At 40.5% G+C, this 60,948-nt stretch overlaps 2 non-coding genes across 2 annotated transcripts; both read right to left on the reverse strand.

Annotated features, from left to right (window-relative positions):
* Positions 1-40,146: 40,146 nt before the first annotated feature.
* On the reverse strand, positions 40,147-40,219 carry TRNAF-GAA. Its single transcript has one exon. It is a non-coding gene; the product is annotated as a tRNA-Phe (tRNA).
* A 13,587-nt stretch (positions 40,220-53,806) lies between these two features.
* On the reverse strand, positions 53,807-53,959 carry LOC123951190. The gene has a single exon (XR_006820362.1). It is a non-coding gene; the product is annotated as a U12 minor spliceosomal RNA (small nuclear RNA).
* Positions 53,960-60,948: the final 6,989 nt, after the last annotated feature.

Here is a 60,948-nt window from a genome sequence, read left to right on the forward strand (position 1 = left end):
TTTTAAATCCAAATTATTGAAAGGAAAAAATCCCTCATCCCTGACCCACTCAATTCAAATCATATAATGCTATTCTACAACTAGCTGAATTTTAATTTAAAAGTGGACAAGGGACTTAAGACTTTCACAAAAAGGAAAAACAAATGACCAGCAAGCATATGAAAAAGTTCAGCTCTTCTTATTATCAAAGGAATGCAAATGTAATTGAGATATTTTTTCCTTCTATCAAGCTGGTGAAGATTTTTATCTCCGATGATCACACTCCGTGTGGGCATGGATGTAATGAGGCAGGCTTTCTCGTGCACCACTTGTGGAAGCACTGAGTGGTGGAACCGATCTGGAAGCAATCTGTCCTCATGTAACAAGGGTTTCAAAAGACAAAAAATAGAGCTTGGCTCGGGAATGCCACTGCTGAGAAGCTATCACAGACTTGGTAATTGCCCTCTAATATCCATTCTCCCTGTCATTCTTAAGTAATTAAATTCCTGAATTTTATCTGGGCACATGACTGCCTGGAATGAACACTCCATGCCCCAGCCACCCTTACAGCCAGACGAGGGGCTTCCTGGTTATGTTCAGGCCAATAAGGAGGTACTGGAAATATTCTGGGCAAGCTTCCAAAAAATGTTCTATAAAGACAACTGATGTAAACCCTTACATTACCTCTCTGTCCTGTTGTGTGGCTTGGAATGTAGATCCTGAACCAGGAGATGAGCTCCCTGTTCTATTAGTGTCAGGTCAGAAAACTGGACATAGTCTGGGTCCCAGACAACTGTGGAGTCACCATGGCACTCTAGAAACTTACAGTACTTTTTCTTTGTCTTGTCAACTTCTCTGCAATTTTCCTGGTTTTTATTAAGATGATGTCTAAGCCCAAGTTCTAACCATCCTTTTGAGTTACTCATCTCTGCGGGCTACTGTGTGTGTGTATGTGTGTGTGTGTGTGTGTGTGTGTGTGTGTGTGTGTGTGTGTACATGCACATACTAAGAAACTTCTCCATCTCTTTTTTCTTCCCCCCACTGGTCTGTCTATTGCCAGTCTAATTTTACAGGGTCCCACCTGGAGAATCGAGGAGAGCAGAAAGAAAAAGGATTTTTTCCCTCTTGTACACTGGAATTGTTACGTTACCATAAAAAACTAAGCAACTTAGAATCCAAAATCACTTTTGTTGAGTCATAGCTAGAAAGAGGCTGGTGGAACCTTAAGTAATTATTGGTCTGTCATAATAAGTAGTCCCAAGAATTATGCCTCATATAATAAATGTATCACTTCACTGACACTAATCACATTCTCAAGGTTGTAAGGAGCAATCCTTACTTCTTATTTAAATGAGAATAAAAGACTTTGACATTACATGGTTTTTTGTTTTTTTTTTCACAACCTTCAGAGACACTTTTTAAACTCTATTCTATTTGCTTGACTTCATGCAATGAACAGTTTGTAATTATAAGCAAGTAAGCTAAAGATATATCTTTCAACTGACAAAAACAAAATGTAGGAAGCAAGAATAAGCTATTGAGGCAAAAATAGACCTCATATTCCTGCTTCTCATTCTGTCACTGCAGGCTGAAACTTAGTAAGACATCAGTTACCACTGATAAATTGTTTTAATAAAAGGGTCACCCCTGCTTCCATGGGGAGACTAATTTTTATGTAAATTCCATCAGAGTACAAAAAAAAATTACAGGCATATCATTTTGCTCAACTATGTCCAGGGAAATCTAAAATTTCAACATGAAATTATAGCACAAGAGGAGTATATTTTATTCAAAAAGAAACTTCACGTGAGTCTTTGTGTCAAGAAAGCCACCCCATCCCCATCATTTACCTAGAGTTTTTCCTTTTTATCATTTGAATTTTCATAAACTTACTTCTGAAAAAGGAGTACATTTAGAGTTAAGTTACAAGAAATGAGGAAAAATAACAGCAGCAACTGGAACAGCCACAAAAAAGGAACCCTGAGACTTACCCCACTGTTTGGCTATGTCCGTAAAATCTGTGTTCCAGAAGTAAGCAGGAGGCTCCCAGTGTCTTGGTAACCAGGGAACAGTCAGTAACAAGAGCCTCCACTGGCAACTATCTCCCCTCCAATCACTAGAACCCCTGGGCCTCCAGGTTTATAGAAGTCATGATAAATGAAATAACTCTGTCAGAAGAAAGCATTCTTATAGGTCACTAACTCCCCAAGCCCTGCAGCTTGGTAAGTGAGTGGCAACACAATCTGGTTTATCAGAACAAAGATCTGGGTTATGGGTCCCAAGATCCCATCTAAATCAATGACCTTGCATAAGCCACTGGGCCTACATGTTGGACAAATTTATTTTTTTCCTTTTTAATTAGAAAATTTTCCAAACTCTGCTACAGTACAGAGAATAAGAAAATGAATCTCCCAAGTGCCCATCACCCAGTTTGATAGGCTGGATAGTAACCCCAAAGATACCTGGGTCCTTAATCTATAAAATCTGGAAATGAAACCTTGAAATAAGGGGCCCTGGCTGCCTCAGTCAGAGGAGCGTGCAATTCTTGATCTCAGGGTTGTGAGTTCAAGCCCTACATTGAGTGTAGAGATTACTTAAAAATCGCCTTAAAAAAAAAAAAGCCTTTAAAAAAATATGTGTGTGTGTGTGTACCTGTGTGTGTATATACACAGGTACACACACACACGTGTATATATATACAAACATATTTATATATGTTTATAGAATCCTGGAATATTTTTTTTATATGGAAAAAAGGGTCTTTTCAGATGTGTTTAAGGATCTTAAGATAAAGTGATTATTCTGGATAATCCAGGCAGGTCCTATGAGTAATCACAGGCATCCTTATAAGAGGGAGGCAGAGAGAAATTTCTCTTCAGACAAAAGAGAAGAAGGCCATGTGATAGAAGCAGAAGGAAGCAGGTGCTGTGTGGCTGGCTTTGAAGACAGAAGGAGGGAACCTGAGCCAAGGCGTGTACTCATGATGCAGGGAAAGGCCAAGAAATGGATTCTTGCTTCAAGCCTCCATAGGGAGTGTTGCCCTGCAGACACCTTGATTTTTAGCCCACTATTAAAAAAAAAAAATCAGAAAACAGATAAAAATGTTCCAGAAAATGAAAAAAAAAAATGACATAAAGAGGTGAAAACTACAAAGATCATGCTCAGAAGATAAGTGGAACAAAAAAAAAACCAAGCTTGTCATAGAAATAACAGTTAGTCACAAAAGTAAAGACTCCAGAAGACAAACTGGAGGAGAATCAGCAAAATCAATGAAAACGTGCTTAAAAGAAATATAGTAAATGAAAGCTATGGGAAAGAGACAAAGACATCCAACCCATGCATATTTGATGACTTTGAAGAGGGAAACTCCACATACAGAACAGAAAAAAATATATAAATCTGCAAAGTTTTGTAAAATGGAAGATTTAATCTCCTGATTGAAAAGACAGACTGTATCTCAGGAGAAACTGATTTGGGGACAGCTGGGTGGCTCAGATGGTTGAACATCTTCCTTCTGCTCCGGTCATGATCTCCAGGTCCCGGGATCCAGCTCTACATCTGGTTCCTGGCTCAGCGGGGAGGCTGCTTCTCTCTCTCCCTCTGCCTCACCCCCTGCTTGTGTTCTCTCTCTCTTTCTCTTACGAATGAATAAATTAAATCTTAAACAAACAAACAAAAAAAACTTATTTCAGCCCCTGCCCAGTAAGATGTGTTTCAGGAAATGCGTCAGGCATTAAGACAGAAAGTCCCTCTGTGGCTGAACTCCACTTCCTGCATGCAGTACTAGAAAAAATTCCAACAGTGCATTTGAGCTTGAAGAAGAGAATCCAACACATTTGAATTGCATCCTAAACAGACAATAGGCAAGCATTAAAATTCATGAAATATACAAATCCTTTTTTAAGAAGTTAAGTGACAGGTGTCTGGGTGGCTAAGTTGGTTAAGTGTCTGCCTTCGGCTCAGGTCACAATCCCAGGATCCTGGGATCCAGCCCCCCATTAGGCTTCCTGCTCATCGGGGTCTGCTTCTCCATCCCTCTCTGCCTCTGCCCCCAATCTCCTGCTCCAGCCCGTGCTCTCTCACTCTCTCTGTCAAATAAATACATAAAATCTTTAAAATAAAGAAAAGGGGGCACCTGGGTGGCTCACTGGGTTAAAGCCTCTGCCTTCGGTTCAGGTCATGATCTCAGGGTCCTGGGATCAAGCCAGGGCTCTCTGCTCAGCGGGGAGCCTGCTTCTCCCTCTCTCTGCCTGCCTCTCTGCCTACTTGTGATCTCTGTCAAATAAATAAAAAAAAAAATAAAATGAAATAAAGAAAAGAAGGTAAGTGAGACAGATCTATTTATATATAAGACTAAGCCTAAAACCATCTTGAGATTCTGGTTATCAAACAGAATGTCAATGCCATAAAATCTGAAGATGAGAAACAGAATGATCACTAACAAAAGTAGGGAAGTAAAGATGAGTGGGGTGGGGAGTGGAAAGTTAACGTGCAAATAAACAAAGGGTTTCATCTTTTATAAAGTCTTAAAAAATAGGCACAAAGAATAATAATAGATCCAGTCAAAACTGGGTTTATTAAATTATCTTGCTTTATAGATTTGACCTCATGACAGTGAAAATAGTCTAGATAATTATAAAACAAAATTAAATTTGATGAAACTAATACTTTGAGAACTGAAGCCGGGATCTGAGAGCTGATAGATTAAAGGAGACTTAAAACATAGTAATCCATCAAAATCTTATGTGAATCATTATTTAAACAAAGTTTTTATATCATTTATGATATAATTCCAAAATAGAGTAGAGGGAAGGAAGGAACAAATGGAAGGAAGGAAAAAAATAGAAGGGAGGGAGGGAGGGAGGAAGGAAGGAAGGGAGAAGGAGGAAAAAGAAGGAAGAAAGAGAGAAGACAGAAGAATGTGAAAAAAACTAATTTCATCATAATGAGAAGTTAGTCAAAATTAAAAATTTAAAGGATTAAGTATATTACAGAAAATTATAAGGTAATCCCTAGAAAAACTGAAAACCGAGTATGAACATTCCAAATTACTAGGAGCTGTGTGCACGTGAGCACACACACACACAGTTGCACACACAGGAAAAAATATTTCACTTTGAGAAATACACTAAAATAAAGGAAAATAAAGAGCATGTTAAAAAAAACAAATAACATGAATAAGATAAATGTCATTGTCATATCAAAATTATAACAGGATAAATTCATCTATGAAAAGAAAAGCTCTCAGATAGGGTTCTAAGTGGAACCCAACAGAACGATGCCTATTTCAGACAGGTTGAAAATCAAAGGCATGTACATGGAAATGCAGACCAGGGAAAGCAAGGATTGTGGTCATAGTATCAGACCAGGTGGGATTCAGGTACCAACGAATTAAATCCATCAAGAAAAGTGTGTTGTAAGGCAGATCTTAAAGTGATGAGCGTCTGTGTGCTACATAACATTGGATCAAAATGCACAGACAAAAATCTATAGGAAACACATGAAGAAATAAAGGAGCAAAAGGGGACTTGAATACGTCTTTCAGATCATGACAGGTTGAGTGAGAAAAAAAAATCTAAGTCACATAATAACAGGGTAGATCTGATTAATATGTATCTGATTAATATGTATCAAATTCTAGACACTAATATCTAATAATTCACCTTCTTTTCAAAGCCTTTGAATACTAGGCATTCTATTTATGGGAACTCACCCTGAATATCACCAGATAAAACCACATACACAAGAATATTCATTGTGGTGTTATTTGTAATAGCAAAATGTTGGAAAGAACCTAACCATATATTGGGGATTGGATGAATAGTTGCCATGATTCACTCGATAAGAAAAGATGCTGGTATTAAAAAAAGGAAAAAATTTGTATAAACTGATATGGACTAATTTCAATGATGTATTGTTAAGGTTGAAAAAGAAAAACCCACAATAGAGAAGCTGCACCATTTGCATAGGGAAAGGGGGAAATAAGAATTTACTATGTGCTTGTTTTTGCATACAGATAAATCAGAAACTAATACAACGTGCTACCTTCTGAGACTGGGTGGGAAGAGGTGGAAAAAATACAGGTGGGCAGAAGGCTCCTCAGAATATACCTTTTAAAATAGTTTTGACTTTTGACCTATGTTAATATTTTGCATCTTCAGAAAACAAAAGTAAACTAATACAAGTGGGAAAAAAATCCTAAAACTTAAAAAAAAATAAAATAAACCTGACTGTGGGGTCACCAGATAATTTCACAGTTAATTCTATGAAAATATTAAGCAACACTAATGCCAATGCTATTTCAACTACTCCAGGGCATGGCAGGAATAAGAAGTAAGAATCTTCCACATCCTTTTCATGTGTGAATTTTTTGTGTGTGTTTCTAAATTTCTAAATTTCTGAAAAGAAATTTAGAGAAATTTTCAATTATGATTCTCAAAGCAAAATTAGTAAATTCTTCATATTTGAAAATAGGTCTCAGTGTCACATTAAAATAACATTACCTGATGAGCAGGTGGGATTCAGAGCAGGAATGCCAGGAAGTTTCATTACAGGAAATAATGTATTTTGGCATTTTAATAAGTCAAGGTAGAAATAGAAAGATTATCATCCCCATAGTTGCTAAAATGCATTGGATAAAATGCACTGGATAAAATTATTTAACAGGAAAGGAGAGATGGATAATATCTTAATATTGGAATAGAATATATACATGTTTTTGTTTTTGTTTTCGAGAGGGAGAGAGAGAAGTTGGGGGAGGAGGGGCAGAGAAAGAGGGAGAGAGAATCCTAAGCAGACTCCACACTCACTGTGGAGCTCCACACAGGGCTGGATCTCATGATCCTGAGATCATGACCTGAGCCAAAATCAGGAGTCCCATGCTTAACAGACTGAGCTACCCAGGCACGCCTAAAATATATACATCTTAATGACATAAATGTGCTTATTTATTTATGTGTCTCTGCAGAGTTATAGCCCCTGTAAAAAAGAACTATCTGATGACATGGCAAAGGGAAGCCTCTTTCAAGACCTGGTCAACCAGAATGTTCCATATTCCTGAGCAGGGCAGTCAGAAAAGGTTTAGGACATAACATAAGCCTATGAGACCTTGGCCCTAGATCTTTGCTGATGCTCCTGAAAAAAAAAAATTCCATCCTGTAAAGTGTCAGACCTTTGAATTGTGTTTACAGAGACAGATCAAGCTTTGAAAGTTTTGCAGAATCCAACCGACTTGTCAAAATAATTGTTGTTTAGGGGTTTATATCTAACCCATATGTTGACATATCTCAGCATAGACTAATCATGGTCTAATTAGCCCATTTCTAATAGGACTAGAAAGGAAGTAACCAGATTCAGCACTTCTAGAATACGTTTTTTTAAAAAATATATATTCCTGTGAGTCAGCAAGAAAGATAGGAAATACAATTTTTAAAAAAGATAAAGGATATTAATAGTTTAATTCACATAAAAACTAGCCAGAGTGATCTTCCACCTTTCTAATTATCAGGGAAAAGCAAATTAAAACACTATTGCACTGTCTTGAGATTGTTAATAATTCAGTAATTAGAAACCTACCACCCACGAAACTCTGGTGAGGATGTTGCCAAGTAAGAGTCCTCAGCCTCGGCTAGTGGGATATCAGAATGCTCAGTCGTTAGAGAGCGACTTGGCAGTGTTCTCCTAACTGAGTACTCAGGATGCCCCAGGGCATGGCAGTTCCAAGTCAGCATGCAAGTCCTCTCCAAATACTACCTCACAAATGCAAAGGGAGATGTAAACTCATGAGCAGGCAAAGTATTGCTTCCAGTAGCAAGGGGCTAGACAACTAGGTGTCTGTCCAAATGTAAACTGTCCATAAAATAGAACACTATGCAATGGTCAGAAGGAATTAACTAGCTTCATGGATAGGTATCAAAAATACTACATTGAATGAGAAAGGAACAAAGCGAGATTTAAAGCACAATGCTATTGAAGTACGCTTTTCAAAACACAAAACACTATGCATTCGAAGCATATACATATACGTAAATACAATATTGGAAGGTCAGGTGCCTGGGTGGCTCAGTTGGCTAAGCAACTGCCTTCAGCTCAGCTCATGATCCTGTAGTCCCAGGATTGAGTCCCGCATTGGGCTCCCAGCTCAGTGGGGAGTCTGCTTCTCTCTCTGACCCTCTCCCCTCTCATATTCTCTCTATCAAATAAATAAATAAAATCTTAAAAAAAAAAGAAAATGACGGAAGGTGAGTTGGAAGTGGGCACATGGCGAAAGAGGAGGAGGAAGAAAAGGGAGAAGGAGGAGGAGAAGAAGAAGAAGAAGAAGGGGAAGAAGCAGAAATGCGACTGAGTATCATAAATGAAGGGAGAAGTAAAATTTTAAAACCCCACATACAAACTGATGTTATGTCATAAATTGAGGAGCATAGCCAACTAGATTCATATGAGATAAAAAATAAATAAATTTTAGGTTTTTAAACTCATTGGGTTTTTAAAAAAATTAATTAAAGCACATATAATGTGGTGCTAGTCATGATTTCAAGTCACAAAAAAAAAAGCCTCACACACAAAAAACAAACAAACAAGTAATACTAAAAATAATCCTCCAAAAATAAATGACTCGACCAAAGGTAGCATACTAGCTGAAGGAAATAGTCTCAGGCCATTAAACACAACTGTTAAGATTATAAAGCACAAATAAAAGTTGCAAATTAATATACGGAGAACCAGTTTTGGAAAGAGTGTGAAGTATCGTATTTCAACTGAGTAAAATGTCAAACAAAAGATAAAAATGCACACAGTAAAAAACTCACAGAAATATCCAAAACTTGTGGGCTTTATAGATGGCTGTGGGATTATGGATGAAATTACCTTTAGTGACAGAAAGTTTTTAAAATAAATACCATAAATATGAGAATGAATATTGACAAAAACACAAACTAAAAATAAATGGAGAGACCCATCATAATTGGTTTTTATAATAAACCTCTCTGGGTTTCAGCTTGTTTGCTCATCTGATTGTTTTTTAAATTGTGACAAAATACACATACCATAATATTCACTCTCTGAACCATTTTTAAGCATACAATTTGGTAGCACTAAGTACATTCACATTGCTGCACATTAGTCACCTCCCTCCGTCTCTAGAACTCTTCATCTCTGTACCCACTCAACAGTAATTCCCATTTTCCCCTAGCCCCAGCCCACGGTAACCACCATCTACTTTCTGTTTCTATGAATCTTTTTATTTTATTTTATTTTATTTATTTGACACAGAGAGAGAGCACAAGCAGGGAAAAAAGGAGAGAGAGAAGCAGGCTCCCCGCTGAGCACAAAGCTAGATGCGGGGCTCCATCCCAGGATGCTGAGATCATGACCTGAACCAAAAGCAAATGCTTAGCTAACAGAGCCACGCTGGTGCCCCTGTTTCTATGAATCTTTGTCCTTTGGTGTCTGGCTTATTGCACTCAGCATAATGGCCTCGGGTTTCATCCATGTTGTAGCATGTGCCAGAATTTGCTTCCTTTCTAAGGCTGAATGATACCCAATTGTATATATGTACCACATTTTATTTCTTTATCCAGTGGCTTGTTTCCACCTTGGTTATTGTGAATAATGCTGCTCAGAACATGGGTGTGATCATCTTATTCTTAAATGAACCATTTTGGCTTTGATCAGATGCCCCCAAGCACCCCCCTCGAGAGACTTAAGATGCAGATCCAGGAAGGACCACGGAAGAGATGTGAATCGGGATGACAGAAAGGTCCCAGCTGTTAAATCCAAGAGGCACGCACATCGTTGTTTCTGTATGTCCATATATTTTAGATATTTTATAATCAAACAAAAGATGTAAAAATATTTAAAAAGTTCAATATGACATAAAACGCCTAGCAAAAGCCGGGGCATTAGGAAACCATCTTCTGCCCCTTCCATTACCTCTCAGATCTCCATATTTCACAGCGACCTCAGGCTTATGCCATCCTCCCACCTGTCACCACCTGTCTTGGTCATTGATTTTTTTTTTTTTTTTACCTGTGACCAAATAGACATACACTGGCTGCTAAAATAGCCGAGCATTGGCTGAAGCCAGTCATCGGTAGGGGGTTTCTTTGAGGACTACAGGCTGGACCAAATCTGTCTGCAAAGGAAACTCAGCATCTAAACAGAACAGCAGCAGCAGAAACAGCAGCAGCCCCCAGGAGCACAGCCATGGCTGACTGACTGGAAGTGAGACCCCCACCAGGCACAGGTCATTGGCTCAAAGGCCCTGGGATTGTGTGATGGACTCTCTTAGCAAGAAACACTGGCCGCCGCCACCAACCTCACCTGCTCGAATGGGTGTTTTCCAGCAGAAAGGTTAAACAGAGGAGTGCTTCCACCTTGCCCCTCAGCCTTTACTGTGGCTCCATAGAGCTGCAAAGAGCCCTTTAGCATTCTGAAAAACAATGAAAGTGGGAGATTCTGCAAATCTTCCCTCTCTCCTCTGCTGAACAATTCCCTTTTCCTTGTTGCTTTGCCTCTGTGGTCTTCTCCTAGGACTCCAGGACCACGAGCTCAGGATAACAAGGTACCAATGAATGTGTTGTTAGTCCAGGTTCCCATTGGCGCTGCTGGACAGAAGTCTAAGCATTTGAACCCCAGTCTCTCTTTCATTCTCTTGGTCCCCTCTGATTCTTTCTTTCTTTTTTTTTTTTAAATATTTTATTTATTTGACAGAGAGAAATCACAACTAGGCAGAGAGGCAGGCAGAGAGAGAGGAGGAAGCAGGCTCTCTGTGGAGCAGAGAGCCCGATGTGGGGCTCGATCCCAGGACCCCGGGATCATGACCTGAGCCGAAGGCAGAGGCTTTAACCCACTGAGCCACCCAGGTGCCCCCCCCTCTGATTCTTTCATTGCAAAACCGTTGTGGCTACTGCTCTCTCCTCCTGATCCTTGTCATCCCCCTCATTGTCACCTTCTGAACAGTGTCACTACCCACTGCGAACGTGTGCTGAAAAGCTAGTGGCCTCCTGCAGAGCTAAGGAGCCATCAGAGCAGCTCTGCCTCAGGGATGCCTTGTAATGCTCAGGAAGGAAGAGTGCTCGAGGGAGACTGGGCAAAAAGGAAGGAAGGGAAGTGGGGGAGGAAGAAGGGACTCCACTTTCACCCCTCTATCCTCTCTAGGGAAGGTGGGTGGGGAGCTAAAAATTCCAAGCTTCTAATCACGGCTTGCTTTTTCTGGTGACCAGCCAGTCCCCATCCAGGAGACCACCCAGAGTCACCTCATTAGAACCAAAGATGCTCCCAGTGTTCTTATCACTTAGGAACTCACAAGGGTTCGGGGAGTCCTGTGTCAAGCATATAGTAAGTAAACCTTATATAAGCATTAGCTAGTATTCTAAGTGTATGAATGAATAGTGCTTATACTAAAAATTTTATAATTGTTCTCCTGGCATTGATTTTGATTTCCTGAAATATATATCCAGACATCAAGCCCCCCCCCCGAGAAAGAAAGAAATTAAGAGCAGTAATATATGCTTTCTTCTCAAGAAAGTGCATCTTTTATTATTTAATTTATATCATGGATCATTAAATGATTTACATCTTCTTAGACCCATTTTCACACAGGCTTGGATGCTGAAAGTAGGGATAGTAAGGATTTGGGAACCGATCTCATGAAAATTTCTTGTCTTGGTCTTTTAATTTTTCTCTCCATGAAGTTTGAGCTTACATAGCTGTTTGAAGACAGAATTCTGCCTAAAATTTCTGACTGTGTCAATCATCCGATCAAGCAATCCTTTCTGCTATAAACCAGATAGCTCTTTTTTTTTTAATAATAAGATTAGAAAATTGTGATAAGTACTCTCTTCACTCCATACAGTACTTACTGCTAAGAATATCTGAATAAGCCTTTTATCTTATTTTTAACTATTAAAAATAGAATGACCCTACATTCCCCCCACCCACACTTCACAGGCTTGGCAAGAATATTTCCTGCCCAATATTAGAAAATACCACTAAAAGTTCTGGGTGTTATGGGGGAAATTTTAGGGGTAAGAAATGTTCTAGATCTTGATTATGGTGATGATTATATAACTGTGACCATTTTCAAGGCATGTTGAATTGTTTATTTAAAATTGGTTAGTTTTATTATATGAAAATTATTCCACAATAATGCTAATTTAAGAAATTCATAGAACAGAATTCTTAGGATGTGGAAATTTGATCAACTATAGACATTAACTCAGTAAGAATATAAATCTTAAAGATAATAAATCGCCACCAGCCAAAAAACCATGGTAAGTTCTAGAGTCTAGAGCATTAAAGGGAGGGCATAAAACAGACGAAGCTTGGGGGAAAAAAGAGCACGAAAAAATAGTATAAGGCTAGCAACGACCAAAATTAGTGAAGACCATCTGGTGAAGGTCTCAAAGAGGCAGGCACCATCACACAATACAGGTGCATGTCCACAGAAGATGAGAAGAATTTTTTTTTAAGATTTTATGTATTTATTTGAGAGAGAGAGCACGAGCACAAGAGGGGCATGGGTCAGAGGGAGAAGCAGACTCCTGGGCTGAGCTGAGAGCCCAATGCGGGACTCGATCCTGGGACTCGAGGATCATGACCTGAGCCATAGGCAGTCACTTAACCAACTGAGCCACCCAGGAGCCCTCAAGATGAGAAGAATTTAGCACACTTTGTCTATAGCACCAATAATATAAGTAATATCTTTCCAGTATGGATGAGTCTCTGGCCCTGACACTTTCCTCAATAAATTAAAAGTTTATATTCCTTTTTTTTCAATTATTTATTTATTTGAGAGTGGGAGAGAGAGCTCATGAGGGGGAAGGTAGGAGCGGGGGAGGAGAGAATCCTCAAGCTACCTCCATCTTGAGTGACACAGAGCTCAATCTCAAGACCCCAAGATTATGACCTGAGCTGAAATCAGGAGTTGGACCCTTAACCAACTGAACCACCCAGGTGCCCCAAAAGTTTCTATTCCTTTTACATGAATTGGTATTATTGCTGTGAATGGCATATTTGCACGTTTGTTTCACTTCCATTCGGCGAGAAATGTTGACTTCCAAGGAGCATTTCCTAGGAACAGCTGGGTTTGGCCTGAACCTGTCTCACTCAAGAACTGCAAGGTTGGGATTTTGATTTCCTTGCTCACAAGAGAGATACAAGCTGCAAATGGAATTCTGGTGATTTCCCACAAGGAAATTTGAAAGATCTGCCTGTAAATGAATTTAAAAATCAGATTTATTTTAATAACTCGAGGGTTTGGCTGTCTGCCCTAAAGCTATCAAAGGAGAGACGGTGTGTAGAGGTATGGAGATGTGGAATGAAGAGATGCATGCTGGTCTGTGAGGCTTTGGGGTGGGCAGATGGACCACGAACTCACTTTTCTCTAAATATCTGGTCCACACCCAAGGTTTGTCATCTTATTATTTGATACTTTCAGGGAGTAAAGTCCTTGAGTTCTTAACCGAAAGGCTTGCAAATTCTTCTAAGACTAAAGCAGGAAAATGAAGAAAAGAAACCTAAGGAGACAGGATAATGTGCATTTTTGGCAGGTATTACATGATGACCTTTCCCCAGCGCATAATGACACAGCGCTCTCTCTGGATGCAGATGAACTCAATTCAAAGGGAATTTGCAAAGGTTAAATACTACAAAAATGAACTGACAGTGCTTATTAGAATAGGCAGAGTTATTATAAATATACGACATCTTTTTCTCGCTGAAGCTTAAGTTTTTCAATGTAATTGAATTAGTGGAAGGAATTTTGACTGGAAGGCAAGGGAGACTCAGGGGTGTGGTCCTTTCACACTCGCCCTCAGCTCTATGGACCCAAGATCATGACTTCTAGAGCGAGGTCAGATCTGCAGAAGGCACCTGGGGTTGTTAACAGTGGAAGTGGCTTAGAGCCCCGTAATAGGCACAACCTGGGGATTTTTCTGATGAACACCGTCTCGAAGTGACCGTTTCTTTTTTTCCTGACACGCTACCTCTATTGCAACCACAGTGTGGCAGGAAAGTCTCCTCTGTGGCATTCTCCAGAGAGAAGTCTGGCCTCCTACCCCAACAGGCTGGATAACCCAGTTCCTAAGTCCTCAGGCAGCACAGTAGCTCTTGAGCACATGAGATGTGCCTGGGGCAAACTGAAATGTGTGATAAATATGCTGGGTTTGGAGGACTTTGTAGGGAAAGAGTGAATATAAAAGATCCCATTATATCGTTAATATGTTGAGACGATCCTCTTTGGGATAGGGTAGGTTAAATTAAATAGATTTCTAAATTTAATTTTACCCGTGTCTCCTTTGTAACTTTTACTCTGGATATTAGAGAATTTTAAGTTGCATGGGTGTCTTATGGTATGCTACGTTGGACAACGCTGTCCCAAGGGGCTGTCAGCTGCTTTGTCTCTCTCACCGTGGCCAAGGTTCTGTGGCCAAGGTTCCGTGGCCTCACTGCTTCTGCGCAGTTGTTATCTTCACAGACCGCCCCCCCCTCACCGCACGCTCAGACTTAGGGAGTTGTACCTGTGAGGTATTAGCAGCAAACCAAATTCCTCCTGCTCAGGAATTTGGTTTGGGTTTTGCCTGCCCCTTTCCATCCAGTTCATGCTTCCAGTCACAGCTCTGCATGTAAGTGGGAATGGCCTCCAGGTTCTTCCTGAGCTTACTTACTATTCCTTTTTTTTTCCAGCATGTTCTGGAACTTGGACAACCAGCATAGCAAAACTCTGCTGAGCCTTTGCACCATTTCCCTTTTAAAAAGTGGATCTAGGGGCGCCTGAGTGACTCATTCTGGTAAGCATCTGTTTTCAGCTCAGGTCATGATCTCGGAGTCCTGGGATGGAGCCCCACGTCGGGCTCGTGCTCAGTAGAGAGCCTGCATCTCCCTCTGCCTGCTGCTCCCCTGGCTTATGCTCTCTCTCTCTCTCACTCACTCTCACTCTTTCATTCTCACTTTATCAAATAAATAAATAAAGTTTTTTAAAAAATGGATATAAAGTAATTAATTGGAGTCCAGTTGCATAAACAAAATACAGTGAGATAGAATAAACAACATAGAAAAAAAATTTTGTCCAGATGAAAATTTTGTGTTATATTTTTTCCCCCTGGATAAATATACCGTTTCATTTCCCTCTCCACAAATAAGAGTATGCAGGACCCTTTTGTATATGTACCTTCTTAACACATCCTTTTTCACCTGGAACAAAATCCAGTCCCATCTCATGACCTGCTAGCTCCTTCATGCTCTGGGGCCTGCTCACCTCCCGTCCCTTTCTCTGCTTGTTCCAGGAGGTTGCCCATCAAACGCCAGGCCTTTCCCCTTCTCTACATGCACCAAACCAAGCCTCCAAACTGAGCTCTACACTCCCCCGTAGAGTGTAGTCTACATTCTCCTGGAATCCCCAGCTTTCCCAAGGTCCCCTCACCCACCCTCCCCTCCCCCAACCACCCTCCCCTCCCCCAACCACCCTCCCCTCCCCCACCTACTTGTATTTGCTGAAGACAATGTAGCTAGTAAAGCCAGAGAAATCAAATTTTTTCACAATAAAATAAACAGATAAAAGTTTCATAGGTGTCATAAAGATTTAATGAGCGATACTCATGGCTGGAATCCTTATTTAGAAAAATACATATCCTGCACAAAAGATCCTCTTGTGGGAAGAACAGAAGGATGGCAACCTGTCCTGGGAAGTTAGTTTTACCTGCCAACAAAGCAGAGATCTGAGAAAGGAAGCTAAGTGTGGAAATATTTTTTAAAAGGGTGGGGGGAGACGCATGCAGAATGTTTTATGATGGTGTTCTACTAACAGACTGGCTGTGGGTGATACGCTACAAGCTTTATTTACATATTTTACTTGTGAAAGATTTATGTCATCCTCTGTGAGTATCTTGTTTATTTATTTGTTAAAGAATTTGTGTGCACAAGTCAATCCCTTTGCCGTTACCCTTCCTCCTGACTTCAGCATGACTCAGGGTTGTTTGATAGTTAGACGACAGCCCAAAAGGTCACCTCCTCTGGGAAGTCTTCTCTGATGTCCAGTCTACAGTAGTCACTCTCTACCACAGCACCCTCCTGGGGTTTTCTGTGTAGCCCCATGAGGTAAAGAGATTTGCCATATTATCATTCCTCACATTAATATATCCTTAAAATCACAAATACGGTGTATTATTTAATAATCAAAGAAGGCCATGTTCAGTTTATTTTAATACACTTTTTGTTAGTCTTATTGATAATGGCCACTTGGTTGAGATAATATTACTCATTAAGGCACTAGTACTGTTTAAACTGCGGTGACAACGTCTGTAAAGTCATAAGTGGAGTCCCATTTGTGGAAAATGAAGGTCGCATTAGTGTCAGCATTATGGTTGGCCATCTGGACTATGTGAATGCCACCTGTTTTGTGTGTCCTGTGATCCTGTGTTCGAATCCTGACTTTGCCCTCCTGCAGCTGCGTGACCTCGTGCAAGCTATGCAACCTCTCAGGGCCTCAGTTCCACATCTGTGAAAGGGACTCCTAATGCCCACCTCTTAGAGCTGTTGTGTGCAAAGACCAAATGAGTGAAAACCTGTAAGGCCCAGAGCATAGCCTGGCACATGGTAAGTCCAGGAGACACGCTACCTATCACTGTCACACCACTGAAGTCTGCACACCCCGAAGGGATCACGCGAGCCATCTAGACATCAGGCAACTTCCACAGAGTCCCAGAGAACATCGGCTGGCTGCTCTCTCCATGTATGGAAAAGATGGCTGCTCGGCCATAGGTCACTTCCTGGCAGGGCCAGGCTAGGAGCGTCCTCCTCTCTCCACAGCTGCTCTTCTCAGAGAAAGGATCAGAGAGTCACTCGTTCCTCCTCCACCTAAGAAACTTGCCAGGCCAGAGACCCAGTGCTTCTCCTCTTTACATCTTTCCCATGGGAAAGAATTGACCCAAACGGCACCACGGCCAGCTTCTCATTCACCCTGGGACTCTCTGGAGACTGATACAAGCAGAAAGTAGGAAGCAGTCACTTTGCTTGATTTTATTATTATTTTTAAAGATTTTATTTATTTATTTGACAGAGAGAGCACAAGTTGGGGGCAGGGGCTGTGGGAGAAGGAGAAGCAGACTCTCCACTGAGTAAGGAGCCCAACAATGCGAGGCTCAATCCTAGGACCCTGGGATCATGACCTGAGCCAAAGGCAGACACTTAACCAACTGAGCCACCAAGGTTCCCCAGAAGCAGTCACTTTAACAAGATAAAAACTGAGAGGCTGCAACACATTTCTTACAGCTTGGCTCTCCCTGATTGCTGGACCCTTCCCTAAGCTTCAGTGGGCTTCCTGTCACAGAGAAAAACACCCGTTTATTAAATTTGTCATGGCCATATTCTCTAAAAAGGAATCATGCACACACACAAACACACAGAGGAGAAGACACACAGGTACTCCCCGGCCTAAAGCCTAAGATATTTATGATCTTAATTTTGGTGCACAGTGGGACAGAGCAGCACAGATTCGAGGATAACGGACTTATGTCCCCTCTTCTTAGACCAAGAGGTGGTAGACAGAGCGTTGCGGAAAGGAACAGAGACAATCCAAGAGACATCTACACTTTTGTTTCTTTCCTAAATTATGGAATCACAATTAAGGGCAAGTTCGTCTTAAGCAGACTTCATCGCCCACGTTGAAAGACCTCCTTTCCATTTGCAAAGTGCAAATATTCCTGTGGCTAAATGATGTGCTCAATTACCTTTGCTCCAAATGGACTGAGACCCTCTCGGGTGTAAGTGAAAAGCAAATTTGGCCCATCATAGCTGGCAAGAGTCACGTAAATGACCGTCTCACTAATTGTACACCTTTCCACAGAGTTCTGATCCCATTGCTATTTTTTATTCTGTAAGAGTGCTACATTTGGACTCCTAGAGGGAGGTGTACAGCCATTTTCCAGCACCGTCCGTTTGGCATGATGGCGGCATGATGGCGTGAAAAACAACCGAAACAGAGCTCTCCAGTGTTTATGTATCACTTTTGAATTTGTGATAGATACTCTTTTGAAGGAAGCTGTAGCAATTAATTTAACACCCCTTGATCTGGAGCCAGAGGAATATTAAAGGGTCTAGCATGGTGCTGTGTGCATGGCCAGAGCGCCAGAAGTCCTTGCTGATGGGCTCGTTTGGAAACACAGCACACCCACAAGTCTCCGAGCCGCCGGGGGGCACTGCCGTGGTGCTGTCATTGTCTTTGCTGCAGTAAAAGTCTAAATGAAAACTACCCCATGAATATTAATTCCCAGCCAGCATTCTAAATGAATGAGGCAGCTGCACCGTGTGCAGATTCCTAGCTGTGTGTTAATTATTAATATTTTTAACCTCTTAGATTTAAGGTAAGTTGGGGAAAAATGTTTAGCTTCCCATTTTTCTTCCTGTTTTTCTGTTTAATTAAAATCAATTTCATGTTTATCTGGAATTTTGTTTTTATGCCTCACCTGCTGAGAGCCAAATTAAGAAAATAAAAATAAATTTAGGATGATGCGTGGCTTGAAGGGAGAGAGCTAAATTAAGACGAGAGTTTCTCGGCTAATGATCTAATATCCAACTTCACTGAAAAAATTTAAGGAATCAAAAGAAAACTTCTACTGTCTCCAACAGCCTATCTATGCACCTACCCACATCCCTCTTGTTAACGATGAATATTCGACATCAGGTAATAAAGTGGTTTATGTTTAATGCGATTACTGACGTAGCGGAAAGCTACTATCTTATCTGGTTTCCATTTGTTCCATCTGTTCTTTGTTCTCTTTTTCCTCTTCTCCTGTCTGCCTTTGGAGCTCTCCTGGGGCATTAGTTGTATCTCTCTGTATATTGTTACTGAGTGACTTCTTTTGGCTCCGCAGTACCCTCTTTAACTTATTTATCAGTCTGTCTTCTAGTAGATTTCCTGGATGGGATAAGAATTTTGAAACAATGTGCTTTCATTTCTCTCCTCACTCCCAGGCTCTATCCTATTGTCATAAATTTTACTTCTATTATTGTTTTAAACACCATACTGCATTGTTAGTATTTTTACTTTCAATAAGAAATTAAGATAATAAAAAAAGTATTTTTATTCACATAGTTACCATTCCCAGGGCTCGTGTTTCCTGTGTAAAACTTCAAGCCATATGTTATACACATAACTAAATCCAAAATGAATTGCAGACCTAAATGTGGAATCCAATTCTGTAAAACTTCTAGAAGAAACATTAAGTGAAAATCTTTAGGGTTCCTGGATTGCTCAGTCATTAAGTATCTGCCTTCAGCTCAGGTCATGATCCCAGTATCCTGGGATCAAGTCCTACATCAGGCTCCCTGCTTGGCAGGAAGCCTGCTTCTCCCTCACCCACTGTCCCTACTTATGTTCCCTCTCTCACTATGTCTCTCTCTGTGAAATAAATTAAAAAAAAAAAAACTTGGAAAAAAAAAAAAAGAAAGAAAATCTTTATAAACTTGGTTAGGGAAAGATTTCTCAGAGATGACCAAAGCCATGAGCCATGAAAGAAAAAATTGAACTTCATCAAAATGAAGAACTTCTATTCTTTCTATTCTGGAAGACACTATTAATAAAATGAAAAAACAAGCCACAGTCCAGGAGAAAGTATTTGCAAATCTCCTACCCAAACATGGAACATATAATATAGAATATAATATATAAAAATATAATATAAATTATATTTATAATTATATATGTATTATAAAGTTAACATACATGTTATAACTAGAAATTATATGTCTATAATTATAATTGTAAATATTTAATGCATATAAATATATTATAAATAGAAATTATATGTAAACTATATAAATATCAATATAAAAACATGTATAAAATGTATAAATATAATAAAAATAAACACAAAATTTGAATGTAGAACATAAAAAACTATAATAACTTTAATATGAAAGCAAGTCTAATAAAACAAATGGGGATAAAATTTGAATAGATACTTACTAAAGAAGATACATGGTTGGCAAATGAGTACATTAACAATGAGTACATTAACAAAGGCTTAGTATCCGTAGTCATTAGGGACATACAAATTAAAACCACAATGAGATACTACTACAAACAAACTGGAAATGTCACTGATGTGGGAATCAAAGACAGAAGAAAAATTATTAAATTTCTTTACTACTTACAGTCTGTTGACAAGTCCTTGAAACAGGCAGAGTGGCATTCCCGGAGGAACTCGGTTGCCTGACTGCTGACACTTTGCCAAAGGCAAAAGACAATCTTAGCCTGACCCCCAGGATCCTGTAAGTCTAATTTTACATATAAAAATTCCTTGGAAACTTCTTTTATCACTATCCCCTCCCAGGATACATGTTGGCAATCATGTATCTTGCCTCCAAGTGTATGACACACGGATATACACCTGAAGGGTCTCATTGAGTAAGGGACAGGCAGGGCTAGGTAGGGAGACATAGGTAGGGGGCTACCTGATCAGGCTCACAGAAATCCCAGAAATGCTATGGCATAATGAAACAGACCACCCTGCACGGGGGTCAGAAATAGAGTCTGTTAATGGCAGTCACATTGAGATCACCAAAGAATAACCAGACCCCAAAGAAGAAGTAAGGCGTTAAAGATGTTATCACCAGTCCTTATTCAAACCAAGACATCACAAGAATGATAAGGTTGCAAGATCCCGGTCTGTTCTTCTTTTTTTTTTTTTTATTAAAGACTTTATTTATTTATTCAAGAGAGAGAATGAGGGAGAGGCAGCCTCCCCGCCAAGGAGGGAGCCTGATGCTGGACTTGATTCCAAGACCCTGAGATCATGACCTGAGCCGAAGGCAGACAGACGCTTAACTGACTGAGCCACCTAGGTGACCCTCCATGGTCAGTTCTAAATAAAAGACGGTCAATAAGGCCCATATTGGTAACCCCTTTGGGACCTCTCTCACTCCTGAGAGCTTTTTCTGTATCCTTGTTTCATAAAACTCTGTCACTTTACTCATGCCCCTTTGTCCTCAAGATTCATTCTTCCTCTCCGTGAGACAGGAATCTCATCTCCTGCTTCAACACTACTTACGAAATAGACTGGCCCTATCAAGTGTTGGCAAAGACGTAGAGAGACTGAAACACACACTCACTGCTGGTGAGAATGAAAAATGTCTCAACCATGATGGAAAATCAGTTTGGCAATTTCTTAAAAAGGTAACATCTGCCTACCATATGCTCCAGCTATCCAACTTCTAGGTATTTTCCCTAAGACAAATGAAAGCCATGTATCTACACGAAGACTTTTCCATGAATGTTCCTAGCAGCTTTATCTGCAATAGGCAAAAACTAGAAGCAATGCAAATCCCCATCAACAAAGGGGTGAGAAGGCAAACTGATACATCCATACAATGGCCCGCTGGTCAACAGTGAAAATCCGTGAGCTGCTGGTACATTAAAACAACATGAACGATTCTCAAAATAATTCTGCTGAGTAAAAAATAATAATAATAATTCTGCTGAGTGAAAAAAGACAGGCAAAAGTGTACATACTAAACAAGTCCCTTTATATAAAATTCTAGGAAATGCAACCATCTGTAGTGACAGAAAGCATCTCAGTGACTGCCGGGGGCCAGGAGAGGGTCGTGGTTTGGGGAAATGCAGGAAGGGGGAATAATAGAAGAGCATAGGAAACACTTCACGGGTAATAGCAGGCTCGCTGTCTTGATGATGACAATCGTTTCACATGTCAAAGCTCGTCCAATTATACCTTTTCATTAGATGTACTTTATGGTCCCAATTATACCTCAATAAGTTTGTTAAAATAGGCAGAGCTCTCTGCTTTTCTGTAGCTTACTTGCAAAGAGGTACAATAAAAGATATTTTATTAAGTTGAACCATAGGTTTTGCTCTGTAGGCAAAAACCAAAAGATATGGTCCATTTCATGTGACGTGACCTAGTATGTGTCACTGCCACGGTAGAAACTGGTAAAGGCTATGGGGAAATGGTAAGAAAAGCAGGGTGAAACCATCAGAATTTCCAGGCAGAGGCAGTTTGCAAATTGTGAAGAAGGTGTGGTGTGGACAGCATAGATTTCTTTGAGACAGTGACGTGAAGCAAATTCAAAAGGAGTGAGAGAGTGGGCCCTGTGGCTCTGTGGGGGATGGGGAGAGAGAACCTTCCAGGCAGAAGAAAGAGCAGGGCTAAGGCCCTAAGAAGCGAGCGTGCCTCGCCTGCTGAAGGAATGGTAAGAAGTCCAGTGTGGGCAGAAGCCGAAAATAATTCTTTGAAAAAGATGTTGAGTTCACAGAACAGAAGGCAGGAAACAAGCCTTTGAAAAGGCAGAGAAACACGCCAGGATAAACAGCAGGAACCACAAACAAAGTCAGGCTGGAGAGACCCCCATCCTGGCTGCACACAGGTCTTAACTAGGTCCCTTTTCCTCCCTGCCCCACACTCTGGACGGGGCCACCCACACCTCTATGATGAGCTTCGGGGAGATCTCTGCTCTGATTCACAGTCTTCCGTTTCAGCTCCAGATTCACTCTCTCATGCGTAGATCTGTTCCACCAAGTTTAGGATGTGTCCCCAGTCCTCCATGCCAAGGAAGGGAAAAAACAAGCATCTCAAATTTTCAGCTTTTGCGGCAAGATCTAAGCTCTGCCTTCCCTTCACTCCTGCTCTTTTGGAACCCTTCCTTGTGCATGAGAAAGGAGAGAAAACGAGGTCCAGGAACAAGAATAAATAACACCCAATTCCCATCTCCAGTGGAGGGCCAGGGGAACGAAGTCATCTAGAATTTACCTACCAATGCGCCACCAGCCATGGCGATCGTGATAATTTTATGGTAGCGGGCAAAACAAGACAGACATTCATAGACCAGTGCAGGAAGCAGAGAAAATAAAACGCAAACTCTCGGATAGGAATATAAAATGGACATTAGTCTTCATTGGGTCTGCAAACTTGAACCAGCTATGGTGAGCATTCCTGAGAGCTCAAACAGCCTCTTTCTCGTTGACATAACAGGGAATGGCTGCTTCTCCTGGCCAAGGAAATCCTGGCCCCTTGCAGCCCCCTGGGCCAGGCAGTCCTTCTCTGTGAGCATCAGAATGAGGATTGCGGATCTGCCGGACTGCAAGCTTCTTAAGAGTCAGGAGGTATGACTTGGAGGAATGAGAAATGCAAGCCATGAAAGTGATTTTCAAATATTCGACCTCTGTCAGCCTTAAATGCAATGTACTGTTAAGCTCAAATAGGGGAGAGGGGGAAACCAAAAAAAGACAACAAAGAGGGAGACTTCCAGAGCTGGGTTAAGTATAGAGTCTGGGCCAGCTTGGTGGAGTTGGGGCTTTATAACTGGGGTGTGATGTTCCGCAGTCACTGCCTTGAAACGCTTAAATAACCTTATCTTTGCATTCATGTGAAGTCCGACATGCATAGGCACAAGGGCCAGGGCCTTCATTTAGGTGCATCCCATCTCCCAAGAACAGGTGTTGGGGCCATCTCTCTGCTGCCCTTGCCCTTTGGGGACCTGAGCTCGGGCTGACACCAGGCACCACAAGCTCAGGGTTGAGCATGCACTCTGGGATCCTGGGAGGTCCACAATCACCCCTCAAGTACTCTGGTACTGAGAGATCACAACTGTAACTAGCAAATAAAACCCACCATGACTGGTGGAGAAGGACCACAGGAGAAAGGAAAAAAGCTCTTTTCCTGACTTTTGAAGCCAGACCACCACATTTCCACATTGCACGGGGCCAGGCAAGCTGTGTATCTAGCTCCATTTAGAACTGATAGGAAAGCAAGGGACAGGCTAGATGGGTAAATGGAGAAGCAGCAACAGGAGAGAGCTGGCAGGCAGGGCAGCGAGCTCCAGCACCCAGAGACGGTTGTGAAGCGGTTCACAGCTTGCCTTTGACATTCACGGTGTGAAAGCCTTTTCCTTTTCCCACCCTGGGCTCTGCATTAATTAAACAAAACATCAAAAAGCAATTACAGTGTGCCACATACGGGGTTGGGGATGCGAGCTACTTTACATGGTGAGGGTCAGTATCCCTTAAAAAGTGATTTTTGATCTGAACACAAAGTAGCATATGATTTGAGGCCAGCCTGAAAAACCTGGGGGGTAGGGGGTGGGTATTTACTGCAGACAGAAGGAACAAAGCTTGCGGAGAAGAGAAAGCTTAACTAACAGTGACATGTGCACAAGAATAGTTTCACCAAGTAATGACCATGACTCATGATATTCAACTGAAGAAAGGCTTCCTCTCTTTGACCTTAAAGTAGGGACTATTTAATCTACTAAGTTACAGGCTTGATCAACCCCCGATGGGTATTTTCATTTACTTTGTCCACTGGAGAGCACTGATGGGCTGTTGGATACTAGCTGTGACCTCTATTAACTACCATGAGTTGAAATCAAGGCCCTCTTTGTTACCGCTAGCTTTCCCTAAAATACCCTTTAGAATAAATGTGTTCATTCAACAAATCTTGCTTAAGCACCTCTTATGTTTAAAGTCTACAGGAGAAGCATCGAGGAATAAAACCTCCAGGTTCTTTGAAATCTAACAGTGGGCAAAAGGTATTTAACCTTGAGAATTTGATGAATGCTACAAGAGATAGAAAATCTAGCCTTGCGAGTCTAGCTGGGGCAGAATCCCTTTTATGGAAGGTTTAGTGGTAGGAGAGTCTGTGAGCTGATCAAGAATTCCTGTATGTCAAAGAACCAGTTAATATCAGGCTGAAAAAAATCTCAATAGAAAACTCAGTATCTTGTGTATCATACGCTTTCCAAATTCTTCCTTAATTTAGAAGCTTTTTAAGCATGTTTTACAAGTTAGATTCCAGGGGGTCCTGAGTGGTTCTGTCGGTCAAGCAACAGACTTTTGATTTTGCCTCGGGTCATCAGCTCAGGATCCAGCCCTGCAACAAGCTCCATGCTCAGCAGAGTCAGCTTGAAATTCTCTCCATCTCCTTCTGCCCCCCTTGCTTTCCCACATGCTCTCTCGCACTCTCTCTAAAATAAATAAATATATCTTTAAAAATTAGATTCCAAGTATGCACATTTATTTTACCAAGTTTCTCCATGAATCAATTTGTAAAATGGGTAAGACAAAAACAGAAGCCAGATAGACATTTATCATTTTTTAAGTTCCCAGTTCTCGGGAATAATGCAATTTTAAAACTCTCAAGGTGACTAACTCACAATCCTTATAAATCTTGTTCTTACACTATATTTGAAGATTCCTAGGATTTAGACCTCCGCATATTTTATAAATACCTTATTCCATCCTTACGTAAATTCAGAAATCGTAAAATCGAGGCCCCAAGAGTCAACGGGCTTAGTAGGTAAATCTACACTTTTCTTTTCCGTCATCCAGCCAAGATTTCCTTCTCAGAATATATGTTGGCAAACAATACATCACTTGGTTTCTAACTAGTCCTGTTATCCAACCTGGAAATAAAGTGAAAGATACAGAAATAGACATGAAAACAGCACATCTCCAGGACAGCCTCTGTGAGCAGGGCCCCACTTACACTAGGAAACTGTGATAGACAAGCAAAATTATGAACCCCATAGATGTCCACATCCTAATTCCCAGAACCTGTGACTATATTAAGTTACTTACAAAGGGGAATTAAGATTGTTGATAGAATCAAGGATCCTGGAGTATCTGAGTGGGGATTGAATCTAGTGAGGTTGATCAGGTAAGACTTCCCTGAACAAAACGTGGTTGGCTGAGATCTCAAGGTAAATTGGAATTAATGAGGCCACAAAAGCCAGGAGAAACCATCCAGGTGGAATAATAGTGCAGACAGAAGTCCTGCGGCCCATGTAGCTTGGAGGGTAGGAGAGACAGACCCACAGTGTGACTGGAAGGGAGAAATAAAGGGAATCTGGTGTACGGAGAGGGTAGAGAAGCTGGTAGAGAGATGAGTGTTCAGAGTCATGTAAAATGAACAGAGAGAGTCAAGTATCATATGGTCTCACTTATTTGTGGAGCATAACAAATAACATGGAGGACATGGGGAGATGGAGAGGAGAGGGAGTTGAGGGAAACTGGAAGGGGAGATGAACCATGAGAGACTATGGACTCTGAAAAACAACCAGAGGGCTTTGAAGGGGCGGGGGGGTGGGAGGTTGAGGAACCAGGTGGTGGGTAATAGGGAGGGCACGTACTGCATGGAACACTGGGTGTGATGCCAAAACAATGAACACTGTTATGCTGTAAATAAACAAATAAAAAAAAATGAACAAAATCCACCCTCATCCTGGAACAGTGGCAAGCCATGGAATGAGAGCCTCAGCTCAAAGGGAGGTTAGAGACCATTTATTTTCAGGATACAAATTACCTTGGATAAAATGCATCTTCAAGGAAAGACATAAGGATAATCCAATAACATGTTCAAACATGTTGTTTTGGAAGAGTTGCTCTTAAATCTTGAATTTTGAATAAATGTAACTTAACAATAAGTATTGCTCTTTATGGAAGTCTTATGTGTTATAAAAAATTCAACTTTTTTTTACAAATTTAAAAATTCATAGCATTTTGATTAACTGAGTACATTTTTGGAAGAACTGAAAATAAGCTAGTCTGGACAGAATGTTAATGAAGTGTTCCCACTGGGATCATTGAGAGTGTGTGACAGACATGTGTGCCGTTCATGCCGTAAGCTCTGAGAAGACTGGGATCCAGCGTTTCCTGGAGATTCTCGGAGGCTCTTTATGCACTATTTGCTGAAGAGCCAATGTAGTCACAGAGCATCTATGGCAAGAACCCTGGGTATAAGGACTATAGAAAGGAGCGCCTGGGCCCAAACTGCTTTCCTAGCTAAACACACACACACACACACACACACTCACACTCACACACATACACACATGTGGCAGACAGCTAGCAAAATGAGTCAATAGAATCACACATGTACATTTCATGAATGGACTTTATTAAAGACAATGAAATTACATGAAATTGACAGCATCCTAGGAAATCCAGTGTACACACAGTCTGTTTCTATGGCAACCAGCAAACAGGCCGTGGCCCTGATTCTCCAATATAACAAATTTCTTACCTGTTGGGATGATTCAATGTTTCTAAGCATCCCAAAGAACCCGATGAAATGTCTTTAAAATATAAAACACACAAACTGAAAATATTTATATTTTATTTTGCACATACTCTCTCTAAATCTGATTGTCCTTCCACTTGTTCTCCTTCATCCTTGCAGTTGTGTGTTAGCAGAAAATGGGAAGGCGGATCGTACAGGTAGTGGAGTTTTTCCTTCTCAAAGCTCTCTTATGTTCATTAGCTACTTCTCCAGAAACTCACAAAGATTTTTTTCTTGTGCATGAGTTCGTTCGGCTAAATCATTATTTTGGTCTAGATATATTTTTGCACAGCGGGCTTCACCTGAAATGCGAAAAGGAAAATCAGGATACCTATATAATAAGTCTTCCTAACCCTAGCTGCGTATTAACATATTTCAAAATTATTACGCCCATGCCAATTCCTAGAAAGTCTCATTTAATTGTCTGATGCTTATTAAAAATAGTTATTCTTTCTTTTTAAAACATTTTTATTTATTGGAGAGAAAGAGAACAGAAGCAGAAGGGGAAACAGATTCCCCACTGAGCAGGGAGCCCGAAGCAGAGCTCAATCCAGGACCCTGGGATCATGACCTGAGCTGAAGGCAGAGGCTTTAACCAACTGAGCCACCCAGGTGCCCCTAAAAATACTTATTATTTTTTATTAATTATTAAGTGGTACAAATAAATGAAACCTATAGAAAAATACCTAGGCCTGCCAATTTAGAGATTAATGTTTTTAATTAATCTCATTCTTTAACTCCAGAGTCTAATATGAATTAAGACCCCTGGTTATGAGTTGATTCCCTGGAAGTTACAGGCAAAAAATTATCAGCTATGAGGAATAAGAACAAAAGAATGATTTATAGTTTTGTAGAATTTTAAGATATTTAATTTTAATTAAGTAAGGTATATTTAGTTCCTTTATTTTACAGATTTAAAAAGGGAAAAAGGAGACTCAGGTAGTTTCTGTGACTTGTAAGTGCAGTTGTTGACGAAGCCTGAACTAGAGCCCTGTTCATCAGGCCCCACCGTCTCATCTGTCTTGACTTGACAGTGATCTAGAGATATGGGGCCCTCCCCCACAAATATTGAATGCCTGACTGTTCTTTGATTGATCTGCAAATATTGCAGGGTGAGGAGGGAAATCACCCTCCTTTGAGCTGGAAATCACCATAACAGCTTTGCAAATACCACATTCACTTAACAAGCAGCAAATTTTGATTTTGCAGGAGGGTAAAACTCAAACACTTCATCCAATACTATAAGTGGATTGTTTAGATTATTACAAACTCACCAGTAATTTCCAACAAGCAGAAGTTGATCTTGGTCGATGGATCCTTGTATCCCCCAAGAATTTATTGCACTAAGAACTAAGCGGACACATCATTGGCCATTGGCCATTGGACACCTCACTTGCCTTTTGCCTAGCATCCAAACTTATTTAAACAAAACAGCTCATTTGAATAAGTTATAAGATTCCTGAAAGAAAGATTCCTTGATTAGGGAAAGCACTTGTAAGAAATCTTTTAAACTCAGTAGTTAACCAGATGGTTCATTTTGAATCTCTTTGGATATTCATGACTGTGTCACCTTCAATGTAAAGAGCGGGCAAATCTTCACTGACATCTTTTATGATTCCAGGGATCTGTGGCAGGTCTTGCTTCCTGTTGCATTTAGGGCACCACGGAACTCATTTGTGTCCAGAACAATCTGAGCTATTGAAACTCAAGGTCAAAGATACCTGAACATTGCTGAATTTAAAAACTGCAAGAAAAAAAAATTAAAGTATGGGGGCTGGAGAGAGATTGAATTTTTGATCCCAGGGAGCAGAAATGAGGAAGTGTAAAGAGAAAGATTGCCGGGATTGATCTTTCTTCTTGGTCTTCTGCGAATCTTGATTTATTGAAATGACTAAAGGAATCTCTGAAATTTAAGAATGAAATTACCGAAAATCCAATAACCTCTAGGCGCCAAGATGGTGCAGTCAGTTAAGTGACTGACCCTTGGTTTCAGCTCAGGTCATGATCTCAGGGTCTTCAGATCCAGCCCTGTAACCAGCTTGGCACTAAGACTCTCTCTCTCCTTCCCTTTGCCCCTCCCCACCCCAGTTTCATGTGTGAGCGTGCTCGCTTGCTCTCCCTCTATCTCATAAATAAACAAAGCTTAAAATGAAAAGAAAACCCAAAGACCTCAGTATTGTTATTTCTCATGGAGAAATCTCTTCAATATGCTAAATTATTATTTCTTTGCCACACACCTAAAGATAGTATGATACATTAAAATAGCTTTTCACTTGACCAGTGGGTGTATTTACACGAGAATGTTTATATACATAATGTTCTTTTTTCATCAGAATGTAATAAAATAAAATAAAAGCATGCACTTGAGAGACCCTGTTCTCTGGACCTTCAACTTCCTTGTGTACACATCAGATGTTGGATTCAGAATAAGCAGAGAAAATTAAACATTTCTTAACCCAAGAAGTCACAGTCAAGCTGAGAGAGATTCCTAATATTGAACAAGTTGGCATATGGGAAATGCTCGACTTTCTAAATTAAGTTACATTAGTGACACTCAATGATCAAGTTCAGACTCCTCGGTAGGGTATAAAGGCCTTTAAAGGTCTGGCCCCACCCACAGGTCCAACCTTCTCTCCTACCCCTGTGATACCACCCCCACTCAGCTCACTTCTCAGATCTAGCCCCAGGATGGATCCACAGCTCTGTGCCTTTCCACTTCTGTCCTCATGAACAGCATGCCTCTCCTCATCTGATTTGCAAACTTCTGCTCATCTTTCTGCCTGAACTCAGAGACTGCTTCTTCTGAATTTTTCCTTATCTTTTCCCTATTGTCTTCCTGCTTCATTTTCAGACATTCCCTTATATCCTTGCACATGTTCGTCTTTTTAAAATTTTTTATTTTTCATTTTTATTTATTTGACAGAGAGAGATCACAAGTAGAGAGGCAGGCAGAGAGAGAGAGAGAGGGAAGCAGGCTCCCTGCTGAGCAGAGAGCCCGATGCGGGACTCGATCCCAGGACCCCGAGATCATGGCCTGAGCCGAAGGCAGCGGCTTAACCCACTGAGCCACCCAGGCGCCCCGCACATGTTCGTCTTAAAGCACTCAGTCCCAGCCTCCACAACAGGGCCTGGCTGGAAACTACACCAAATAATCGGAATTACAAGTAACAGTTTAGAAATGTGACTCACCTGAAGTCTAGTACCAGGAAGCCAGGCGTTATAAAAGTTTATAGCTCTTGGGAGGTAGAGAAAAAAATACAGTTTAAAAGTGAGCTAGAGGGCTGGGATGGGGTGAAGGACAAATTACAATTTTTATGGGGAGGATGGAATGGGCATCACTCAGAAGGTCACATGAGCAGAAATTTGAAGGAGATGAGGTAGGAAGGAAGAGCATGTCGTGGACTAGCACAGTGCCAGTGTGCCTGCCCCAGAGCAAGTGGAGTGGATAGTGTGAGTGGTGTCAGACTGGGGTGGGGGGAATGGGCAGTGCATGCCATTGTAAGGACACCGGCTTTCCTCTATGGGAAGTGGCAATCACTGTGTGGTTTCGAGCAGAGAATGAGAGATCTGCTTTGTTGCTTAGGGATCACTTAGCTGCTGGGTTAGAACGTAGGGGTCAGAGCAGAGGCTGGGAGACAGGGTAGGAGGCTGTTTTAATGACACACCTGAGAGTAGGTGCAGCCACAGAGGCTGAGCAGGGAAGAGCTGGAGTCTGGGAAGTCATGGCCCCAAAAGATGAAAAACAGTCTTAGAAAGAGATTTGGGGTTTTCCAAGCACGTACGTCCTTGGAACATAGTCTTGAGAATGTTGCCAGCTCTAACTTAGACAAGATATTTGGAAACTGATATGTGGCAAGTATATTAAGAACACTAAAACATCTCTTGTTTTCCTGTCAACATCTTTCTCCATAATTATCTTTTTATACTTACACTTGTATAATTTGACAGGGTATGCAATCAAACTACAGGAATGCAGAGGTGTTTGTTCTGTTGTTTGTTTTTTATTTAAAAAGACTATTGGGGCGCCTGGGTGGCTCAGTGGATTAAGCCGCTGCCTTTGGCTCAGGTCATGATCTCAGGGTCCTGGGATCGAGCCCCGCATCGGGCTCTCTGCTCCGCAGGGAGCCTGCTTCCTCCTCTCTCTCTGCCTGCCTCTCTGCCTACTTGTGATCTCTCTCTGTCAATTAAATAATAAATAAATAAAAATCTTTAAAAAGACTATTTCCACCCCCACAGGCACAGTATGGTGACCTATGTTCACATTTCTCAAATCCCAAATATAAAATCCTAATGTCCCAGACAACACTTTACCTCTCCTCCTGCAACCCAAGAAGGGTCAGCTGGTATATTTCTTGTAACTTGTGTCTTGGCATGAATAGCTCTACTATGGATAGCTGTACCACCCTTGAACCTCTCCTCCTGCACCCCAGTCTTCCCAAGAAGGGTCTGCTGGTGTATTTCTTGTAACTTGGGTCCTGGCATGGATAGCTGTACTTGTTAAACATTAGAAAGGCAGCCATTACCGATCTATCACACAGAGGATGATCAAAAGGAGGCATTGCCCATGGTTGTGCGTACATCATCAGTAGTGATCTCAGATCCCTACACTCGCTATAAAACCAAGATACCCAAAATCCATAATTGAATATGCATGCTTAGCAATGGAAAGGAGTAAACGATCCACACACACAACAGCATGGGTGAATCTCAAACGCATGACGCTAAGTGAAAGAAAGCCAATTTAAAGGTCTACACATTGCCTAATTCCATTTAGAACATTCTGGAAAAGGTAACACTAGGGACAGAAAACTGATTAGTGGTTTCCTGGACATGGGAGAAGGGGTTAACTCTAAAGTCCTGGGAGAATTTGGTGGGGTGATGGAAGGTTTCGGTATCGTAATTGTGCTGGTGGTTCCATGAGTTTCTGTTTGTCAAACTCAAAACTGTATAGTAAAAAGAGTGAGTTTACCGTGTGTAAATTCTACCTCAACTTTACAACATTTTTAAAAAGAATATGCATAAGACTAGTCTCATATCTAAGCCAAATTTAAATTTGAAACTTACTGGTAAATGTCTAAAGTGATTTCTGTTGTTCAAGAAAGATATAAATTTTTAAAAATTGTATTTTTTATTTGTCTAGGGGTTCCTGGGTGGCTCAGTCAGTGGGCATCTGCCTTCAGCTCATGTCATGACCCCAGGGTCCTGGAATTGAGCCCCTCATCAGGCCAAGGTGTCTGCTTCTCCCTCTGCCCACCCCATCCCCCCACCTGCCCCGTGCTGGTTCTCTCTTTCTCTTCACTCTCTCTCTTTCTCTCTCTCTCAAATAAGTAAAATCTTTTTAAAAATACAAAATACAAAGTCTGTAAGATGGGATTTCAGGTCACTGGAGGATGACCAGGTTACTGGTCTGGAAGATGACTCTGCAAGACTATCACTTATTTGGTTTTTCGCTTGTCAAAGATGTCCCCCAGAAGTCCCAACTCATCTAAGTGGGTTGCCAGGGGTATTAAAAAGCAAATTGAAAATCCCCTTGTGTGATTTTCGTACAACTGCTAACTTGTTTTGGCAATGACATAGGATTCCTGGGCTTTTTGGTCTGTGAGTACATAATATATCTGCAAGAGATTCTAAAGTCGTAAGACTTGGAACTGTCATGTGCTACATCTTCAAGACAGTGGCACATAATAGAAGCATAAGGCAGCACGCTTGTCTCAGGCAAGCCAGTCTAGATGAAATGATGAGATGTCACATAACAAATAATACATGAACATCAGCAGCTGATGGGACTTTGGAGATAGGAGATCAATGAGGTGGAATAATCATTGGAGGCTTGAATATGAGGTTGAGTAATTATTGGAGGCTTCTGGAGGAGCCAGGAACTGAGCTAAATCTGGAGGTTTGTGCAGAGACCATACAAGAGAATATTTCTGGCAGCAGGAATGACCAGTGATCTAAAGACAGTCAAAAGGAAAGAAGGGAGGAAATGACCTGGCACCAAAATTGCCTTTCCTCTCAGAAGCAGGGTAGTGTCTTTTCAGCTACAGGGTAAATCTGGTTTTGAATGAGTCTGGCACACTCTGAAACCTAAGCTTGGCTTGCTTCCATTCAAGAGGTTTTAGCTGCCAAACAACTCTAGCTAAGTTCACACCCACCACAGAAATTACATATCCGGGGATCTCCATAGAGTTGGGTGACAAGGTATGACTGACACCCGTTTTTACTAGGCACAGGATAAGATGTGTTTGGTTGAACAGGAGGAAGAAGTCTCAATAACATATTTGCTGAGTGCATAATGTGTAAATGGCGCTGTATTAGGTGTTCTGGAAAAAGTGGCATTTCCTCAGTTCTCTGGGGGTCCTCCAAACACAAAGGGCAGTTTTCAGAGTAGAAATACATGTTTGGGTCAAGATAAGGGAAACCATAAGATGTTCAAACTACTTTCTATCCTTTAGTGCAGGAGAAACTTTCATATTTAACTTGAGTGTGTTCTCAGAAGAAAGATTACTTCTTTTTCATGGAAGTTTGAAATTTGCAGTTACTGACCCCCTCATGTTCAAGACTGTTCTGAGTTCTATGTCCTAAAGCAAAAGACATATTTCCTTGAAGAAGAAGGAGGAGGAGGAGGAGGAAGAAAGAGAAAAGGAGAGGAGAGGAGGAGGAGGAAGAAGAGGAGAGAGAGGAGGATGGGAAGGAGGAGGGGAAAAGGAGGAGGAGGGACTTGGCAAATGAGAAAAAAAAACAAGGATCAAAGAAAAAATTCTAATCCTTCAAAATGGCATTTTTAGTTATTTTCTCTAAGACTCCACCCAGAATCATGGAGTGTGTGTTTGTTAAAAACAAACAAACAAAAAAACAAGCTAACATGTGCTGCTTGATTGGTGAAAGGCAAAACACAGATGTGAATTAGAACACTGGTTCATCAAATGACAGCATCAGCTCCAGGAAGACTTTGTTGTGGCATCAGCACGGATGGGCTGAGTCCTGGCCTGTCCCTAGTTCACTGTGTGACCACGGATGGATTACCTCTCTGCACATCAATGTCCTTACCCTAGAGCTGAGGATAATAATGCTTGCCTCCAGAGCTGTCATTACAAGGAAATGAAAGTATGTGGAGCTGTCCAGCTGAGTGCCTAGCACATAATCAGTACCAGTAAATCAGTGCTGTCTCCATGACAGTGCGAACATTTAATTTAGGAAAAGAAGGTAAGGATGAAATTATGCAATTAATACAGACCCTTTAATCTAATCCGATGACATGTGGAATTGATGAACAGACCAGTCATCCAGGAAGGGACATTGCAGAGCAAGTAAGCCAGGGTTTGGAGGTCAGACAAGTTTAAAAGCTAACCTGATCCATTGTCCACGAGACACTAGGCAAGCCACTGAAACTCCTTACATCTGGGTTCCTCCTCTGTAAAATGGGGCTGATATGGGGATGTTGGGAGGATTACAGAGGAGGAAGAACAGAAGCTACTGAGGACAGGGCTGAAGCCAACTAAGCCCTGGTTTATGGAAGACGTTACTCATTAACTAGATGGAACTAGTCAGGGAGCATAAATGTTCACTTCTGGGCAAATTTACTTTTTCACAAGTCCCGATAAATTGGCAAAAGAATAAGGTGCGTATTCTTGGTCTTCTGGCAGGACAATTTTATCAGCTTCGCAAAATAACCTCTGAAAGGCTTTCCAGATCACTGTAGGCTAGCCAGTGTGTCCTGGATTGATTGTCATCTTTGCAGAGAGTTACTGCCAGATGATAGGGAGATGTGATGTCCCAGAAATAAAGTAAGTGAACCTCTCTTCCTTTTCAGCAGAAGGCAAGATTGATGGGCATAAAATTAGTGACATGTGGGTAAAGGAAGCTAAGAATCCTCCCCCGTGTAACTGACAGGGACAGGCACTGATGGTAGGTACAGATCTTGCGTGTCCATAGAGCCAAAAAAGGGCATATTAGGTCAACTCAGTTCTCTAAACTGATAGGAAAACTCAGGCCCAGCATGCGGACTGAGTGAAGAATATGTAATTATATAGTGTTTGTCAGATCTACCCTTAATGATCCTAGGGGGAAAAACATCAAGGCTACTTCTAAAAGAAAAAGGAGAATAATTGTGATCTTCATCAGTAACACAAAATTATCCAGGTGTATTTCATTTGGAAGGAAGTAGACATAGATGGTTTCACACATTTCAGAGTTTTTGAAATTATATTTTTGGAGTGACGGTCTTGAGAGGGTTGGGTGCATGGCACCATTCTTTTCCATTGGCTGTATTTAATCATTCCTATGAGCTTTCTTTTGAGAAGAACCTAAACATGTATTTTTTTGATGTTTTCTTAATTTAAATTCAATTAATTAACATGTAATATATTACGGTTTCAGAGGTAGAGGTCAGTGATTTATCCATCTTGTATAACCCCCCGTGCTCATTATATCATGAGCCCTCCTTAATATTCCTCACCCAGTAACCCCATCCCCCCAATCCTCTCCCCTCCAGCAACTTTCATTTTGTTTCCTGTGATTAAGAGTTTCTTAAAGTCTGTCTCCCTCTCTGGTTTCATCTTGTTTTATTTTTTGGAATTTTTTGGAAATCATTTAAAAGGCAGAATAAGAGACAACCTTGAAATGAGAAAAAAAATTAGAGTAAGTTTGTGGTTTCCCATTTAGTCAGGACCACATTCTCAACTTTTTTAAACCAAGAAGTGGCTATGTTTTGGAACACAGTAATCACTGTTGTAGGTTTTGAAATAACTTCTACAGTCTTTAAACTTTTTTAAAAAGATTTTATTTTTTAAGTAATCTCTACATCCAACATGGGGCTCGAACTCACAACTTTGAAATAAAGAGCATGCTCTACCAACTGAGCCAGCCAGGTGCCCCTAGCTTTTCCAGATTTTAATGCAAAACATGATTAAAACATGGAAATGTAGAATTTTAGAATAACATAGTAGAAGATGTGCTTATCCTTAAACTTGCGCCAATTCAGTTAAACCATTAGAGGTTCTCAAGACTGGAGATCCGTGTTCCTTAGTTTCCTTCCTTAGGAGAAGCCCACACCCTGTGTACTTGGGAATATAGACTCTCCAGCCTAGTTTTTCTAATCTACTCCTGATTTCTGAGCCCTTTCCTAAGAGAACACTCATTTTTTCATGCAGCATCTGGGTGGCTCAGTCAGTTAAGCATCTGACTCTTGGTTTTGGCTCAGGCCCTGATCTCAGGGCTGTGAGATTGAGCCCTGCATAGGCTCCCTGCTCAGCACAGAGTCTGCTAAAAGATTCTTTCTCTTTGCCCCTCACCCCAGTGCACATGCTCTCTTTCTTTCTTTCTCTCTCTCTCTCTCTTTGGGATAAATAAATAAATCTTAAAAAAAAAAAGTGGTTACTCACTTTTTATTTCCTGTTCTTTCTCTATCTCACAGTTCTTCTCTTCCTCCATTAACTTACCTGAAGATCTCTGTTGTCTCTAGGACACTGAACAACCTCCATATAATTACCCACCAGACTTTTCAGGAAATAGGTTGAATCCATTTTGGAGTTAATTTGAAGAGTTTCACAGACTCTGAGGGAAAGAAAAGCAGGAACACAATTTTAATTTCCACTCCGCTGATTACAGATCCCAAATGTAGAAACAAAATGAACTTGTCCTGGAAAGAAATACTAGGCTTTAAACAGTTATACTCTTTCCAACATGTTTAGACTGGCCAACTTATCAGTTTTAGCCAACATTATATATTTTCAAAGAGAATGATTTAAAAACATAATTCTGGCTAATTCTAGGTAACTTTGGAGTTTTTAAAGTGATTTCATGCAAATTATAATTAATAATAATAAAGATTATAAAAGTGATTTGTATCATTGTGAATTAAATACCACACTAAGAATGAGAAATGGAAAGAACAAGTTTGGTATTTTTATGATCAATATGAGTTAAATGACAGGTATATAAACTATCACCACTTACATACATATATATATATATATATACATATTAATGAACAGATTGTACTCATGTAGACGATTTATGGTCTCTGACCTTAAAAAGATAATGGCAGCAATTTTCTCTAAATGCTCTGTGCACTGCCAGTCCCCACCAGTTCTTGCTTGGACTTTGTGAATTGTTAACTTCTTACTCCTCCGTAGAACATCATAGAATATAGACCAGTCCCTCTATTACACTCTAGAATTGCTATAAATGCTTATTTGCTTCTTGCTTTTCGCATTTTTCATCACTGATTAAATGAACTAAGTCCTGGGGCGCCTGGGTGGCTCAGTGGGTTAAAGCCTCTGCCTTCGGCTTGGGTCATGATCTCAGGGTCCTGGGATGGAGCCCCGCATTGGGCTCTCTGCTCAGCAGGGAGCCTGCTTCCTCCCTCCCCCCACCTGCCTCTCTGCCTACTTGTGATGTCTCTCTTTGTCAAATAAATAAAATGTTTAAAAAAAACAATAAATGAACTAAGTCCTGTAGATTGCTCAAAATGGGGTCTGACAGAACAGATACTCAATAAATGTATCCGTTACTAATGAGACGCATTTGCCCCCCTCACTTAAGATTTTGTAAAGTATGATTTTTTTTTTAGAATTTTGGATTATGCTATAGTTAGGGCTTGAGTTTTCAGGCCTTTGGCTCCTTTAGTATTTTACTTTATTTCCATTAAAATAAACTTGAAAAGGAAACATACCAAAGAAAATAAACTTCCACTATTATTTTAGGTATTCAGTCTTGCTGTTTGGAAATTATGGAAAAATATTATGACCTAATGGTCTAATTCTGTATAAAATATAAGTGCATTTTGTTTATATACATTCATTTTACATGCAGTGCATAGTAAGAGTCTGGAAAAGGAATAGATTACTAGATTTGGGATTAGAGTAGACTTATCTTTACTTTTTAAGCAATACAGTTCCATAAAGATGTTAATGTTTCACTAGTTTATACTTTTTTATAATCATCAAAACAATATAAAATTTTTTAAATACTTGATTCTCTTTCCAGTTATATTGTTCAATACAACCCACATTTCCTTTAGATACCAACACTACTGTGTGTTTGTGTGTGTGTGTTTGTGTATACACATACAAATAGTACAGAACCCGAATCCCATGTAATAAAAGTGTAGTGATTACTGAGAAGAATGAAAAGTATTTTCCATCTTGTTCACAGCCCTTAATACCACCCTAACCCTGTTGTCCATGAAAGCTTGCTCCCCACCCACTTTTCTGAGACTCCCTGGCCTAGCCTAGAACACTTAGTCTCATCCCTTTGGCCCAGATCCTGCCTCTATCTCAATGGACTTCGCATTTGGAAGTGGACTCTGATGTTGGACCCTAGATGTTTCTCCATGCACTTGACTCACTCCTTCAGCTGTCAGACTTCCATGAGAACCCTATCTCTTGCTCCAGTCTCATCATGGGAGCTCAGTTCCTGAGACAATTCATTCTTCAAGGGGCAGATTTTCTGGAAGTGTGGTTAAATTCTTGGGGGAAAAGAGGAGTTGAAACAGAATAACCTGCAACCCTTGTACTTTATGTAAATCCTCAAAGCCTAAAGCCTAGAGAATGCCTGGCTTCAACTGAAAACATTACCTCTTGACCAAAGCATGGCCAAGTCATGGTGATGACATGTGTGATAGACATTCAATGATATGAAGACGACGAACAGGCAGTCATTGCCTGGTGTAGCTTTTGGACATCCAGATTGTCTACAAATGCCATCAGCAAGAATGAAAGATCTTTAAAAAGTTGAATAATAAAGGGAACATGGGGATTTCATCCTTAATCTCCCCCAGAAAAGAAACAATTAGGAGCATGAGATCCACCTCAACAGAATAAACCCAGTGATGGGGGTAGGTCATGGGAGGTACCCCAAAGTAGCAGGGGGCCTCCAAAAATGGTCAAATCGGCTTCACTATGGGAAATTTGCCTCCAAGACCACCACCCAGACAGAAGGAAAGTTTGTTGACAGTCTGGGCTCCCTCCTGAAATCAACCTCCCAGTAGATAGTGTTGAGCAAGGGGCAAGCACAATAATCAAGAAAAGTCCATCACATGACACCTTGGCAAAATTCAAAGGTCAGGTCACAAATTATCAGTAAGTTGTTGTAATGAGGAAATCTTCTGCATCACTTTTCTAAACCTTTTCTAGGTCACAAATCTAGAATCTGATACTTGTGGACAGTCTTCCCAGGGAAATGTGTATATGAACACGCAAGTTTGCATTCTGTTTCAGAGACTTCAAAGACCCCTCTCCACCCTCTGCTGCTTGTAAACTCAGGGAAGACCTTTGGAATAGAAGCTAAATCCCATTCTGCAAAACTAAAGCCCAGTGGGAAAATATGCTTTTGCATTGACCATATAAAAGCAAGGAATTGTTAATACAGAATTTATAAATAATCAGGAGGGAAATGATAACCTTTAATACTACCTTATCAGATGGTGGGGTGAAGGTCATTAGAAATAACTCACATCAATTGGAAGTGATGTGTGAGCCACCTCCCCACTCCCTCCCCACAAAAAAGAAGAAATAACTCACATCTCATAGCTCTAGCTTTTGAAGTTCCTAGCCAATAGAAATAATAATGATGTTCAAAGTAAAAATCATTAACTCTATACCTACCACATCTCAGGCCTCAGACACACACTTTGTTTAGTTAACAAATTTTAAGGGCCATTTTTTTTTAAGAGGTGGGGGGGGCAGGGACAGAGGGAGAGAGAGAATCTTAAGCAGGTTCCACACCCCAGCATGGAGCCTGACATGGGGCTCAACCTCAGAGATCATGATCTGAGCCAAACCAAGGGTCTGAGGCTTAACTGACTGAGCCACCCAGGTGCCCCTTAGTGGTCATTTTAAATAAGTTAGCTACATAGAGCTTAGAAGAAAGCCTGGCACTTAGCAAGTACTCTAGATAAGTCAGCTATTACTATCACACTCAGGAAGTTCAACAGTGCTAGTGGGTTTATATAAAAAGGCCCCCCAAGAGACCTGACACCACCCCTCCCTAAAAAGCCAATGATCCGCCCCAGAAATCTGCATGAGAGCCTAATTTTCCCCTTACAGCTTACATTTTGTTGAGTGCTGCCAGGAAGTACATTTAGCATAAACATCAAAAAAACTGCTGAAACCCGGGATTGAACCAGGGACCTTTAGATCTTCAGTCTAACGCTCTCCCAACTGAGCTATTTCAGCTTGCTCAGGCAGCTTTTCCTGTATAACTACAAGGGAATAATATCTGTTTTGTAATAGTAAAAATGTCAGCAGGTTGACGGTTCAGCTGGAGGTAGACATTTAACAAATAGTATAGAGGTGAGGAGGCAAGGTCCTTGTTTCTAAGCTTAAAGTAAAAAATAATAATTTCTTTTCTCGGTTATGTTTTAGCTGCTTTGCAAACGGTGTTTCCCACTTAAAAATATATCATGGGTTCTTCTTGTGTCAGGGAAAAAGTCTTTAGTTGGCATTCCCATCTAATATATGCTTAATTTCTAGAAAAATGACAGCACGGTCCACTTAAATATTTAATGAAGTATCAGCCTCCACGAAAGCCATGTTCCTATAGATGTAGACATAGCCAGATTAGAAGCCAGCTGAAGATGACAGCTCCAAGGAGACCACAGAAGGGAAATGACAGACACAAACAAAGGGAACAGGACAGATAAAGTAAAATGAAAAGCTGTGGTAACAGAGTAATGGGCTTCCAAGGATGCCCGTGTCCTAACCAACCCCAGAAAACACAGTACGTTAGGGCAGCTGGCAAAGGAGATGCAAAGTGGCCATGGAATAGAGGTTGCTCCTCCGTTGACATTGACATGGGGAGAGGATCCTGGATTATCCAGGTGGGTCCAAGGTCATCACCACAGTCTTTCTAAGTGAGACAAAGAGGCCGGCAGGCAGAACCGGAGAGATGGCAGCATGAGAGGAAGGCCACCTGGCATTGCTGGATTGGAAGGGGGGGGGCACAAGGAATGGGACAGCCTGGGGAGGCTGGAGAATGCAAGCAAGGGGACTCTCCCTAGAGCCTCCACAAAGGAAGGCAGCCCCCACCGACGTCGTGGTTTCAGCCCACAGATGTTAATTTTGGTCATCTCACCTCCAGAACTATAAGATAATAAACAGGTGTTGTATTCAGTCACGAAGTCTGTGCTAATTTGTTACAGCAGCACTCAGAAATAACTATAAGTTCACCAAAAATATATTTATTAGTTCCCAAGGGACAAATGGGAGACTCCTCTCCTCACCACCACAGCACAGTAAGGAATCAGAATTAGCTGAACAAGGTGTGGCTGTTCCCACTGACGGTAGAGAAGATCTCTGGGGATGTCAGAGGCCAGAGCTCGTCTGCAATCAGCAAGTGGGGGCTGCTGAGCAGAAAGCCGTCCACGAGGGTGCCCGCAAAATTTCCTGGAGAGTAAGTACCCGTGGGTCTTCTGCAAGCCCCTGCAGCTGTGCTTTTCTCTCTTTTTTTTTTTCCCCTGTTTTTTTTCTTTTTTTTAAGATTTTATTTATTTATTTGACAGATAGAGACCACAAGCAGGCAGAGAGGCAGGCAGAGAGAGAGTGGGAAGCAGGCTTCCCACTGAGCAGAGAGCCCGATGCAGGGCTCGATCCCAGGACCCTGGGATCATGACCTGAGCCGAAGGCAGAGGCTTAACCCACTGAGCCACCCAGGCGCCCCTCCCCTAAGTTTTTATTTAAATTCCAGTTAGTTAATAAACTGTGTAATATCAATTTCAGATATAGGATTTAGTGATTTATCATTTACATACAACACTCAAAGCTCATCACAAGTGCCCTTCTTAATCCCCATCACCTATTCACCCCACCCCCCATCCACCTCCCCTTCAGATCCACCATTTTGTTCTCTATAGTTAAGAGTCTGTTCCTTAGTTTGCCTCTCCTTCCCTGCTCCCACCATATCCATTTGTTTTGTTTCTTAAATTCTACATATCAGTGAGATCATATGATAATTGTCTTTGATAACTGACTTATTTCACTTAACATAATACCCTCTAGTTCCACCCACATCTTTGCAAATGGCAAGATTTCATTCCCTTTTGTCTCTGAGTAGTATTCCATTATATATAGATACACCGTCTCTGCTTTTTTTTCCCACCATCTCTGCTTTATTCATTCATCTGTTCATGGATATTTGGGCTCATTCTGTAATTTGGCTATTGTTGATAGTGGTGCTGTAAATATCGGGCTGTGTGTGTGCCTTCAGATTAGTATTTTTGTATGGTTTGTGATGGCTAAATCATAGAGAAGTTCTATTTTTAACTTTTTGAGGAACCTCCATACTGTTCTCCAGAGTGGATGCATCAGTTTACATTCCCACCAATAGAGCAAGAATGTTCCCCTTTCTCTGCATCTTGGCCAACACCTCTTGTTTACTGTGTTTTTAATTTCAGCCATTCTGACAGGTGTGAGGTGTAATCTCATTTCAGTTTTGATGTGCATTTTCCTGATAATGAGTGATGTGGAGCATCTTTTCAATGTGTCTGCTGGCTATTTGTATGTAGTCTTTGGAAAAATGTGTATTCATGTCTTATGTCCATTTTTAAAACTGGATTATTTTGGTTTTGCTGTGCTTTTCCATGAAAGAGAAACCCCTTCACTTATCAAGCCTATGCTGTCTCCCCAGTGCCCTCTATTAGCAAAACCTAAAATTTTGTCACCTGGCAAAGGAGATATTGTCATAAAGGAGTGACAGTATCTCTAAGCAGGACAAAGAAGAATGGAAAACAATGCATTCATTGTTACGGGTAGAGTGTACAATCCTGCTTTTGTAAACAAAATGGTATATATGATATATATACATAGATATTATAATAATATTTGTTCACACTTAATATGTACTTACTCTGCACGCCAGGAGCAACTCTAAGTATTTTACATATATTAACTCATTTGCTTTTTATAACAATCCTCAACTGCAGAAATTATTAATATCACTATTCTGTGAATGAAGAAGCTAACACACCACCCTATTAAATAACTTGCCCCAGGTCACATGGCTAGTAAGTGGCAGAACAAGAATCATTATGGCTTCATAAGCATAGAAAAAGGAAACAAGAAAAAAATATGTATCTATTAAAAAGCTAACTGAATCTTAGAATTTAAGAATGTATAATACTAGAAATTCTGGTACCTTAAATGTTTTATGTCTCCAATGAATTCTACAGTTTGAAGGTAAGTTAACTTTGGTGAGTTAAAGTCTCAGATTCTTTTACCCTAAATAATTTAAAAAAACCTGTAAACTCAGTAAATAGGGAAGGTAAAGTGTAAGGTAAGGGTAAAGGTAAAGGGTAGCTAGGTTCCAGTATTGGCTTGAAATACATTCTGGGGCACCTGGGTGGCTCAGTGGGTTAAAGCCTCTGCCTTCTGCTCAGGTCATGATCCCAGGATCCTGGGATCGAGCTCCATATCGGGCTCTCTGCTCAGCAGGGAGGCTCCTTCCTCTTCTCTCTCTGCCTGCCTCTCTGCCTACTTGTGATCTCTGTCTGTCAAATAAATAAATAAAATCTTTGAAATATATACATATATATATATACATATGCTATGTGATTTAAAATAGGAGGCTGAATATAACTTCATTTTTCTTAGATATTTAAGTAGAATCAGTGTAGTAAAAATCTGGTGACTTGTTTCCATGGGCCTCAGTTTCCTCAACTGTAAAATGGAGATGACACCTGTCATGGGCTGAATTGTCCACGTTCCCCAAATTCAGGTGTTGAAATCTTAATTCCCGGTACCTCAACATGTTACTGTATTTAGAGAGGACAGCTAAAGATGTGATTAAGTTAAAATGAGGCTGTTAGGGTGGGACCCCAATCCACTCTGACTGGAGCCCTTATAAGAAGAGAAACCAAGTACTTCTGCAAGAAGGACCAGTGACGAAGCAACAAGAGCGCAGCCTTTGGCAAGCCAAGGAGAGAGGCCCTTAGCGGGACCCAACCCCGCCTGCACCTTGATCTGGGACTTCCAGCTTCCATACCTGTGAGAAAATCTATTTCTGTTGCTTAAGGCACCCATCCTATGCTATTTCATTATGGCAGCCCCAATAAACTAATACAATACCCAATGCACAGAGTAAAGAAGGAGATTAAGCAAGGTCCTATATGTCAAGAGTACGAGATAAATGCCCAGTGGTAATGGTATAGGGAGTAACACAAAGATGTGAAGCCAAAGACAAAACTCTAATTTTCTTTCAGATTTTGTTTCTAATTTCAAAGGATTAACTCCCTGTTAATACCTTTGTTTTGTCCAGTAAATTTTTGTAGGAGAAAAGAAGCATACTTCTGTCCTAAATGCAAACGTCCTGATTAATATTGTAGGTACTTTGGGGATAAAAACATTTTCTGAAGTGCCAAAGTCTTTTGTCTGAAACTGGGGGTCTGATAACCAGATCATCACTGTACTTACAATTTCTTTCGACAACAGTTTGGTAGAAAAATATATTTTTTAATAAGAGAACATTGCTTCAGCTCCTGGTGAGGCCTAAGATCGTTTCTAAATGTCTCTTTGGAAGATAAAACTAAAGCATTCTATGTCAGGATACCTTCAAGCTGTGGATACCAGACATTGGAGTTTGAGAGGCTTTTAACCCTTTGAATGAAAAATAAAATGACAAACAAATTTTAGCAAACCAGTAAACGTGGAAAAACAGCTTTTATCAAAATAAAGCAAACAAACAAAAAAAAGTCAGAATGAAGGACGAAGGGTCGTTAAAACAAACCTTCTCCTCAAATCTAAGACATTTCTCTTGAGCAGCTATGCTCCTCGAGCCCTGTTTCCCAGAAGCAGTTTTCCTCAGATAAGCCATATGGTGTTACGCTTACGACAACCATAACGTTTGGGATTTCTTTCCCAAATTGGCGTTCTTTACAAATGCGTCCAGAGAGACCTCTTCCTCCTGTGTGGTTGACCATTCCATTTATCCCAAAGGAAATGAAACATTGGCTGTAGGAGGCAGAAAATCGAGACTCTAATTTATTATGACATACTCTCCATCAAGGAAATTAATTCACGGCATATCAAGTATTAGAAATCCTGACATTCACATGGTAATAGATACTCCTCACAAAGCTGGCTTCCATCTGCCTCATATTCCTGTTTATGTTCCTCCAGGGCCACCATCCACAGTAGAGATCCCCTGGGAGACCTGAGTCCAGGCAGCGGTGCGGTGTGTGAGCGGAGACCTACAGGGCAGGCCCCGCCTGCTGTGGTCTTAAGCCTTACTCCATGTGGCTGCTCACACTGGAGACACAGCAGCCATGGTCCCATTTGCTTCCCTTCCCAGGTGCTGCCTCATAACCCTGCTGGCTCCCAGATCCTCCTGACCCATGTGGTCAGGCTGTGACCCCAGCTCCAAGAGCAGAATAGTGGGATGGACCAGAACTGTCTGGGCTTCCAAGGACTGAGCTTCAAAGTTTGAACCCCGTGACCATCCCACCACCTGAACTGGAATCTGATCCAAGGTCCATATACGCTTCACACTAGGACATGCCAGCTTTCCCCAGAATATAATTCATGCTTAGAAAGCAGATGAAGTACCTTTAGAAGCTGTGTTTAGTGTCATGGTTGTCGTTACTCATTGTGGATTGGCCATACTAAATGCAGGTTTGGTTGTGGTGAATATGACCTAGTTATGGCCTTGATGTCCTGTCTTTCACACAGTGGAACAAAGTGTCCATTGGCCTCTGATTACATTCTTACCTCCCATTGGCCATATTGACATCTTACAGTCAAACATCTCTGGTCCTCAGTATCCTTAGTTCTGAACTCCACCATTTAGATCCTGGCCAGGTGTGACTTCTAGGATTGCATGGGTCATTAGCAGTGGAGTGGGACAATAGAGACCAGTGGGCTGAGGAGTGGTTATGACCTTCAGAGAGCAACCCTCAGGACTCAGGATGGTGCCCCGGCACCTGAAAGGCTTGTAGCTTCTACCAAAAGCCTTCATCCCCCAGCAGCGTGTCCTCCCGGTATGTTTAGATGTGACTGCTGACTCACCATTGACAGACTGTGTACTTTAAGCGAACTTCTCAATAGAGGTGCTAGATTTACACCATTGCATTTACAGTTGATGGAGCTAGAAGTTCTTTGTGGCACAAACCAGAGCATCTCTCATGCTCTGAATCTCATTAGAATGAGCCTCTAACAGGCTCCATAGGACCCTAGTTTCTAATACGTCAAGTTAAGTGTTACAGAATTCCAAAAAAAGTAACTAGGAACTATAGTTTAAATACTGGCTAGTCCAGTATTTAATACAGAAGTCCGCGGTTAAAAATCACTTTCACCTAGGGAGTTTTAATTGATCATGATATTGTGTGAAAGTTTATAAAAGTTTTAAAACAAAACAACAAGGAACTTCATCTGATTACAAGAAAAAGCTGCCCATCATGATTCAGCCATGTTAGGTGTCAGAGTGATTGGTTAGAACAACTGTGAGGTGCCTTGAGAATGACCTTGTAAGCTCAGTTTCCCAGTTTCCCCTTCCCCCCACCCCCACTGTAGACTTTCTTACTTAAATTCTGTGAGATTTTAAGTTACCCCTAGCTTATGCAATATAGCTGACTGCAACAGCCAGGTTATTTCACAAGCCTCAAAAAAACATAGCGATCCACTTCCCACTTTTTTTTTTTTTTAAGATTTTATTTATTACTTGAAAGAGAGCATGAGCAGCAGGGAGGCTCAGTCCCAGGATCCTGGAATGATGACCTGAGCCAAAAGCAGACGCTCAACCAACTAACCGACCCAGGTGTCCCCACTTCCCACTTTTGCCAAGATCTAGAACCTTCAATTTGACTCTTGGTTAACTGTCAGGTGACCTTTGCCACCTAGAAAGCAATGTTTAACGAAATGACCTCCCCTGACTCTACTCCCTTCCCCTCCACACCAGTGAATTTGATTATGAAAATTAATCCTTGGGAAACCAAGGGAGGGACAAAATTGTAAGTAACAGTTGACAAAGTCTGAACACAAGGTTTCTATGTCTCAGGGACCTCCCTCACTAACAAAATTTTCATTTTCCAAAGTAGATCCCCAGACAGTTTTGGACGTGCCTCCTGACTTTTCTTTAGCGTTTGAAATAACAAATTGCCTCTTAGCCCCCCGCCTTTTTTCTTAACCCCACAACCCATTAAAGTAAACAATGACATGTAGCCTCGGAGGAGCTCCTTCACAAGGCAGACATGTGATCACTCTTCGAAGACACATTGATATTCATTACATTCTATCCTGTGATTATATCTTACTTTTTTCTCCTACAGTCTTTTCTTCAATAGAATTCTCTTATTTTCTGAGGAAAACCTTTTTTACTCTCATTTAAAGCCACACTCAAAAGCATTCCACCATCCACAAGACTTTCATGTGCAAGAGGAAAAACCATCTCCAGTGGAAAAGATCCTTGTGTTCAGCCCCTGAGATACTCCTAGAACCACATCATGGTTTCCACAGCCCAAAGTCCTCATGGTTAATATAAGGAAAATATTGTGTGGGCTGGTGGCTGGGGTTGTCCCCTTCTCTCTTGGTGCCTGCTCCTTTTCTAGGAGACTTTGAAGTGCCCCTCTGTATCTATTCTCACCTGCTCTCCTTGAGTTTTCTGCTTTGGAATCTAACATCTCTTTCTCTGATCTTCACCACCACCCCCAGCTCAAAAGTATCTATTAAGGCTGGGACCTTACATGACGGTGATAAATTATCAAAATTATTTGGTAGCACTATACCTAGGTAAGTTGCCTCAAAGCAATAAGTCTTAGCTAAGGGAAATGTTGAAAATGGTGAAAAATGCAAGCTCATGTCAAGTTTTCAGGACTGAGACTCTATATTCACACACACAAACCTTGGCTTACTTGAAAATTTTAACTTGATTAAACTTTAATCAGTTTAATCAGATTCTGGGCTTTTCAGCGTCTCCACCATGACCTTGAAACCTGTCTCACCATTTCTTGGTGCTCCCTATTATGGGCAGGTGAAGAATTTTTAATGGTTGCAAGGTATTCTAGGATGTAGAAAAAAAATTACACAAAGTCATTTAATATGATTTCATTTTGATAATTCAAGCACCAGAACACCAGAACAATGCAATATTTCTAAGTGTTCTGTGACCTCCTTTTTATATAGAGATCTAGAAATTAAAAAATTAAGTGACTTTTGTCAGGATGGAACAAAAAGTCAATAATAAAGCTGGGAAGTACAGCCATATTCTGCAAGTCTTGATCTATTAATCAACTGGGACACAGCTCTGCTGTCTAAAAGAGGCAGGAGAATAAAAATTCAGTTTGGGGATATTATAGGCTTAGAAGAGAATAAGCATGTAATAAAACTACAGAAACTGAAATTCCCCTGCTATTCAATACTTTTTCACCAGTGAAACATTTCAAAATTATAGCAAATCCCACCTGAAGTGCAACCTGAGATTATTTGCTTTGGAAACATTTATCTGATTAGAAGGAGTGTCATGCCTTTCTCAGTTTAATGTGAATGGTGGGTGTTTAGCCACATACAGCCCCAAATCCCCAACACAGTAATTCTATGTAATTTATCATCAAATAGTTAATTCTCATAAGTTATGGAAGAGAGAAAAATCAAAAGGTAACTCTGAAATTAGAAAGTTATACCCATCAAAAATAAGAGCTTTTCTTTCACTTCTCTGGAAATTCTAGATGACGATTTACTTCACTGTTCAAGTCATAGTTGAGATCATCCATTTTAAAGCCAACCCAGTCAGTTGCCTTTAGACACGGATAAACAACTATTAACTCTGTGTAGTCTGGATATCTCTCATGAAGTTGTATCACACAGTGGGTTAAGCTGTGGGTAGACACAGCTTAAGTTGTGAGTTGTGAGTGATCAACCAACTTACCAAGTGAGTCATCCACTTATAGAAATATTTTTCTGTATTAAATGTATACTCATCAGAAAAGTCAACCTTTGCTTGGATTGGTGCACTGTTGCCCACAGTTGCAGCAGACAGATGGGTGTATTTTATTCTCAACCATACTATGAGGGATCCTGCCTAAGAACACCAAACGAGACTCACGTATTGTTGGCGAGTCTCCTTTTCACTGCCATGATGGCTGAGAAGGTGGCAAGGAGGTAGTGGGGGGCTGTAGGTACTTAGGTCTCTGCAATTAAAACACAATCACATTTTCTTATGACAACCACTTGATACAAGCTTGACTTTGAAGCCAAAGAGCAAAGGTTGAAAGCACACTGAGAATTCTACCCCCTTTCCACTTGGAACATTTGAATGAAAATGCGCTGAAGGACGGTCTGGTTAACAGCGACACATAAATGCAAGCAAGCAGCAGAAGGAGGAGGAGCTTCCATTCCTCATCTCATTTGTGTATTTCCTTCCCATCCCGGGCACTTGATGAGAGCTCTAGACACCCTCCCATAGAAAGACAGCCTTCCCTTGGGCACTGAGCCCACGGATCGCACTGGGCTATTGGCCTAACTCCAAGGGTAGCTCTTATTGGAAAGAAATAAGCTGGCATTGCTTTGCTACTTTCTGAGAATTTAGAGGATCCATGGTTACTCATGTGGAGGGTATTTTCCAGTCTTTTGCTTGCCTGTTGCATCCACATGATGCCAGTATGAACTTGAACTTCCTAAGTTACAAGGGAGCCAAATAACATTTGGCTAAGACATTTTAATGTTTATTTATAAAAATTTTTATAAATATAAATATAAATTTATGAATATATATCAATATAAATTTATAAAAATATAAATTTAAATTTGTTTATAAAATTTTTATGATGTTTATTTATAAAAACATTTGGCCAAAAAACATTTACCATTTTGTTGCTTTTCAGTGAGGTGTTCTACAAGCTTGAAGAAGTCTGTTGTTTGTGTTGTTATTAATCCTAAACACCATGCACAAAAATATCCTCTCTCCTTGCTGGAGATATTAATTTCAAGCAACATAATGCCCCAAATGGCTGAATGCAGACATCAAAAACAGGCTAAATGCACAAAAAAGGCATTTTGCAAAGAAATACACATGGCCATTGAACACATGAAAGAAATTGAGTACTACTAATAATCATAAAAATGCAAATATAGTGATGATTTGGTTTTTTCTCCCATCAATTTTTGAACAATTTGTTTCAATGATAGTATTAAACATTGGCAAAAGCTAGATGAGGCAGACAATCTTGTGAACTACTGGAGAGAAAAGAGTAGGAGAACATTTCTGAGGAGCACACTGGCTACCTATAGCAGGGCCTTCTAGAAGGCAAAGGAGTTTTGATCCAGTATTTCACTGCTAGGAGCCTCTGACAGAGAGTTAGCTGGCCCCAAATATCTTTTCTCCCTTTTTTATCTTAGAAAAAAAAATTCACCTAGATTCATAGAATTAAAACTACATTTCCTAGCCACAACAACATTATTAGAAAAATAAAAGCTTAAATACAGTTTGTTTTGAAAAAAATTCTATATATTTAGCCAAATGAGAATTGTAAACAAATGTAAGCCAAGAGTTTAGCAACAAATATCTCTAATTTAAAGTCAGATTATGAGGATTATGAGTGACATTTCTTTCTTTCTTTATAACCTTCTATACTTTTCCTCAAAATATCAATTTTAAAACCGAAAAAAAATTATCAAAAAAAAAGTAGAGGTTTATATGGTTCACAAATATTATGCAAGTGTTAAGACAGTAAGAATCCCTACCATATTACATCATAATCATAGACCCTAAAAGCATGACAAATAGTAGTCTAGGACAAAGTAATGCATGCTAAACATTTTGCTCTTTAAATATTTATTTAAAAATTACTGTTTCAAAAATAAATAGTGATTTCTTAATCACTATCAGCTTAAAATTTCCATTCTAGATAGAGAGGCACCCTGAATAAATGATGGGTGGGGAAGGCCAGCTCACGTTGCTTAGGGTCCACTCTAGGAGGTCATGTTTAAAGAAACAAGGGGGCACCCAGGTGCTCAGTCAATTAAGCATCTGCCTTCAGCTCATGGCATGATCTCAAGGTCCTGGGATTGAGCCCCATGTCGGGATCCACACCCAGTGGGGAGTCTGCTCTCCCTCTCCCTCTGCCCACTCCCCCAGCCTGGTTCATGTGCTCTTGCTCTCTCAAATAAATAAAATCTTTAAAAATAAAAAAAAAATTTTTAAAGAAGCACAATCGAACAACCAACAGCAATGAAAAGAGAAGTCTAAGCTTCGCAGCACCTCAAAGCACATCAAAAGGGTTAAAGGTCTCAGGACTGTCCCTTCTTCTGCTTCCTAATTCTGTTGAGGAAACTCTCATAAACAAAACCCTTACTCTTCTCTTAGCACCAACTCAAGCACAATTTTTTCCCCACTCACCAAAACTTTTTTTTATGTGTTTTTAATCTCCTCAGTCAACATGGCCTTCTCCCTCTTCATGATTAGAAGGTAGAGCAGACAATGGGAAGAAAAGGACCTGGCTGATAAAGGATTTTCTGTAGCAAAGGGGGAAGGGAGGAAAATTTGTAAACACTGAGGGCTAATGAGTTTTGTCTCAGCAAGTAATGAGCAATTGCACCCCAAAACAAGTGATTGGATCCCTTTGATGGGTTACAGATTAATTATATGGAGATTATTAGTTAATCACTGTATCTGACTTCATCAACACAAACTGTGAATTTGGTCAATAGAAGTCCTTCCATCTTGGAAAAATGTCTCCAGGCAATATAGGAAACATAGTCTTGAAACTTTTCATGTAATAACAAAATTCTGACAACACCCACACACAAATCACATTTTCTAATGAAGAAAGGTAGAGCTAAGGAAATTACTGGACTGTCACCACATCATAAAATAGTCAGTGACTTAGAATTCCAAAATCACTTTTTTTGCAGCTAAGAAGAGACCTATGCTATTAACCTAACGTTATTAATAGTTTTCCGCTCTTCAACAGTACCAAGAATTATGACTCATATAATAAAGATATCATTTCACTGACATTAATGGCATTCTCAGGGTTGTAGAAAGCATTGCATGTTCCTTTTAAAATGAGAGTAAAACTCTTTGCACCTATTCTTGATCTTCTTAAAACTTTTAGAAGCACCTTATAATTCATTTTGTCTGATTGTATGTATGTATATATATAATTATAAGTAGGGGGGGGAATCACACTTCTCCACCACACAAAACACAATACTAAGTGCTAAGAATAAGTTCTTGAAGAACAGCTAGGTCTCCTTCTCCTGCCCCTGGGGTGCCACTGCAAGCCAAAATTTGACATTTCACTTAACAATGACAAACTGTTTTTAATAAAATGGTCGCTACTGCCTCCGAGTGGTAGGTCATTTTCAGAGTTTAAATTTCATTAATCTCAAGTCCTATCAGCCTAAAAGGAGAAAATTTTGAGACTGACAGGGTATATATCGTTTCAAGTTTAAATTCTGAACATGATACTGTAGTTTAAGGATGTGAAAAGTATGTTTTATTTAGAAAAGTGTACAAACAACTCATAAGTGTGTGAGTTTGGATGGCTTTGTCCATAAAACCTGCATTCCACAGGGAAGCAGACAGCAGGCTTTCATTTCTCACTGTTTTTCAGATAACGCTCCTTGACATCCGTGTTTTGCTGGTGGCGCTTTCACCTCTAGTCATCAGCAACACTGAGCCACCAAGTGTATAGAACTCATTACTCATGAAATGCATCTGTGGAAAGAAAAGTGTTGTTTTAAATCGCTAATGCATCAGACTGGATTGAATTATCTGTTTGCTATCTCCCTCCCTTTCTTCCTTCCTCTTTCTTTCTTTCTTTCTTTTTTTCTTTCTTTCTTTTCTCTCTCTCTTTCTTTCTTTAAGATTTTATTTATTTGTCAGAGAGAGAGAGAGAACACAAGCAAGGAAAGTGGCAGGCAGAGAGAGAAGCAGACTCCCTACTGTGCAGGAAACCCGATGCAGGGCTCCATTCCAGGACCCTGGGATCATGACCTGAGCCGAAGGCAGACCCTTAACTGACTGAGCCACCCAGGCACCCCCTGTTTGCTATTTCTAATGGTAGAGTGATAGTACAGTTAATTTGTCAAAAATGAAGATCTGGATGACAGTTCTGAGGACTGTTTTAAGCAAGTGACAAGGCAAGGGGCTATTCCCACAAGTTGCACAAACTTGTTGAAAATTAGCAGCCAACAATATAGTTTGCCCAAATCAAACCCTACATAATTAGTACACTGGATTTTGGAGTTTGGATTTGGGATGGTAGATCAAAGGCATCTCTACCTTTCTTCCACTCTGAAATGAACCAAATACATGAAGGACACTAAACAATAATGGCAACTCGGTCTTCCAGGAAAACAGAAAACACTAAATATCAAAATCATGGAGAGAGCTGGGAACTTTGGGGAGAGCTGTCAAAGCACCGACTTCTGCAAAATGATGAAGCTTCCATGGGACAAGCCAAAGACCTCTTAGGTGGAACAAAAAGATTTAGGTGCATGGGCTGGGCTGGGGATACAGAAGACCCCTTGAATCCCACTCGACTCCATGGAGTGACAGGCCACAGTAAGAACAGTCAGAAATCAATGAAGCAACCAACCCAGGTGTTTAGACAAACAAAATGGATCCAAAGAAACCACACGCAAGAAAATAAAGATGAAAAAGTGATAGAACTAAAAGAATGAATCCAATAGTTCTTTCCTCCTTTCTTTTTCTCTTTCCCTTTCTCTCTCTTCCTTCCTTTCCTTTCCCTTCCTTCCTTCCTTCCTTCCTTCCTTCCTTTCCTTCTCATCCTCATTAACTGCCCTCATACCAGTCCACTCCTCCACGAAGCAGAAGGGGCAGATCACGACTCCCAGGCATCGCACAAAGTAGGCAGCTCTTCTCAGAGACAACTTTACCCACTTAAAAGTTCATCTCACATTAGCATTTAGGATTCGGGCATCACCCTGAACCCTCATTTTCCTTCCTTATTCATACATTTAAGGCATCCAATGGTTGTTACTTTAAATACAAAATGAAAATTTAAAAATCTAGAAAAACCATCATCTAATCTGGTAGTTCTCAACGTGGGTCATTTTGCCCACCCCTTCATCCAGGGGACATTTGGCAATGTCTGGAGATATTTTCGGTTGTCACAGTTGGGTAACAATGGATGTTACCGGCATCTGGTAGGTAGAGGGAGGGATGCTCCCAGACATGCCACGTCAGGTCCCATGACCAAGAACTGTTTGACCCAAAACATCAGTAGTGCCCAGGCTGATAAACACTGGTCTGATCTGATCATGAAAAAGTATGGGAATTACAGATGAATAACAATGAGGATGGAGAAATAATTCGACTCAAAGGCATTTGAAAAATTATAGAACACTTTCCCAGAAAATGTGAGTTACCAAAAAACTGTGGAAAATGTAGAGTTTCTAACCAAATTATCATGGAAGAAATAAAGTTGCAAAAAAAGACAAAACAGTGAGAGAATGAGAGACAAGTCCATCGACATTTTAAGGAACAGATTGTTGCAGTGTAATTTGAATTTTTCCAGAGCATATAGTAAGGAAAAAGAAATCATCCTTTTCTTTTTTTTTCTTAATCAGAGTTAACAAGTTAATACTAAAACCTGACAGAGAAAACCCATGGAAAACAAAATTATAGGAGAATCTCAATTATAATTATCAATGTATTAAAAGAAAATATTAGCCAGAAGATTCTATCAGTACTTTAAAGCAATAACACATGATTCCAGGTTGGATTCATATTGATGAAATTTTCAGTATTAGGGAATCCAATTTTAATAAATCTTACCATTTTAATAAATCACAGAAAAACAACATGATTATCTTCATGATTTCTGAAAGGCAACTATTAAAATTCAACATCTGAAAAACCTCCGTCTCTCTCCTTTAAATAAAAGAACATATAAATATTTTCATATCATGATTTTATATGCCATAACACTTTCTATGAGATACACATACATACTTGTATATATAGTTATGTTTAGTTAATTATAAATATGTGTATTAAATATATGTTTTCCCTAAGGTGAACATAAAGAAAAAAAGCCTCTTTCCCAAGATAGGTTATTCCAAATATCTCATAGCCCAGGATACAGAAATTATTTCAGAAGTGCGCACACAACTTAAACAGAACCAAGTAAACACTCTCACCTAGAATTGTAGGTTATACTTGCAAAGCAGCTTTTTCTGTCATTAGTATGACTAAGTTTGTGACCTCAGAGCCTGACCGAACCTTTAGAGGTGTGCGGAATCCAATGGGATGTACTCACAGAATTATTAGGGTTTTGGTCCTGCAAAATAAGAAGGATATTATAGGGGCCCCTGGGTTCGTCAGTCAGTTAAGCATTCAACTCTTGATTTCAGCTCAGATCATGATCTCAGGGTTGTGAGATGGAGCCCCACACTTGGTGTGGAGCCTTCTTAAGATTCTCCCACTCCCCCCACCCAACCCTTTCCCCACTCCCTTTAAAGAAGAAGAAGAGGAGGAGGAAGACTCAGAATTAAAGTGAATCCAATCAAATGTCGAAAGCATCTGGGTAGGAGCTTATAGCTCTAATCTGATTTCAGAATTAAATAACCTGTAATTTGAAGAGGGCCAAAAGGCCTCGCTTTTGACACATATGGACTTATGGTCTCTCTTGGTTTAGCAGCCATTAAAAAGGGCTCTGTCGAGAGAAAGGAGTCAAGATGGCGGAGAAGTAGCAGCCTGAGACTACATCAGGTAGCAGGAGATCAGCTCGATAGCTTATCTAAACATTGCAAACACCTACAAATCCAACGGGAGAGCGAAGAGAAGAAGAACAGCAACTCTAGAAACAGAAAATCAACCACTTTCTGAAAGGTAGGACTGGCGGAGAAGTGAAACTAAAACGACGGGAAGATAGACTGCGGGGGGAGGGGCCGGCTCCCGGCAAGCGGCAGAGCAACGGAGCACAAAATCAGACTTTTAAAAAGTCTGTTCCACTGAGGGACATTGCTCCAGAGGCTAAACCAGGGTGAAGCCCATGCAGGGTCAGCGTGGCCCCAGGCCCCGCAGGGTCACAGAAGGATGGGGGGTGTCAGAGTGTCGGAGAGCTCACAGGTATTAGAACGGAGAAGCCGGCTACAGAGACAGAGCTGAGGACTGAACTCTCAGCTCAGGGTTACCTTGAACTGGTCACGGGCTGGGTGAGCTCGGAGCGCGGCTAGAGGCTGGGGATACGGGAGTGATTGGGTGCTGTCCTTTGGGGGCGCACTGAGGAGTGGGGCCCCAGGCTCTCGGCTCCTCTGGGCCGGAGACTAGGAGGCTGCCATTTTCATTCCCGTCCTCCGGAACTCTACGGAAAGCGTTCAGGGAACAGAAGCTCCCAAAAGCGAACCCGAGCCGATTACTTAGTCCGGCCGCCGGTAAGGGCGGTGCAATCCCGCCTCGGGCAAAGACACTTGAGAGTCACTACAACAGGCCCCTCCCCCAGAAGATCAACAAAATATCCAGCCAGGACGAAGTTCATCTATCAAGGAAAGTAGGTTCAATTCCTAAGACAGCAGAGCAATTCCAGAGGAGGAGAAAGCAAAGCACGGAACTCATGGCTTTCTCCCCATGATTCTTTAGTCTTGCAGCTACTTCAATTTTTTTTTCTTTTTTCAATTTTTTTTTCTTTTTTCTTCTTCTGCTAAATTTTTTAAAACTTTTACCCTTTTCTTTTTTAACGTTTTTTGACTAGTTCATCTAAATATATATATATTTTCTTTCTTTTTTATATTTTTTCTTTATTTGTTTTATTTTTTAAATTTTTTTTTTTCAGAACCTGTTTTTATCCCCTTTCTCCCCCCCCACAATAAGGAGTCTCTTCTGATTTGGTTACAGCGCATTTTTCTGGGGTCTTTGCCACCCTTTTAGTAGTTTATTTGCTCCTTCATATCCTCTTATCTGGACAAAATGACAAGGCGGAAAAAAAATCACCACAAACAAAAGAACAAGAGACAGTACCGAAGGCTAGGGACCTAATCAATACAGACATTGGTAATATGTCAGATCAAGAGTTCAGAATGACGATTCTGAACATTCTAGCCGGGCTCGAAAAAGGCATGGAAGATATTAGAAAAACCCTCTCTGGAGATATAAAAGCCCTTTCTGGAGAAATTAAAGAACTAAAATCTAACCAAGTTGAAATCAAAAAAGCTATTAATGAGGTGCAATCAAAAATGGAGGCTCTCACTGCTAGGATAAATGAGGCAGAAGAAAGAATTAGTGATATAGAAGACCAAATGACAGAGAATAAAGAAGCCGAACAAAAGAGGGACAAACAGCTACTGGAACATGAGGGGAGAATTCGAGAGATAAGTAACACCATGAAACGAAACAACATTAGAATAATTGGGATTCCAGAAGAAGAAGAAACAGAGGGGGAGCAGAAGGTCTATTGGAGAGAATCATTGGAGAGAATTTCCCTAATATGGCAAAAAGAACAAGCATCAAACTCCAGGAGATGCAGAGAACCCCCCTCAAAGTCAACAAGAGTAGGTCCACACCCCGTCACCTAATAGTAAAATTTACAAGTCTTAGTGACAAAGAGAAAATCCTGAAAGGAGCCCGAGAAAAGAAGTCTGTAACATACAATGGTAAAAATATTAGATTGGCGGCAGACTTATCCACAGAGACCTGGCAGGCCAGAAAGAGCTGGCATGATATATTCAGAGCACTAAACGAGAAAAACATGCATCCAAGAATACTCTATCCAGCTAGGCTATCATTGAAAATAGAAGGAGAGATAAAAAGCTGTCAGGACAAACAAAAACGGAAAGAATTTGCAAACACCAAACCAGCTCTACAGGAAATATTGAAAGGGGTCCTCTAAGCAAAGAGAGAGCCTAAAAGTAGTAGATCAGAAAGGTACAGAGACAATATACAGTAACAGTCACCTTACAGACTAATAATGGCACTAAATTCATATCTCTCAATAGTTACCCTGAATGTTAATGGGCTAAATGCCCCAATCAAAAGACACAGGGTATCAGAATGGATAAAAAAACAAAACCCATCAGTATGTTGCCTACAAGGAACTCATTTTAGACGCGAAGACACCTCCAGATTTAAAGTGAGGGGGTGGAAAACAATTTACCATGCTAATGGGCATCAGAAGAAAGCTGGGGTGGCAATCCTTATATCAGATCAATTAGACTTTAAGCCAAAGACTATAATAAGAGATTAGGAAGGACGCTATATCCTACTCAAAGGGTCTGTCCAACAAGAAGATCTAACAATTTTAAATATCTATGCCCCTAACGTGGGAGCAGCCAACTATGTCAACCAATTAATAACAAAATCAAAGAAACACATCAATAATAATACAATAATAGTACGGGACTTTAACACTCCCCTCACTGAAATGGAAAGATCATCCAAGCAAAAGATCAACAAGGAAATAAAGGCCTTAAATGACACACTGGACCAGATGGACATCACAGATATATTCAGAACATTTCATCCCAAAGCAACAGAATACACATTCTTCTCTAGTGCACATGGAACCTTCTCCAGAATAGATCACATCCTGGGTCACAAATCAGGTCTCAACTGGTATCAAAAGATTAGGATCATTCCCTGCATATTTTCAGACCACAATGCTCTGAAGCTAGAACTCAATCACAAGAGGAAATTTGGAAAGAACCCAAATACATGGAGACTAAACAACATCCTTCTAAAGAATGAATGGGTCAACCAGGAAATTAAAGAAGAATTGAAAAAATTCATGGAAACAAATGATAATGAAAACACAACAGTTCAAAATCTGTGGGACACAGCAAAGGCAGTCCTGAGAGGAAAATATATAGCGGTACAAGCCTTTCTCAAGAAACAAGAAAGGTCTCAAGTACACAACCTAACCCTACACGTAAAGGAGCTGGAGAAAGAACAAGAAAGAAACCCTAAACCCAGCTGGAGAAGAGAAATCATAAAGATCAGAGCAGAAATCAATGAAATAGAAACCAAAAAAACAATAGAAAAAATCAATGAAACTAGGAGCTGGTTCTTTGAAAGAATCAATAAGATTGACAAACCCCTGGCAGAATCATCAAAAAGAAAAGAGAAAGGACCCAAATAAATAAAATCATGAATGAAAGAGGAGAGATCACAACTAACACCAAAGAAATACAGACAATTATAAGAACATACTATGAGCAACTCTACGCCAACAAATTTGACAATCTGGAAGAAATGGATGCATTCCTAGAGACATATAAACTACCACAACTGAACCAGGAAGAAATAGAAAACCTGAACAGGCCCATAACCAGTAAGGAGATTGAAACAGTCATCAAAAATCTCCAAAGAAACAAAAGCCCAGGGCCAGATGGCTTCCCAGGGGAATTCTAACAAACATTTAAAGAAGAACTAATTCCTATTCTCCTGAAACTGTTCCAAAAAATAGAAATGGAAGGAAAACTTCCAAACTCATTTTATGAGGCCAGCATCACCTTGATCCCAAAACCAGACAAGGATCCCACCAAAAAAGAGAACTACAGGCCAATATCCTTGATGAACACAGACGCAAAAATTCTCGCCAAAATACTAGCCAATAGGATTCAACAGTACATTAAAAGGATTATTCACCACGATCAAGTGGGATTTATTCCAGGGCTGCAGGGTTGGTTCAACATCCGCAAATCAATCAATGTGATACAACACATTAATAAAAGAAAGAACAAGAACCATATGATACTCTCAATAGATGCTGAAAAACCATTTGACAAAGTACAGCATCCCTTCCTGATCAAAACTCTTCAAAGTGTAGGGATAGAGGGCACATACCTCAATATTATCAAAGCCATCTATGAAAAACCCACCGCAAATATCATTCTCAATGGAGAAAAACTGAAAGCTTTTCTGCTAAGGTCAAGAACACGGCAGGGATGTCCATTATCACCACTGCTATTCAACATAGTACTAGAAGTCCTAGCCTCAGCAATCAGACAACAAAAAGAAATTATAGGCATCCAAATCAGCAAAGAAGAATTCAAACTATCCCTCTTCGCAGATGATATGATACTATATGTGGAAAACCCAAAAGACTCCACTCCAAAACTGCTAGAACTTGTACAGGAATTCAGTAAAGTGTCAGGATATAAAATCAATGCACAGAAATCAGTTGCATTTCTGTACACCAACAACAAGACTGAAGAAAGAGAAATTAAGGAGTCAATCCCATTTACAATTGTACCCAAAACTATAAGATACCTAGGAATAAACCTAACCAAAGAGACTAAGAATCTATACACAGAAAATTATAAAGTACTCATGAAAGAAATTGAGGAAGACACAAAAAAATGGAAAAATGTTCCATGCTCCTGGATTGGAAGAATAAATATTGTGAAAATGTCTATGCTACCTAAAGCAATCTACACATTTAATGCAATCCCTATCTAAATACCATCCATTTTTTTCAAAGGAATGGAACAAATAATCCTAAAATTTATATGGAACCAGAAAAGACCTCGAATAGCCAAAGGAATATTGAAAAAGAAAGCCAAAGTTGGTGGCATCACAATTCCGGACTTCAAGCTCTATTACAAAGCTGTCATCATCAAGACAGCATGGTACTGGCACCAAAACAGACACATAGATCAGTGGAACAGAATAGAGAGCCCAGAAATCGACCCTCAACTCTATGGTCAACTAATCTTCGACAAAGCAGGAAAGAATGTCCAATGGAAAAAAGACAGCCTCTTCAATAAATGGTGCTGGGAAAATTGGACAGCCACATGCAGAAAAATGAAATTGGACCACTTCCTTACACCACACACGAAAATAGACTCAAAATGGATGAAGGACCTCAGTGTGAGAAAGGAATCCATCAAAATCCTTGAGGAGAATGCAGGCAGCAACCTCTTCGACCTCAGCCGCAGCAACATCTTCTTAGGAACATCGCCAAAGGCAAGGGAAGCAAGGGCAAAAATGAACTATTGGGATTTCATCAAGATCAAAA

Source organism: Meles meles, chromosome 9, assembly GCF_922984935.1.
Source record: "Meles meles chromosome 9, mMelMel3.1 paternal haplotype, whole genome shotgun sequence".
Taxonomy (NCBI): domain Eukaryota; kingdom Metazoa; phylum Chordata; class Mammalia; order Carnivora; family Mustelidae; genus Meles; species Meles meles.